At 39.5% G+C, this 55945-nt stretch overlaps 5 protein-coding genes across 15 annotated transcripts; 1 reads left to right on the top strand and 4 right to left on the bottom strand.

Annotated features, from left to right (window-relative positions):
- Positions 1-4485: 4485 nt before the first annotated feature.
- On the bottom strand, positions 4486-15612 carry LOC120440157 (cell wall protein DAN4-like). 4 transcript variants are annotated; one of them, XM_039611962.1, is made up of 18 exons: positions 15524-15612; positions 15216-15242; positions 14154-14465; positions 12227-12286; positions 12079-12138; positions 11838-11888; positions 10469-10510; positions 10316-10372; positions 9269-9331; positions 9040-9090; positions 8886-8948; positions 8674-8775; positions 8377-8395; positions 6712-6731; positions 6584-6624; positions 6379-6445; positions 5544-5584; positions 4486-5443 (listed from the first exon to the last, which is right to left on the bottom strand). In XM_039611962.1, the coding sequence occupies exons 1-18, from the start codon at positions 15609-15611 to the stop codon at positions 5351-5353; spliced, it is 1257 nt and encodes a 418-aa protein (XP_039467896.1). In that variant the 5' UTR covers position 15612; the 3' UTR covers positions 4486-5350. The 4 variants fall into 4 exon arrangements, with proteins under 4 accessions (XP_039467896.1, XP_039467899.1, XP_039467898.1 ...); XM_039611965.1 differs by having other exon boundaries at positions 8886-8945; XM_039611964.1 differs by having other exon boundaries at positions 9269-9328.
- Positions 15613-19012: 3400 nt separating this feature from the next.
- Positions 19013-29013, bottom strand: LOC120440191. 3 transcript variants are annotated; one of them, XM_039612037.1, is made up of 16 exons: positions 28943-29013; positions 28638-28664; positions 28157-28453; positions 27258-27572; positions 26533-26592; positions 25725-25784; positions 25194-25280; positions 25073-25114; positions 24759-24821; positions 24504-24605; positions 21628-21646; positions 21107-21126; positions 20926-20966; positions 20755-20821; positions 20331-20371; positions 19013-20249 (listed from the first exon to the last, which is right to left on the bottom strand). In XM_039612037.1, the coding sequence occupies exons 1-16, from the start codon at positions 28974-28976 to the stop codon at positions 20169-20171; spliced, it is 1356 nt and encodes a 451-aa protein (XP_039467971.1). In that variant the 5' UTR covers positions 28977-29013; the 3' UTR covers positions 19013-20168. The 3 variants fall into 3 exon arrangements, with proteins under 3 accessions (XP_039467971.1, XP_039467972.1, XP_039467973.1); XM_039612038.1 differs by lacking the exon at positions 25725-25784; XM_039612039.1 differs by lacking the exon at positions 25725-25784 and having other exon boundaries at positions 25073-25111.
- A 3085-nt stretch (positions 29014-32098) lies between these two features.
- Positions 32099-33361, top strand: LOC116336011 (histone H1.8). Its single transcript, XM_031759809.2, has 5 exons — positions 32099-32309; positions 32384-32619; positions 32695-32794; positions 32871-32920; positions 33065-33361. The coding sequence occupies exons 1-5, from the start codon at positions 32216-32218 to the stop codon at positions 33305-33307; spliced, it is 723 nt and encodes a 240-aa protein (XP_031615669.1). The 5' UTR covers positions 32099-32215; the 3' UTR covers positions 33308-33361.
- Positions 33362-33683: 322 nt separating this feature from the next.
- LOC116336001 (transmembrane and coiled-coil domains protein 1-like) lies at positions 33684-37959 on the bottom strand. The gene is made up of 4 exons (XM_031759794.2): positions 37759-37959; positions 34719-34892; positions 34511-34646; positions 33684-34246 (listed from the first exon to the last, which is right to left on the bottom strand). The coding sequence occupies exons 1-4, from the start codon at positions 37830-37832 to the stop codon at positions 33938-33940; spliced, it is 693 nt and encodes a 230-aa protein (XP_031615654.1). The 5' UTR covers positions 37833-37959; the 3' UTR covers positions 33684-33937.
- Positions 37960-39511: 1552 nt separating this feature from the next.
- Positions 39512-55610, bottom strand: tmcc1b (transmembrane and coiled-coil domain family 1b). 6 transcript variants are annotated; one of them, XM_039612730.1, is made up of 9 exons: positions 55550-55610; positions 51440-51613; positions 49198-49241; positions 46326-47103; positions 43167-43586; positions 41428-41912; positions 40968-41103; positions 40824-40886; positions 39512-40714 (listed from the first exon to the last, which is right to left on the bottom strand). In XM_039612730.1, the coding sequence occupies exons 4-9, from the start codon at positions 46923-46925 to the stop codon at positions 40691-40693; spliced, it is 1728 nt and encodes a 575-aa protein (XP_039468664.1). In that variant the 5' UTR covers positions 46926-47103; positions 49198-49241; positions 51440-51613; positions 55550-55610; the 3' UTR covers positions 39512-40690. The 6 variants fall into 6 exon arrangements, with proteins under 6 accessions (XP_039468664.1, XP_031615664.1, XP_031615665.1 ...); XM_031759804.2 differs by having other exon boundaries at positions 39512-40886; XM_031759805.2 differs by lacking the exon at positions 55550-55610 and adding an exon at positions 54950-55082 and having other exon boundaries at positions 39512-40886.
- Between the last annotated feature and the right edge of the window lie 335 nt (positions 55611-55945).

Raw genomic sequence — 55945 nt, 5'->3', positions numbered from 1 at the left:
GCAGACGAGCAGCTGCATTTTGGACCAACTGAAGACGATGAACCAGAGAACTGGTCCAAACTGAACTACAAAGAACTGCAGTAGTCCAGTCTGCAAGTAATGAACAGATGAATAACACGTTCAAAGACATTAGCTGGAAGCTATGGCTTTACCTTGGCTAGCTGTCTTAAATGAAAAAAGCTGGATTGGACTACTGCGCTCACCTGCCCTCACAGTTTAAAGGAACCATCAAGGTACACAACAAGGTTTAACATTTGACTTACAATAGGAGGATAATGGGGCCACAGCACTGTCAGTGTGTTTATTAACAAAGTTACCAAAAATGACAACCTCTGTTTTGTTTTCATTTAATTTTAAAAAATGTAAAGACATCCACTGTTTAACGTCATCAAGGCAGCATAATAATAGCTGAAGTGAGACTGTCCCTGCTTTTAAAGGCATGTAATTGGCCTGTAATTAGCCAGAACAGTTGGGTACAGATTGTGCTTTTTTAAGAAGAGGCTGAATTTTAGCTTGTTTAAAACATGATGGGACACAGCCTGTAGCAATGGAAGTGTTGGTATAATCTCTGTATAAAAGGCCCAACAGTATTAAAAGTATTTTTAAGCAGACTTGGAGGAACACAATCCTATGGGCAGTATGATGATCTTAGCTGATGAACTACCACGGACAATTCATTCAAGGAGACAGACTCAAACTGCTCTCAGCTGAGCGCATAGGAGGAACACTGGGGTCTGAGGCACTGGACGATGAGACATGAGACCTAATAGCTGAAACTTTGTCAGTGAAAAATGCCAAAAAGTCATCACACATACTTGGTGAAGGTACAGCACGCACTGTCCTTAGTGGTGCGATAGAGTCCAAGATATCAGTGCAGGTTGAATGAAGGATGTCAGAAAGGTCCTCAACGCTTTCACCGCTCAAGTTCGTTATTCCAGAATCCATAAATACAATGGAAAATTTAGGCGCTATTAAAGCATTAAGCTACGGAAGCGTAGAGCTGCCACCCAGGCAAAAGAAAAAAAGAAGTATATCACGTTATAATGTGAAAAGTTTATTGTTCTGACAAGATACTTTTCATGTTTGTACAATATACTTTTGACGTTTGAACAACATAATATCACGTTATTACAATATGCATAATTATCACGTTCGTAAAGTCTGTTTATCTTTGACTTACCTGTTAAGTTGTATCGATCACTGCGAGGAGACAAAGACCTGGGTTCTCTTTTCAAAGTGTAATCACAGCTGGCATCTTTTTGTTGAACAAAATGTAGATGTCTCAAAAAATCATCAATTGAGACATAAAACTGACAGGATCTCTGAGTGTTTTCTGTGCTGCTTTTCTTCCAGACAGTTACTGTCAGGACTGAACGACTTGCTTCTCCAAAGTACAGATTACATCTTGTATCATCTTTCACAGATCCAGGCAGAGAACAAACAAACCAAACACATTCTCCATTAACATGCTGAACACTCATTTGTGGTTTCTGACCTGCATGAAGATTAATGGAGTCTCATTAATATACAAGAATATTGTATGTTTTACCAGTGCAACAATAACAATGATGGTGTTCACAAAAGCTGAACTGCAACACTCAGTCATTATGTTTTGTAATTAACTGTAACTGGTTATGTTTAGATTCCTGTCTGCTGTCTTTGGTGGTTTAAGAAAATATGTAAGAACAACACTCCTAAAAAAGTTTTGTCAAAGAAAACCTGCAGCTTTATGAAGATAACACACCCGAGTCTGTCTCTGAGATCACGGCTGTGTTCACTGTCAGTGTTGGTGTAAGAAGAGCTGAAAAATCAGAGGTAAAGAAATGTTACATCTCATAATTAATTTTTGGTTTAAATAAAAAACAAATATACAGTCACAGAAAATCAATGTGAAAAGTGGAACATCGATGACTCACCTTGTGCTTGAATCTCATGAACAAAAGCTGTTGGAAAGAAAATTTGTTAACAACGTACTGGAGGCATGTATGACTGATTAATACAAACAAACTGTCTTTTTAAGATCACAGGAAATCGTCCTGCCGAGGAAGTTTTAGTTTTGGACTCCACACATTAGTTTATCAGTTAAAAATATAAACAAGGAAGCACCACAAAGACACAAAAGTGGTTAGAAGAACGGACAACGTAAAGTCACCAGCCATGAAAAATGTAAAGCCAACAGTGTGAAACTCTTCGATCATAAAGCTACAGGAGGTTTAACTTACACATGAGGATGACAAACAGAAGGTGTCCAGCCATGATGAAGAGGATTACTGTGACTGTGCAGAACACATCTGAAAGTCTGACTGTGTAAAGGTTGATGTTCCAGTTTAAAGGACTTCACAGGAAAACCACAGCAACAATGAACGCTTTTACACAAGCGGAGCAAATGAACATGAACAGCCCTTTGAAACTACTTATGAGTTTTATTTAGACCAAAGAACAAGAAAGGAAGTGAAATAAAGACAAGCATGAGTACATGTGTATCATTTCTGTTGCCGTGGGCTTAGTTTCCCAGATGTCTGTGTGGCAACATGTGGCAGTAAAAACTCAAGAGTTTTAATAACAGGGACGCCATCATGGGAAATTAACAGAGAGAATATTTATTTCAAACCAGTACAAATAACACACAGTTATACTTGATTAAGACCTTAAGAAGTTATTTTACTAATAATAATTTTAAAAATATTCACACACGTTTGAATCCCAGTTCAGTATTGTGGTTTTCCTGTAAGCAGAGGTCCAAGGAATTACTTTGCCTCGAATGTACATCTCAGTTTTACACACACTGTTACTACAGTGCAGTTCAAACCAGGGCTGCACAGACAACCACAAACCACTGAAGAGAAAGCCTCCACCGTTACAGCCCAGCCACGGCCACTTTAGGCCCTCAGCTCTGGTCAAAGCAAAAGCAACAAAAACAAAAAAAACCAACCCCTACTGTTCTTAACCCAGATACAAAAGCAGCCTCCTGCCAGTGTCTAACAAATATTTAATAGAATAAAATACAAAAGTGAAAAAGGGTCATTACTTGGAAATAATATACAGGGAGTGCAGAATTATTAGGCAAGTTGTATTTTTGAGGAATAATTTTATTATTGAACAACAACCATGTTCTCAATGAACCCAAAAACTCATTAATATCAAAGCTGAATGTTTTTGGAAGTAGTTTTAGTTTGTTTTTAGTTTTAGCTGTTTTAGGGGGATATCTGTGTGTGCAGGTGACTATTACTGTGCATAATTATTAGACAACTTAACAAAAACAAATATATACCCATTTCAATTATTTATTTTACCAGTGAAACCAATATAACATCTCCACATTCACAAATATACATTTCTGACATTCAAAACAAAACAAAAACAAATCAGCGACCAATATAGCCACCTTTCTTTGCAAGGACACTCAAAAGCCTGCCATCCATGGATTCTGTCAGTGTTTTGATCTGTTCACCATCAACATTGCGTGCAGCAGCAACCACAGCCTCCCAGACACTGTTCAGAGAGGTGTACTGTTTTCCCTCCTTGTAAATCTCACATTTGATGATGGACCACAGGTTCTCAATGGGGTTCAGATCAGGTGAACAAGGAGGCCATGTCATTAGTTTTTCTCCTTTTATACCCTTTCTTGCCAGCCACGCTGTGGAGTACTTGGACGCGTGTGATGGAACATTGTCCTGCATGAAAATCATGTTTTTCTTGAAGGATGCAGACTTCTTCCTGTACCACTGCTTGAAGAAGGTGTCTTCCAGAAACTGGCAGTAGGACTGGGAGTTGAGCTTGACTCCATCCTCAACCCGAAAAGGCCCCACAAGCTCATCTTTGACGATACCAGCCCAAACCAGTACTCCACCTCCACCTTGCTGGCGTCTGAGTCGGACTGGAGCTCTCTGCCCTTTACCAATCCAGCCACGGGCCCATCCATCTGGCCCATCAAGACTCACTCTCATTTCATCAGTCCATAAAACCTTAGAAAAATCAGTCTTGAGATATTTCTTGGCCCAGTCTTGACGTTTCAGCTTGTGTGTCTTGTTCAGTGGTGGTCGTCTTTCAGCCTTTCTTACCTTGGCCATGTCTCTGAGTATTGCACACCTTGTGCTTTTGGGCACTCCAGTGATGTTGCAGCTCTGAAATATGGCCAAACTGGTGGCAAGTGGCATCTTGGCAGCTGCACGCTTGACTTTTCTCAGTTCATGGGCAGTTATTTTGCGCCTTGGTTTTTCCACACGCTTCTTGCGACCCTGTTGACTATTTTGAATGAAACGCTTGATTGTTCGATGATCACACTTCAGAAGCTTTGCAATTTTAAGACTGCTGCATCCCTCTGCAAGATATCTCACTATTTTGACTTTTCTGAGCCTGTCAAGTCCTTCTTTTGACCCATTTTGCCAAAGGAAAGGAAGTTGCCTAATAATTATGCACACCTGATATAGGGTGTTGATGTCATTAGACCACACCCTTCTCATTACAGAGATGCACATCACCTAATATGCTTAATTGGTAGTAGGCTTTCGAGCCTATACAGCTTGGAGTAAGACAACATGCATGAAGAGGATGATGTGGACAAAATACTCATTTGCCTAATAATTCTGCACTCCCTGTATACAAGAAAAAATAGTTTCAGGAAAAATGCTGTGCAAAATTTTTGAGCTAAACACAGATGGCAATTTGACATTAACTAGCAGAAATATAGTGACTACAGTGTCTTATATACATGAAAGGCAGATATAATGGGGCCCTAACACATAAAGACAGGAAAACCTTTATGCAGTGTGACCAATTTCAATCCCCCAGTTAACCTAACACCATGCATGTCTTTGAAGTATGGAAGGAAGCCTGGAGAGAACCGACCCAGCACAGTGAGAACATCCAAACTCCACACAGAAAAGCCCAGCTGGCTGGTGGTTTGGATTCCAGGACCCTCATGCTCTGAGGTAACAGTGATAATCTTGAGGTAACTGTTGTTGTGCTTTTGTGCTATATAAACAAAACTGGGTTGAATTGAAATAAACACTGCAGCCCCATTACCAGTCTATTTTGATTAAGTGAACTGGTTATGGAATGACATAATGTGCATTACTTCTCTTTTAGTCCCTCTGGGATCTTTGGTTGTGTGCATGATACCGTATCATGTGTTTGTATATAAGTATGTCTCTGTGTTTAATGTCTTACAATACCGAAAAATATCCAATTTCAAAATGTTGTGCTAACATTGATTAGAACAAAAACACGGTTACAATCTTAACTTGCAGCTTCTGCAGAGTACAGTTTGTTCAAGGAACAGAAAACATTTCCAGTACTGACAGAGTAACAGTGGGTATTTACATTACTGAAAATAAAATAATAAGCATCATCAATGTGCCTGCAGCATGCTGTAGGTCATGTCCTGTGAGACTGGTGCAGCTGGTTTCTCAGAGATGGTGGCGTATGGATGATAAATATCAGACTAAAAAAGAAAGAACATAGCTGTAAGAGTCATTTACGTCTATAACATCTTCAAAGCCAAATAACAAACATCTTAATTACTGAAACTTTGTCTCACTTACATCTTGCTCTTTCCTTTCTTGTTTGTTCAGTTTCTCAGCACCTGCAATTAAGAGAATCATAAAACTAAAACTGCTGTTTTTAGACAGATACAAAGTGCAAGAAGAACTGAAGTAATACAGTTTGTTCTATTCCTGCACAAATATGACCTGGTGTACTTCCCCATGTACTGAAGGGCATACACCACATGTTACTGTCATTTCACTATTTTTTTTCTTTAAAAGGACCCGAAAGATCTTTTGTTGGTGTTTTTCATGCAGCAAATAAAAGCAACAATGTTTCTGAAAGATTTGCTTTTTTCAGTGGTGCAACTCTTTATATGATACAGTATTCACTTTGTCATACTTTAAAAGAAACACAACAACTAAATAACTAAACCTGCAGATAAACTGAGGAATCTATTGTACATTCTCTTTAAAGCTGTCAGGACTGCGGAGATTAGGGACACTGAGGGTCCTGCAGCACCCCCTGGTGGATGGTGGATGTCCACAAGTATAATTAAAAACTGTGTAGTTGTGTGTTATGTTACAAGGTCTTTGCAGATAAAGTGCTGCAATATTTACTTTTCAAACACACATTTCATCAAACATCCATAACCATGTACAATTTACAACATTTATATAAATATCTGTTTTCATATTGCTGTTGAGGTACCCCAGTTTTCACATATGTCATCCCTTCAACACCCCCTGTCCCCACATAAAAGATGTTCCCACAGCTGTGGTATAATAATATAATTACAATATTGAAATTTGTCTTCCACCCTGTACTACAGTGTTTAAGGAGGTGTAAAACAAAAGGAAAACAAAAATAAATAAAAAAATAAAAACAGCTCACCGGTAGCACAGCTGGCACCGGGTATTGAAGTGATCACACTGTAGGCTCCATCATCACCTTCAGGTAACTTTATGCAGCAGGAAAGAGGACATTAAATGAGAAAATCCATTAATAATACATTAACGTTAACCTACCTTTAAACCTTTTGTATTTACATTTTTGAATGTTTTAGTGTAGAATTTGACAAACATTTTAGTTTATTTACCATTCTTCCAGGGTCAATATTTGTCATGCACACAAAGTCATCTGCAGCAGGAGGTAAATAATAAAGCTCAGTTAACAAGTGTATAAATACTGTTCTAGGTATTGTATAAATCAACAACACAACAATACCTTGGATGTTGGTTCTTGTCCTAAACATAGAAAAGGAAAATTAATTTAAAAAATAAACAAAAGTCATATAAATCCTGAATATTCTCCATAGACCCATCATATTACTCTGTTTGATTACTACTTTAAAGGCTGGTTTTTGATACAGGAAAGTGAATGGACTTTCTGCCCTGAAGTGCCCCACTGCCCCTGAGCAAGGCATTTAATCCACAACTCTTCCAATAATTCTGTTTAGTTGCTGAATAAGAAAACAATCTATTTTTTTTTTTTCACCTTTCCCATTTGGTTCTTTTGCCATCAGAATTATTGTCTAAAGGCAAAGAAAGATGCCCAACGAATTTACTTTACCAAATGGACCATCCCAGCCTTGCCGTATTGGTCCATTTGATTCACCTTTGCTTTTATTGTTTATTTTATTTTATTTTCGCTTGCTACACACGGGACAGACATGACTGGGGGAAAGAAAGAGGGAAAGAAAGACAGTGGGGAAGAGGAACGGTGACAAAGGGCAAAAAACAAAAACCAACAAAACCATCAGACAAAAAATACATATATCAATCACCTGGATCACCTGTTGAGAAAGAAAAAAGAGAAAACAAGCAAAAAATAAAGCAATATAATAAACAACATCATCGTGATGATCTATGTGAATATAACAGTAAATACTAAATATTAAACATTATTGTGCAGCACGTAGGATCGACAGCGCACAGTGTGCTTTGAGGTAAGAGCCCAAAAGGGTGTAGTTAGTGTGTGTGAGCACCCGTGTGTACACCTGTGAGCATGAACGCGCTTGTATTTAAAAGGTTCCTTCATGTAATGATGTGCTAGAGGGTGTGGGGGGCCATAGCCCCGTCCTCCAGGGCATGAAGCAGGTATGGAGGATATCCAGGCTCCAGACATCCAGAGACCCCCAGAGCACAAGAGACCAAGGAAGACCAACGAAGACCAATGGAGGGGCAGCCGCGCCACTCTCCCGGAAAGAGCTGAGGAGAGCCCCAAATGAGGGGTCACTCAGCAGCCATGGAGCAGAAGCCAGGGGGGGTTGCAGTGACGTGCCCATGAGCTCCGCCGGCAGCCAGCTGTGCCAGAGTGACCAAGCCCCAGGCCGAGAGGCCGAGGGCACCCCAGTGGTGTGGTGGGGGGAGATAGGCCTCCATACCTTGGAGGGCCTGAGATGTTCCTAGAGAGGTGGCGTCTGATACCCAACCTGACATATAGACACAAACAAACAGGCACACACAGATACAAACATCCATTCCCACCCTCATGCTCTCATATGCGATTACTCAGCACTCACCCAACGTGGAGACAGACATAAAGAGACACTGTACACACAATCACACTCCCCAAGCGTACTCTAAGCCCCAGGTCTAGGTACCCTTGCCCCTGGAGGGGGAAACTGCACCCAGACCCAGGTGGTGTTACCCTTTTCCCTGGGGTGGAGAGAAGCAGACCACCCCGACTCCGCAGCAGCAGGGAGACCCCACATTCCAGACCCCAATCAGACGGCCAACTCCTCCTCCCAGCCCCCCCGCCCCAACAGGCAACAGAGAACGGGGGTGTAAGAAAACAATCTAAAGTCAGTAAGTTTAACTTCTGCCTGTACAAGTGATAACAAAAGAATACTTACTTACTACTCAGGTTTGCTGAAAACAGGTTTCTTACCTCTTTAGAGAATATCCTTCTGGAATAAACAGCAACAAAGAAGTGACAGTCAGTCTGCTGGGGTCATGTTGGGCATCAGATCAGCTTTACAGCCGTTAATTACAAACTAACAAGCTCTGATTCAGTGAGACGTCTGTGACACAGAAGAGCCTCTAACAACAAATCTGACTACAAAACTGCTTGTAAGAAGAAGACACTGTAGTCAGTATTAATCCACTCAGTGTGAAATGTTAGTATTACACTCTAACTCTCATAGATATCTGCACACTTTCACATATTAACTGATTGAGATCTCACCCGTTCTTCTTTTAGATCTGAAAAGTGCCAGTACCAATAAGATGGCACCCACAGTTACACCAGAACCAACGACGACCAGCACAACAGTCAGTGTCCCCGTTCCTGTTTAGGAAACCACAAACACATCTCATCTCTAACTGAAAAGGAGATTAATGTCTGCTCTGATTTATTATTAACTATTGTCACAAATGATGCATCAGTAATTTAATTACCTGATGGTGAGATGACAGAAGTGGTAGAAGTGGAAGCACTGAAACTGCTGAGACTCGATTCTGCTGCAAAAGCACAAAAAATGTTTAAGATCTAAGATTTAAGAAGCTATGTGTGATGATCAGTGTTAATATTCACATGAATTGTATGTCATACCTGTGGTCAAGGTAAATGATGATTTTGTGTTTATCTTTCTTGAGACTTCTTCTACAATGTTTAGAATAAAAGTGTATTTATTGATTTTAAAAAAAACAAAAAAAACAAAACAATATATTACACCAAAACTCCATGTCTTTGCTTTGAGGAGGATTGCTTTAATAAAGAAAAATCAATAATTTCTGATTAAATAACGCTACAATGCATAAAACCTCAGTAATTTAGTTACCTGATGGTGAGTCCACAGTACTGGTAGAAGTGGAAGCCCTGGCTGTCGTGAGACTTGATTCTGCTGCATAAATGCACAAAAATGTTAAAGACTTTTTTATAGTGATTGTGTGATTGAGTTATCAAGTCATTTTGAACTAATAATCAAATGTATTATCGCATTAATCACTAACTATTTCTTTCCCAGCAGTATTGTTAGTTACTCAGTCGATCCACCGCTTTGTTCCAAATTCTAATATTTTGTGTATTGTTGTAAATTTAGTGCAGACAGAAGATGAGTGTAAATGTCTGGAGATGCTGAATAGTTCTTGTCTTTGTGTCCCTCTGGTGGTTATTTTTGGTGTCACACTCAAAACAGTACTTTTAGTTTTCTTGGTCAGCAGTCACATGAGCAATGATTAAGTTAAGAGAATTTAATGATTACAACTTTTGTTATACAGATAAGAGAAATCATGTAGGCTTTGCTCTGATAAAAATGTGTTGGTTTATTTATTTTCTCTGTGTTATTTCAGTTTTAGAAATCCCCGTACCTCAGAGGAACAAAATAACATCGAGACCAGACAGTAGACAGTCGTAATTATCATAGAATTCAAGTTAATGTAACTTCTGTGCCTGACTGTGTGAGCAGGTTCACTTTGTGTCTAACTGGAAAACTGATGCTAACTCTGAGGACAGAATTACTTCAGTAAACATTTTGTAATTTCAGCCACAAAAAGAAAAAACTGTTGTCACTCTACATAGTTCCTCTGCTTTCGCACGAACAGGCTCTTTCTTTACCTGCAGGAAGTTACAAATTTATGATAAAAAAAATTGCTAAATTAATGGCTCAGCTGTTGCTTCATTGAAGCTCATTTTAGCAAATGTTTATGCTTATGTTTGAATTTTTGATGCATACATAACAATCTTACCTGTGATCCTGTCTCATGACCTCTGCTTTCAAAACATCTTCACATGTTTTGACTGCAAAGGTCGCGCTGACTGTAAGACTGACACTAACAGCTTATTTAAATGTGCTATTAACGATTGTCACACAAAACACATCAGTTACCTGACTTAGACGGTGAGTTCACAGTGGTAGAGGGGGAAGAATCTTGCTGCGGTTTTGCTGCATAAATCCACAAAACACATTTAAGATCATTTTAAGAAGTGGTGTGAAAAAAAGAAGTGATCTGGACTGATATTTAAATGTACTCTGTCCTGCCTGTGGTAGATGTTGACTTTGTGGTGGTTATTCTTGATGCTGCTTTTCACAACAGAATAAAAGAAGACAAATAAATCAACATGACAAGTTTTTTCCTTTCACACAGTCATTTTAAAAGAAGACATTTTGAGACTAAAAACAAATTTACTGTCACAGTACTGCAGCATTTCCATCCTAAATGCAAAATAAGTTAATCAGTCAATCCCCCACTTTGTTTCAAACTGGAGTATTTGGGGAACTGTCATAAAATATAAAATTAGTTTTTACCTCCACCTTTACTCTGAGTCTTTACTGAAAATGTTTTATATGTCTGTTAAATATTTATTGTTCTCGTCTTTGTATTTCTCTGGTGCTTGGAAATGGACAGAGTTAATTATTAATCCAAGAAGGTAATGTATTGGAATCATGGCATTATTGTTATTCTACTAATAAAAGGTCTCTAAGATGAGACCTTTTATTATCATTCAGTGGTAAAGACAGGACAGAGCCAGTGGATACTGTGGATTTATTATCAGCTCAAAATAATATCTAGTCTACTTCTCTCTAACTGTGACTCTGAGGACAGTGAGCAGTTTCTTTGCACAGGAAACATTTGCTGTATCTTACTGTGGAAAAGACTTTATTACCACATCATCTGTACATCTTATTTAAAATGACCCATCCATCAAAAATCATACTAAAATATCTTATATCCACCTGACCAACATGTATTATTTATAACATGTTTTCCTTTCTGATTAAACTTCACACTCATTAAAGACTGAAAGCTGCTGTGTATTTTTTTTCACATGTAAAACAGTTACTGTTGCTTATCTCTTATTATTATCAGTAAAAAAGTAAAATATTTCTGTTATGGCTGTAAGAGCCAACATCTCTCAATGAAGGCTGCTATTTTTCATTTATCAAGTTATTAATGGTTTTACTTTGGAAAATTAAAGCAGTGCTTTTCTGTCAATCTTATTAAGCATTTTTATTTCAGAAATCACAAAATACTCTATAGAAGTGAGGATGAAAAACAGTAGTTTTGTATTTATTTTCAAACAGATTTAATGATGAATCCTCTCCAGATCTATCAGAATTAAAATGGCGACATGGTGCTTTATATACTCATTGCAAGGATGTGTCCTTGTTGTGGAGTTCAACTAATGATGACTTTCTTTTTCTAATCATGGATATGCTTAACTCAGAGTGAACACACTGGGAGCTGAATGAACTTAATATGTTAACATGCTGAGAATTTCATCAATGCACAAAGTACACACAGCTGCTGTATCATTGTATATAAAGAATGTGGTTAAAACATACAGTATTACAATATTAATAAGGAAAATATTATGCACTTTAAAATGGTTGAATTGTTTTTACTTACCTGATGTTTTCTTTTTCTTTTGTGAGGTAGGGTTTTGAAGATTTGGAACTTCTGAAGTGAAACAGAAACATTTAAAACTTATTTTGTGTTTTTGCATTTTTCATGCACTCATAACAGAATCACATTATCATCTCTACTCATGCCATGTTCTTAGGTCACACTAATTGTAGGGCTCAGATTAACCAGCTTTTCTATTTCTGATTAATTACTGTCACACATACCACATCAGTGATTTAGTTACCTGATAGTGGGGTTACAGGAGTGGTATTATTGGAAGCACTGGGATTGCTGAGACTCAGTGCTGTATAAATACATAAAAAGTTGGTTTTTTCTAAATCTAAAGAAAACATTCACAATGTTCTGTATGATACTTAGATGTATAGTCTTACCTGTGGTCATGGTACATGGTGAGTTCACTTTGGTTGTTGGTGATTCTTTCTCCAAAATATCTAGAATTAAAAAAACAAATGGGTTTGTGTATATAAATTAATGTCTATGTTTTGATGGGTGATTTTGTTGGTTGGTTTTCTTGTGTTTGCCTGCGGAGCATTGGGAGTCATCTGCCGGGTATTTAAAGAGCAGCGTGGCAGCTCTCAGGTGACGGATTGTTGTTTCGGCCTTAAGTGGTAAATCATGAACCGGCTTCTATGTATGTTACGTTCCCCTGAGGGGTCTAGGCGGTGAGGGGGAAGTAACAAAAAGTGTCCGGGTCAGAAAAGGAGACAAGAAGGCATCAGGGTTAAATTAAAGAGTTTTATTAAAGTAGCTCAACTAAAAGAGACGGACAAGCCGCTATCACCATTTAAAGAAAACAAACAAAACTCAAGTGTTGGTCAACAAAATAAAAGTAAGTCAAAAAGAGAGCCGCTCACTAGCTGCAAACACGGTCACGCAGCTCACTAGCTGAAAACCACAAAAACAAAGCTCACTAGCTGCAAACACCACCAACACTCAGCTCACTAGTTGTAACCACTCACACAGCACTCAAGCCCAGAGCTCACCATTGCCTGGGCTTAAATCCCTTTAATTACTGACGAGAGTCAGCTGTGTAAAAGAAAAGAGGTGGCACCTCAGGCAGATAGGAGATTGTAGGACACACCCACACAGGCACCTTCAGGAGGAGAACCTGCTAGGGCCGTAACAATGTACTACTTTGATTTGCACAACATTCACGGATTGTCGTCTCTTCTGCTTCCTGACAGTTTGCGACCCTCACTGCCCAGCCATTCTCAGTCTGGAGCTATCCTGCCTAACTCTCCATGCTACCTCACTTCATCTCTTCTAGAACTCAGCCTCCCTGCTCACCTGTGCTGCCTGGGGTCCACGTTGTCCCCACTTCAATCTCCAGCCTGAAGTACCTCTCCCAAGCTTCTAGTAAATGTGTGGCAAGTAAGCTCTCTAACTTATTCCTTGTGCAGTCTCTCGTAACTCTATGCTCCATTTCTACAGGTCGCTAACTGTGTTTTCTCCTTTTCCCCTCCAGACAGTTTGGGTTCTCTGCTCAGACAGAACTGTCATGTTTGTTAAACTGAACTACAAACATTAATTGAAATCCTGAAATTCAGGATCTTTTTCAGAGCCAGAGGAAACACTAAGTGACTGCAGAGATGTGGTTTTCATAAAACACCTAGAAAACAGGAAATTAACAAAAATACACAGCAGTCTTTAATAATAAACACATTCATTTAGAAACTGCTTTTTTTCACTACTTGTGTTTTCTTTTTCTAATATTTAAATGAGTTTGAAAAATAGGAAAACAGGAAGGTAGCAAACACTTTTTTACACCACTGTATGTCTTTGTAAACTATCACTTCTTGGGAAATGACAACAATTGTTGAATATTAAAAGCAGATGAGATCTGTGTAGGAGGTCAGAGGGTTGTGACCAAGTAGAATATTAATAATTTCATGTCAACCTCAGCTGCAGCCTTGCTCACCACTAGCACATGCTGGGCTCAATGCTCAACACTGTTAATATTTACAAGTCTTACAAAATGGCTTACTCATAATTTAACCATAGCTGAACTGTGACTTTATTCACATCTTCTGGCACAGCTGCAGTCTTATAACCACCAGTTCTATTAATTTTGAATTTTAATGGACAAACAGGCTGAAATTCAATAAACTTAACAGAAATTCAGTCAAATTAATCAGATTAACTACAAGAAAAGAGGGAATAATTATACAGTGACTAAGGCACACTTTGTAAAATTATGTCAACTTCAACATTCAGTAGCAGTTTAATTAATTAATGTTTTATTAATTTCAAAAGTAGTATCATATACACTAAAACAGGCTATATTTCTCTTTGACTTACCCTGCATGTTGTATCGATCACTATGAGGTGACAAAGAGTTGGGTTCACTTTCCAAACTGTAATCACAGCTGGCATCCTTTTGTTGAACAAGAAGTAGATGTCTCAAAAAATCAGCAACGGAGACATAAAACTGGCAGAACCTCTGGTCTTTTTTGTTGCGTTCCTTCTTCACAGTTTGATTTAGGACTGCACGACTTGCTTCTCCAAAGTACAGATTACATCTTGTATCGTTTTTCACAGATCCAGGCAGAGAGCATATGATGAGAACATATTCCCCATCAAAATGCTGAACACTCATCTCTGGTTTCTGACCTGCATGAAGATCAATGTACCGTCATTAAGCATCAGTCACAAACACTTCATGTTTCAACAGTGCAACAATAAAACTGTGTTGAAATTGACAAAAGTCCTACTGTAACACTCAGTCATCATGTTTAATAATTTACATTAACATACTAATCAGCACGATAATCCTGTGTGTAATTTTAGGACAGTGTGATTTACACTGAAATAAAAAAAACTCTTAAAAATGTTTTGTTGAACTGAAAAAAGCAAAAGCCATGAGAGGCTCTATCACACTATATGATGACTGATCCAATCACAGGATGAGCAGTCTGTCACTTCATATGCTGACAAAGTTTGTGTTACTGTGTGAAGAGGGAGAATTCACATCTGCATACTGCACAGTGTAAAAACATCTCACTTTGCCCTCAGAGGGTGACCTCTGATGTGACACTAACAGCAGTTCAGTTCCTGTCTGTGTCTGTAAACGTGAGAAACCTGTGATAGTTTCTTGCTCCCCAGTATAAAATAACCTGAACATATTGAAGCAGATGATGGTGGCTGACAGTGTAATGTGACTGAGTCTGTCTCTGAGATCACTGTTGCATTGGTCCAAAACACACTAAACAATAAGAGCTAAAGAGGCATTTTATCAAAAATCTAATTGTTAAATATGACAGTGAGAAATTATGATTTCAGTACGGAGCAATTCTTTAGAAGAAAACCATGTTAAATGTTTAAAGAACAGCTTGAAATTAAAATAGTAAATTGTGGACTGACCTTGTCCTTGAATCTCAGGTGAGGAAACTGTCAGAAAAAAATGACAAGCTAAATATAAATATTAATAATTTTTTAAAATTTCAACAAAATGTAGACAGTTTTTTATTGTATCAGAGTCAAGATAGAAGTCAAGATCAATTTAATTTAACACAAGGAAATTCGTTTTGGACTCCATACTGAATTTTCTCAATACAAATAAAATACAAATACACAAAACAAACACACACTGCACAAACACTCAACAGAAAACCAGCCATCAAAAATTATTGCTACATAAAATGCAAAAACTTTCAGGATGTTTAACTTACTCACGAAGATGACAAATAACAGGAGTCCAGACATGATGAAGCTGAAAACTACAACTGTCCAGACGTCTGACTGATACACTAGTATCATTTTGCAGAACTTACACAGAGTACAACCACAGGAAGTAACAGTGCTGAAACTCCCACATAAAGACCACACGCTACACAATGAACAGACTTTTGAAAATGCCTATAGATGTTAGCCTGAGTTAAAACCACAGGATATAAAGAAAAGGAGAGCATGTTTTACACCATTTCTGTTGCTGTGGCTTTCTGTAGGTAAAAACATGCACGCACACAAGCTTAGTGTAATTATGTTGTTGTTTTAATTCTGCATTCATTTCCACAACAGCTGTCAAGGTTCATAGTCTCTGTGCTGTTACTTTTTTGTCTTTTAGATTTTTTGTTTTATTGTTTTTATGCACTAAATAGCCATTACATTAGGTACAACTATTCAACCACTTGTTAATGCAAATATCTAATCTAATCAAAATAAAGAAACTCAGTTCATTTAGGCATGTAGACATGATCAAGACGACCTGCATAAGTTCAGCTCGAGCATCAGAATGATGAAGAAAGGTGATTTGAGTGACTGAAAATAATTCAGTTTAATTTTATTTATATTGTGCCACACTTATGTCTTCATGTTCAGTCTCTTCCCTGCTTTATTTCTGAGCACCTGCAAGTAAGAGAACCACATCCTAAAATATGATTTTCAGTCAGGCAGATACAGGTGCAACATGAATTAAACCAATCTGAATTTTATTCTGTTCCTGTATAAATATGACCTGATATACTTCCTCATCTACTGAAGGCCATTCCTTGCATGTCTCCCCTCACTCTCTCCCAAAATTTCTGTCAGTTCAGAATTTGTTCTCCACTCATATATTTCTATATCAGTGGAGAACAAATTCCAACAGTCTTAGAGAAGCCCATAAAGAGCCTGGGACGGTGGTATAATGCAGACCTCAATCATACGTGGCAACTAGAACAACTAAGACAGAACTTGGCTAATGACCTCAAGCAGATTAACAGCACTACACTCCCAGGGAAACTGAAACTCTGGTGCTTCCAGTTTGGGTTATTACCTAGACTACTGTGGCCATTGACAATGTACGAGGTCTCACTCAATCATTCCAATCGACTAGAGAGGCCAGTGAGCTCCTACGTTAAGAAGTGGCTTGGACTTCCCAAATGCCTCAGCAGCATCAGAGTCTATAGCGACAGGATACTGTCACTGCCTATCCCTAGTCTGGTAGAGGAGTTTAAATGTGCAAAAGTGAGGCTTGAGATGTCACTCATGGACTCCTGGGACCCAATAGTGAGAGGCACTGCTCCCACCCTAGCAACGGGGAGGAAGTGGACCCCAGCCACATCTTTGCTACAGGCCAAATCTGCTCTTCAGCATCGTGACGTGGTGGGTCACATCCAACAGGGCAGACGAGTATTTGTTCTTGGAGCAGTAACACCTCGATGGCAACAGGCATCTGTAACCACACGTTGAAAAATGGTGGTGGAGGAGGTGCGTCGACAAGAGGAAACAGCCAGACATGCCAGAGCCGTAGCGCTGGCCAAGCAGGGTCACTGGATGAATTGGGAGAGTGTTGAAAAGAGGAAACTCTCATGGAGTGAAATCTGGGGCATGGAGTCTAATAGACTAAGTTTCATCATCTGAGCAACATATGATGTGCTACCTTCCCCAATAAATCTGCAGCTGTGGTTTGGAAAGGACCCATCCTGCCCCCTGTGTACAGTCCCAGCCACACTCAAGCACATCTTGGTTGGTTGTAGGACTAGCCTTACTCAGGGCAGATACACATGGAGACACAACCAGGTCCTCAGGTGTCTAGCCGAGAAAGTTGAGTGCAAAAGAAAATCCACCAACACTCAACCTTTCATGAACCAAGAGGAGGCAGTTTTCATCAACATTTTTCTGGGAGGGAGACAAGCCGAGGACAAGCCCCTCAACCCCGCGCCCGCTGAAGGTTGCCAGGGATTGGCAGATGCAAGTGGACTTGGATCAGGGGCTAATTTTTCCCACAGAGATCGTAACAACTACTCTGCGACCAGACCTCGTCCTTTGGTCTAACTCCCAAAAACTTGCGTACATCATTGAGCTGACGGTACCATGGGCGGAAGCAATTGAGGAGGCATTTGAGCGTAAGAAGCTGCGGTATGCTAACTTGGCAGCTGAGGCAGAGGACTGAGGCTGGAAGATCAAGGTGCACCCGGTGGAAGTGGGGTGCAGGGGCTTTGTTGCCAGTACAACAGCAGAGACATCTGTTACCCTCCAGTTCGATAGCAGGTTGTAGGTTGCTTTGCTTTCACTCTTCTGTCCGGTTCATCCAAAACCGGAGGAGTGTGGGTGCCAGTCAGTCGTATCAAATCTTTCATACTCCAAGAAATGTCTACATACTCTCGTCACATGAGGCTGGGCGTGTAGACTTCAAATCAGCTCCATTGTTTGTTTTAATAGACCTTCACCACTAGATGGCGGTGTTTAACAAAAATGTGTTATTGTAGCTCGACTGCAGAAAGCATTTAGAATGAGATAATAGTGTTGTAGTGGTTAGATTTTTTCATTTTCATCATCGCCATCATTATAAGCGATGTCTCCAGTACTGGAGTTTACCTGGTAGTTTCCTGTTTTTATTGTTTCTAATCATGTTTTCTAAGAGTTGGTGCTGGTTATGATCATTTCCACCGTTAGATTCATTAGATTTATGTGTCATTCTGCTACATCTGGGTTTCATCAGCATTTCATCTTCTTCTCCTGTTTGCTCATGAAAGACTCCAACCACTGACTACACCATCTCATGGCTCAAAGTGGTGTTACACAAAAGTGCAGGGTGGACCTTTATGCAGAAAGTTAAACAGTCCAGTGTCTGACTTTTCACAGTTTGCATTTTTGATGAACACACAAGAAGCTTACCTGTGATCCTGTCTCCTGATTTTGAACTGTAGGTCTGAGATAAAACAGTAACAAATAGTTTAAAATAAAAAATATTGAATATCTATTATAATTTGGCGCATGTCACAAATTTCTAAAAAGAAATACTTTTCCTTTATTTCTTTTTTCTATCACCAATAAAGATTTTTTTTTTAATTCCACAAAAAACAACATAAAAAAAGCACGGTTCAGGATGCAATGCCTTAGGACATAACTGAGTCTCTTTCACTATATGTAGAGAGAAAGGAAATTGATTTCTCCAATTTCTGTAATCAAAACACATTGTTTATATAATCAAAATAAACATGTCAAGTGACCCCCTACCTGATTTTTACTGCACCACAAACTTCAACATTTAAAATGAACAAAGAAAACAAAATGAACAACACTATATGCTTAGAAGTAAATGCTCCCCAGAGAGTGAAAACTCTAAAACACTCTAGAGTGCCCAGAAAGAGTAAAATCCAAAATTATATTTAATAAATTCAATAAGTGACCAAATGCAGGCACATTAAAACTATTAAATTTTTAATATTGTTGATTAGAAGTGAAAGTCCAGATCAAGGTACATTGCATTTGTCACACTGACGAAATAAGTTTCGGACTCCACAGTTTTTCAGTAAATTAATAAACAGAATAGAGCAATAACACAGATAAAAATTTCTTCAGGAGGTTTGGCTGACACATGAAGATGACAACAGCAGCTGTCCATAATGAAGCTGAATACTACAACTGTAGTATTCAGTACTGCATACACTTTTCAAAACCCATTCACACTAAAAACCACAGGAAACAACAGCACTGACACATTAAGGCCACAAAGATGCACAAAGAACAGCTTTTCGTAAATTTCTATACATGTTGCACTGAGATAAAAGAACCACAGGGAGGATGAAATAAAGATAAGATGAATGTGTTTGTACATTGCAGCATATTGCTTTGGCTTTGTCTGGGTAAAAGGCCTCACTATCTGCACACACACACACACACACACACACACACACACACAAACACACACACACACACACACACACACACACACACACACACACACACACACACACACACACACACACATAACTTTGTAAAATTATATTTTGCTTTAATTCAGCATTAATTTCCACAATACCCTGACCATATATCAGCCAAACATTTAATCTCCACATGATTCTGTTAAATGTTCATAGTCTCTGTTCTTGTTTACACTTTTCATGTTAAAGTCAATTAAATCTGGCTTTGTTGTTTTTCAATGTATTTTCTGTATACAGTAAACAGACACTTTATTAGGTGCAGCTATTAGGTACACTTATTAATTACCGCTGTTTAACTGATTATTCAAGCAAACACCTAATCAACTAATCAAATTGCAGAAACTTAGTGAATTTAGGCCTTTTTATATAATCAAGATGACCCACTAAAGTTCAAAATGGGAATCAGAATGGAGAAGAAAGGGGATTTGAGTGATTTTGAACAGGATGCATGGTTGTTGGTGGCAGACATGCCTTTCTGAGTAGTGTTCAAACTGTTGATCTGTACACTCCACAGAAGAGAAAATGCCCAGTGGGCTTCAGTTCTCTCAGGTAAAATGCCTTGTTGATGCCAAAGGTCAGAGGAGAATGGCCAGACTGCTTCAAGTTTACAGGAAGGCATCAGCATCTCAGGTTTTTGCTAGAGCACAGTATGAAAGGTTTAAATGTTTCAGTGTGCCTGCAGCATATCCTGTGGGACTGGTGTAGCTCGTTCCTCAGAGATGGTGGCGTATACATGATAAACATCAGACTGGAGAAAACAGACAGTCCTTTAAGTCTGCAGCATCAGTTAAGCTCAGAAAAGATTTTCTGCACCTCAGGTGTCACTTACCTCGTCATGTTTAAACTCTTCTCTGTTCAGTTTCTCTGCACCTGCAAGTAAGAGAATCACATCCTAAAATTACTTTCAGTCAGGCAGATACAGATGCATTTACTGCATGTGATTCCCCTCTCACTAAAGTCAAAAGTAAATCTTAGAAAAAAAAACTTATAAACATATAAAGTTTTTCACTTAATTTTAAACACATATTTCATTAACTATGCATAACCAATGTAATTTACAGCCTTTATGTAAAGCCCCCTTCATATACAGTAGGTGTTTAGGTTTCTACCCCCTGCTCTCATAAACTATTTTATCACCACTGGTACACATTCCCACAGCTAGGCTATGATTACACCATGAATTTTTTTCTCCATATTGTACTAAACAGAATTTAGATAGGTTTAAAGTTTGAAAAAAAAATCCTGTTGCTCACCAGTAGTACATCTGACAGCAGCCACTGAAGTGATCACACTGTAGGCTCCATCATTACTTACAAGTGGCTTTATCCAACAGAGAAAATAATTGATAACACATTACAAATGAATGCACCTTTTGTAATTAAATTACTGAATATTGAAGTTATGCGAATGTACATTTGCATTACCATTCCTCCATGGTCAGTATTTGTCATGCATACAAAGTCATCTGCAGCAGAGGTAAATAAAAAAATCTCAGTGAATAAAAATACATGCACTACTGTCTACTCTATTGATCCATGTTACAGTGCAATTTAAGGCATGCAATGTATGAATGCAGTAATACTGGCAGCTAAATAAATTAAATACCTGTGGTTTTGGCTTTAAACCTACAAGTAAAATAAATAAAGGGAGACAAAGGTTAAATTAAATTACAATGAAAATAAAAAGCTGGCTTAATGTGGATTTCTTTTGGTCGGTCGGTTTAAAAATTATAGGACAGTAAAAATTGTTAGAACCCATGTGAGACACAAGATGGCTTTTACTTTGAAAAGACTCTGGGATTTGAAGGCATTGTCCACCCTACAGTGTTTCTGGCTGGGTTGTGTAAATGGGGTTAGACAGATGTATAACTCATGAGTAATGACAATTAGATGGTTTCACTGTGAGTCAGAGCAAATGAGTAACTTTTTCCCCTCATTATATTTTAATTTCAAAAGAAGGAATAATTCTGTATTTAGCTATTTTCTTTTATTTCATTGCTTTAACTCATGTTTCTGTACACACACTTGCTTCTGCATTTTGTAAAATAATGTCCAGGAATGAAAGGGGAGATGTGATCAACATTTATTAAGGGAAAGCTCAAGTTTGCTGAAAAATAGATTTCTTACCTCTTTGGAGAATATCTGTCTGAGAAAAATAGAAATAAAGAATCAGATCAGTTTTACAGTCAGTGGCTCATTTACAGCAGTTCAACAAACATACACAAACCTACAAACTTTCATTCAATGAGACCTCCTGAAAGTATAAAAGCAGTACAAGTAGAGTTTGTAGAGTGGTGTGACAGCTCCAAACTTGAACTGAACCTGAGCAAAACCAAAGAGATGGTGGTGACCTTCTCCAGTAGGCAGAGGGATCTGGGTGCTTCAGTCACCATCACCATCCATGAGAAGCCAGTGGAGGTAGTTGAGGAGTACAAATACCTGGGAGCCATCTTTGACAACCACCTGAAATTCTCTGCCAACACAGAGGAGATTCTCAGGAGGTGCCACCAACGGCTATACCTCCTTTAAAAACACAGACTGGAATATGTTCACCCACACAGACCTGGACCAGTACGCCTCATCTGTACTGGATTACATCTCCAAAACCACAGACGGTGTCACCACCCAGAAACGGATCACCATGTACCCCAACCAGAAGCCTTGGATGAACCGGGATGTTCGTCTCCTCCTGAAGGCCCGCAACACCGCCTTTAGGTCAGGAGATGCACACGCCTACAGTACAGCCAGGGCTAATCTAAAGAAGGGCATCAAAAAAGCCAAACACCATTACAAAAAGAAGGTAGAAGAACACTTCTCCAACTCCAACCCCCGACGCATGTGGCAAGGACTCCAGACCATTACAGACTACAGGACCACCAAACCCTCCCCCACATCCTCTGATGTCTCCTTCCTCAACGAGCTCAACAACTTTTATGCTCAAAGGAATTTGCAAAGAAAAGCGTCTTACAAAGTATATGTAAGAGGTGGGGCCAAGGTGTGAAACCTGGCCCCACCTTGTCATGTGAATTCCTGACAAGGTGTGAAACCAAGGTGGGGCCAGGTTTCACCCGAAACCCTGGCTGATTAGGTCCCACACCCGCTTTCACACCTTGGCGCATGTGATTAGAGGATCACCAGGGGGTCCTTTGTCCCTCCTTGGGGGGATACTCCCACTGGGTTTAAATCTGGGACTCTCGGCCATTTGACCTTAGAACTGAAGAAGCTTCTCGGATGAGAGGTGAAACGTCTTCAAGCAACTCAAAGAAGTCCAGACGCTTTTCTTTGCAAACTCCTTTGACTTCATATTCTGTATAGTTTTTCATATTTATATCCTGTTCATAGCCTGTACATAGCTTGTACTCACTACAGCCTGTACATACTTATAGTTATAGAATATTCATAACATACTTCATACCGTGTACATTATAACATACCATAATAGACCCATTTCTGTAATATACTTACATATCTATATTATTGCTAATATATATTGTAATATATCTATATCATGGCTAAAGCACTTCTGGATGGATGCAAACTGCATTTCGTTGCCCTGTACCTGTGACATGTGCAATGACAATAAAGTTGAATTCTATTCTATTCTATTCTTAGGAAACTCAACTCCTTTGGAGTCAGCACACCCATCATGATGACTTTTTACTATGCCTTCCTGGAAAGCATCATGACCTTCTCCATCACCTGCTGGTTCCACTCCCTCAGCCTTCAGAACAGGAACAGACTGCAGTGCACTGCATCAGTGTGCTCTAAAATCATTGGCCTGCCTGTCAGAACTCTGGCAGAGGTTTTCAGCCAACAGGCCCTAAGGGTACGTCCACACTAATGCGTTTTCATTTGAAAACGCATCGTTTTCTCTCTGTTTTGGCCCCCCGTCCACACTGAGATGGCGCTTTCCTCAAGGAAAAACGCAGCGTTTTAAAAACCCTCTCGAAAACGCATACATTTCAAAACGCAGCTGTCCCGTCGCAGTGTGGACACACGAAAACGCAGACTTTCTAAAACAATGACATATTTTAGTCATGTGATGCAGTCATGTTACCAAATAAACAAAGATAGCGGAGGGCATTATACAGCAGTTGTTTTGATTGCTCTCAATTTTGACAGCCCTGAAAAAGATGAATATCAGTTTGTACATGCTCCAGATAGCTTTTCTTCAAATTCTTTAATTCTCACTCGCTTTTGCGCAAACGCAGGACTGGAGCATAAGCGTTTTCATCCGTTTCAATGTGGACGCAAAACTCTGTGAAAACAACTGAAAACGCTAGTGTGGACGCGGAGCGTTTTCAGATGAAAACGTCGTTTTCAAATCTATCCGGGCTAGTGTGGATGTAGCCTTAGACAGGCAGCCAAAATCATCAGTGACCCCTCTCACATTCTTCACCCCGCATTTCAGTGGCTCCCCTCTGGGCGACGCTTCCGCTGCATTTCCTGCAGGACTGAGAGGAGGAGAGCCACCTTTGTCCCCAAAGCCACTCTGCTTTTTAACTCCAGCCGATAAGAACATTTTCCACACCAGAAACATAAACTACTCTACACTCTTTTTATACTGCCGACACTTTATTCACTTTTAGTCACTTACAGTTATTTATTCACCTTTCAGTCACTTTAATTTTAAAACTGTGTATATACTGTGTATTTATTATCTCACTCTTACTGCCTGTTTATGCCCTGTCCTTATCTTTAACGTCATGCTGCTCTGTTGTATCTTAATTGCCCCTTGGAGATAAATAAAGTCTTTCTGATTCTGATTCTGATACAAGAAATCTAAAAATACAATTATTTGCTAAATCCTTAACACTACTTAACATATTATTGCATAAAATAATTTTTTATTACTGACTGATGGCAAGAAGAGTAACCAGAGCAATCTAATATGAAATCAGTTTTAATGCAATCAATTTAAATCTGTAAATGTTATACTCTAACATTAATATCCATCTGCACATTGACAAATACTTTCACATAGCGATTAATATAAATCTCACCATTTCTTCTTTTAGATCTAAGAATCATCAGCACCAGTAAAATGACGCCCACAGTTACACCGAAACCAACGACGACTAACACAACAGTCAGTGTCCACGTTCCTGTTTGAGATCACAAACACATCTCATTTTTAACTCAAAAGTTGGACAGTTCTATGTCTCTGTACTAAAGTTCACACTAAATATATGGCTTAGATTAACATTTTAATTTCTGATTAAATAATGCCACAAATAACACATCAGTAATTTAATTACCTGATGGTGAGGTCCCAGAAGTGGTAAAAGTGGAAGCACTGGGTGTGCTGGGACTTGATTCTCCTGCAGAAATACAAAAAAGTGTTAAAGACCTTTTAAAGAAGTGATGTGTGCTGATGTTCTGTAATTCAAAGGGAAGACAGTTGTATGGACAAAAATTGTGATAAATTTAATCCACAGTTTTAATTAGCACTGTGAGCTCTGAGACAGTCTTAAAGCGCTATATAAGAATCAATCATTTACCACTTAATGACTGTTGAAAAATACACAATGTGAAATACTTTACTCCTGTGTGGGTTGGTTTTATGACGTACCAGTGTTTGTTTTATTTACAGGTTTTTCAAATGTGTGATCTACTGAAATAAAACAGAAATATTACAAAAACTTTTACAACAACATAACTTTGCATTTTCAGTGTACTCATAACGGTCTCACCTGTGTTACTCCTTCCTGATGTCATGTCCTCAGCTTTTGTGGTTGCAGAGGTCATATTAGTTGCATGGTTTAGATTAGTAGTAGTTACTAATTTAAAACACATAAATACAAAATAAATAACGCAATGTCAAATATATCACAATTTTTAAAGTAAATATTTGTTACAGCATTTCTTTTCTGTATCACTAATAAAGATTTAACTACAGTAAAGAAAACAACATAATATATATATTTTGATGCAATATATTGCAACAAAATTCCACAACTTAGCTTTAATGTGAAAAGATTTGCTGAAAACTGAAAAAACTGCATACAATGCATATAGGCCATTGTTTGTGTTTAACTAATGAGACGTATCAGTAATTTAGTTACATGATGGTGAGGTCGCAGAAGAGATAGAAGTGAAAGCAGTTGATGTGGTGGGAATTAATTCTGCTGCATAAATGCATAAAAAGTGTCTAAAATTATTTAAATGAGTCATGTGTGATGATATTCTGGATTTATTTTACAAGTATTGTATCTAACACCTACCCATGGTTAGAGTAGATGATGGTTTTGTGTCTGTCATTGTTGATTCTCTTTCCATAATGTCTAGAGTAAAAGGATTTTTTTATTATTATTATTATTATCATTATCTTTTTGTTTTTATGCAATCACTTCAAACTGAGTAATTTCTAAACGAAAGTTTTAAAAACGTATTAATTTAAATCACTCTCTCAAGCTTCTGACATGCACCTATGAACTCTTCCTGGAAGTCACATCATGACCACTTGTACTTGATTTATGGTGCAAAACTCTGTGAATGTCAAGAAGACAAACTCTTCCTCTAAATAAACACGGTTGTTGTGTTCATGAGTCATAGTGAGAGACTAAGCTTTATCATTCATGCTAAGCATCAAAATTGTAGCTTTAGCAGAATGTATGTAAGCATGTTAACCTGAAAATTGAATTAAAGCTTATTTTTGGTCAAGTACACACCACTGCTTGTGCGTCTGAGCCTACAGAAATAAAACAGACATAAAACTTTCACAGCAATGTATCTTTGCATTATTGATGCAATGACAGTCTGTCAGCTGATGCTATTTTCAACTCTTTTGAGAGCTGGACTGGTGTCAGACTAACTGTAGCCCTTGTAATTTGGTGATTAAATAATACAGCACAAAACACATCAGTAATTTAGCTCCTGGTGGTGAGTTCACAGAAACCGTGGAAGTGGAAGTACTGGACCTGTTGATTCTTGATGCTGCTGCATAAATATACACAAAGAGTTCAAAACCTTTGAAAGAAGCGACGTGTGATGATGATCTGGGTTGATATTTATGTGTATTGTGCATATTACCTGCGGTCGCGGAAAATGATGATTTCATGACAGTCACTGGTGGTTCTTTTTCCACAATATCTACAGGGAAAAGAAAAACAACAAAAATGTGTTGGGTTTTTTTGTTTTTTGTTATTTTTGGAATCACTGCAGCAGACATCATTTAAAACTAAAAAATTGAATCAAACTGATTTAGCTGTGCAGTTATACTAATGACAGTGTGAGTTAATCAGTCAGTTCACCACTTTGGAAACATTTAGTAGATTCTCATTAAATTTAAATTGCAGGTGATGAGCCCCAGATAACCACATACCTGCAAAAATAAAAGCTCCTGTAGCCTTGCTTACTAAGTCCTGACATATACTTTGTAAGATAGTGATCATAATAATAATTTGCTATTTTTGGTAAAACCTGAATCTTATCATTAACACTGTGAGCTTTAATCAAGAATTTAATTAGCTGGACTGTGAACACAGAAGCCACTAGCATGGCTGCACTGTTATACACATTTAAAAAATCAGGCTTATGAAGCTGTTTTATTTATTGTGAAGTGTAATTTTTCCAATATGGACCCACAGTCAGAAATGCAATCAGCTCAAGTGAAATGAAATCAGAATAACAGGAGTAACAACTTGAAACTCTTCAAAAAGTGAAATTTCTGATCAGATCAATGTGAATATTCACCAGCACTTAAACACTTTCATTAACTTGTCACATAAAAATAATTCAGTTTTTCTTGGACTTACCTTTCAAGCTGTATTGATCACTGCGAGGTGACAAAGAGTTGGGTTCATTTTCCAAACTGTAATCACAGCTGGCATCTTTTTGCTGAACAAAATGTAAATGCCTCAAAAAATCAGCAACTGCAACATAAAACTGGCAGAACCTCTGTTTGGTTTTTATGCTGCTTTCCTTTGAGACAGCTTCATTTAAGACTGAACGACTTGCTTCTCCAAAGTACAGATTACATCTTGTATTGTCTTTCACAGATACAGGCAGAGAGCAAGTGATGAGAACAGATTCCCCATCAAAATGCTGAACACTCATCTCTGGTTTTTGACCTGCATGAAGATCAATGGAGTATCATTAAATATCTGTCACATATTTTGCATGTTTTACCAGTACAACAACAACGACAGCGGTGGTGATAATCACAACTGTCCTACTGTAACACTCAGTCATCATATTTTACAACATTTTTTAATCCCCTGAAATTTCTTTTAACACCACATGGAGGTTGTAATGTATTTTACATGTATTCGACGAATCAGTAAAATCTGACATTCATCACAGATGATGCGTGAGAAACACATGTTGAACTGGTTAAATATGAACTGGACCATCGCGTCATGTCTGTTAATATGAACAGACAGAAAGGTGTAACTGAAATCCAACATAATTTTATCATAACAAGTTTTTATATGAAATACAAACAGTGATTCTGTATCAGGTTTTTGTATCTGCAAATTTAGTTCAGCGCAGTAGGCCAGATGTTTATAACCAAACACCTGCAAAGTAATAACTGACAACAACTGTAACAATTAACTTTAACACACTCTCCTAAACATGAAACACTGTCCACCAGATTCCTGCTAAAGGTAATTGTATGTTAAATGATCTAATAACAGGAAGAAGAGTCTCTTACTTTGTATGCTGATGGAGGATGAGTTACTGTGCGCTGAAGGAGAATTCACAGATCCGTCCTCCACTGTGTAAAAACATCTGACTTTGACCTCAGCAGGTGAACTCTGATGTGACATAAACAGCAGTTCAGTTCCTGTCAGTGACTGCAGACATGAGACGCCTTTGTTACCTTGTTGCTCCCCAGTATAAAAATAACAGTGATGAACTGAGGCAAATGCTGGTGCCTGACAGTGTAACGTGACTGAGTCTGTCTCTGAGATCTCTGCTGTGTTCACTGTCAGTGTTGGTGGAAGAAGAGCTGAAAGATTAGAGGGAAAGACATGTATCAAATATCTAAAAGGTTGTTATGTCAACACTCTGAATGAGAGATTTGTTGTAAACAAACAATGTGTGAAAACTTTGTTCGGTTATTTGCAGACTGTATCAGTTCATATGATGCTAAAAGAACAGTTTGAAATGAAAAGTGTAAATTGCAGACTGACCTTGGACTTGATACTCATGAGAGGAAACTGTCAGAAATAACATGTTTAAAAAGGGAAATACATGCATGTGTTAATAACTGGATAATAACAGATATGTAACATTTAAACATTTAAACTGTTAAAGTTTGAACCAGTTCTTCTCGGAGTCTGTATAAATGCAGATTTAATTTAATCCAACAAGAACAATAGTTTCTCGATAAACTAACCTGCATAGAATCACCAGCCATGAAAAATGTAGGTTACAGATTATTTGCAAAGATGACCCTGAGTTCATTTATGGTGAAATCTACAGAGAATTAACTTACTCATGAGGATGACAAACAGCAGGTGTCCAGTCATGATGAAGCTGAATACTACAACAGCCAAATTGAACAGAGTGATTGTCATTTTGCAGAACTTGTTCAAACTAAAAAGACAGGAAGCAACAGCACTGAACATCACTCAAAGGTCACAATGATGCAGCTTTCGAAAATACCCATACGTGTTTTACTGTGAAACAAAGAACCACAGCAGAGGGGTGAAAAGAGGCTAATGAGAAGAGCACATTTGAGCATCATTTACTTTGAATTTGTGTGGTTTAAAGGCCTCACTATCTGCACACATGCATCACTTGCATTTATTTTCAAAGCATTGCAACACATGAAGTATTCATAAGTTAGTTCATAAGACATTCATAAAGCGCATATTTTATCTTTTGTATCTGCTGTTACCTGATAGTCTGCCTCTTTAGTCACTGAGCAGTCTAAATATGTTCTTGCTTCATATATAGATTCATTCAAAGCTTCAGTGATGAGAGGTAACTGAAATACAGATTTTTTTTAACACCTTTTAACACCTCTACAACATATCATATACATCTGCTTTTGACACAGACAAAAGTGCGCACTAAACAACAGTTGAAACGATGTTCAACATTCTCAAAAGTTGGACGTAGCTTTTTCAGAGGGAGAACGATACATTCAGAAAGTGCTGCATTCACTGAAAACACTACATCCAGATGAACAGAATCAACTTTTGGCGATTTTCTTACCTGAATGATTGAGAATGCATTAAGATGTTCAACATTGCACTATCAGCCTAAATTTAATTACATCTGCACTCTCTGATAATACTGAAATAATGTTGTAATCATGACTATAGATGATGATCGACATGATTTTTTTTAACCAACTTGCAATCCAGAGGCAATAACAGAGCGCTCTACATATCCAACATTTAAGACATCTCAATCAATGGCTCATTGCAAATCATCATATTTGTGTTTCTTTTGTTGTATGTCTGTAGACACATGAACGCATGGAGACTATAGTTCATAAGAAGGTGGCGGGGAAAGGATGCAAAATGGAGCCCTCTACATTGTATCTTTTAGGGTTACTGGAGCTGTTGTTTCTCTATGAAATAGACAAAAAAGAAATAAAGTCACATAATGTAATGGTGCATGCTGCATCCAAATTCAATAAATGGATGGAGAACTAATATTCTCCAACAAGGGACCACAACAAGGGACCACATGAGAAATTGGGACTGTTGTGAAGGGCTGCACCAATAAGCTGGACTCAGTTCTGTTTAATATTAATTTTATCCCATTATAAGCTTACCACAACAGTCACAGTTTCCTGTGTGGCCCCAGAGGAAAATTCATAGAACATACTCTGACTGGAAAACCCATCATGTCACCACTCCACTCCACCACCACCACTCTTTTCAGAGGAGCCGCTGCTGAGTTTCTGAAGTCCTGAATATAAACATATCAAAGCCATTTTTTGTTTGTAGGCGTTTCTGGACCCAAGGTGGAACTCAAGCATGAACTCATCCTCACCTATGCAAACATTTTTACAGTCATCACAGGTCTGCCTCTGTAGTCACTGAGCAGTCTAAATTTGTTCTTGCTTCATATGTAAATTAGATACAAAGTTTCAGTCATGAGTTGTGAATACAAATTTAGTTCCTGTCCTTTTTCTCTACCAGATAATTTTATCTGTGAGAACACAGAAGCCACTAAGGTGGTTATTACTGAAATAGAGGTCATTTTCGCACCTCTACAATGTGTGACACGCATCTGCTTTTGACACAGAGACAAGTGTGCACACTCAGATAGCAAACAATAGTTGTTCAACGTTGTGCTATCAGTCTAAATTTTGTGAAATCTGCATTGAGCATTGATATTGTTTCTTAATCAGTTTTGGACCCTTGGATAATATTGAGATAATACTAACAACATGACTGCAGAACTTCAGTAAGAAAGCCAAATAGCAATAAAAAAAAAATAGGGAACTCACTGAACTCATTTATGCATTTGCTTTTGTTGTATATCTTTATGTCTTTGTTCATTTTAATGTTTTATGTGACCTGGCCTGGGACTACAGATATAAATGATCAGTTTCGTTATAACCTGGCATCTTTTAATTTTGGCATACTGATGTACATCAACATGCAATGTTCCAGTTAGATAAAGAAAAACATTTCATTTAATCAATGCTGAATTCTGACATTGTTTTTTAATCACTTTTGCGGCATTTCAACTTATATTAAATGGCAAATTACTAACAATACTCAATACTTCAGAGTATTGTACTTTTGTATTTACAGCCAGGATAAATTGTGTAATGGTGTTGAAATATATTTATCCTTATTAAACTTCTTATTAAACTCTACCTATCACTGAAATAAACACGGGTTCATTTAACTCGCGTTAAATACTTTTTATAATATTTTACTTAGCTTGAAATCATGTCTGGGGAATTTACTCCTACCTCTGTGATGTCCTGCCTCCATCCAGCCTAGACATAGGCTGGATGGACTGCTTATAGCTAAAGGAAAATTCTGTGTAGTGCATTTGCACCAACTACAAAAGAAAATACAAAAACACAATGTGAATAAAGCACGTGAAAATTTAGAAATCTGTCAAAAACTTGTTTAAAACTAAAAATGATTAAATTCACATCTCAAAAGCTAATTTTGAGCATAACATTTAACCACCCAAAACAGTTTATTTTACTATTACAAATATCATGTTAATTAAAGAGGTGCAAATGGTTGCATAAAGTGCCAAATACAATCAGCAAAGATATGAATGTGATAAAGTGCGTTTCAGTCCCGGGGTAGGTTCGTCTCTTGGTCAAAAATCTGTGACTTTTAAATATCATTCCCAAGTAAAATTTACCAAGATTAAACCGTATTTTTGTCAGCGAGAAAATCTCGATCAACCAATTAAAACATATGTCACTGTGGTCACACCGTCAAGTTTCATCAGTATTTCAGTCTCAACCACGACGATTCAAATGAAAAGTCAGCGTTGTTTCAATGTCGTCTTGCTATCTGTGCATTTGAAGCACTGCTTGGGTGTTTTGACTCCGGATGAGGTGACAGGATTGAGTGATAACACATTAAGTTGGATGAATCCGCGGTGGCTTTCAAATCCTAATTTACCACACCTGGTGCGATGCCGTTCACCTGGTCTCATTATACCGGAAACAACTGCATAAAAACGGAGACAGTTGCCAAGAAAGGAGAGCACGCATATTTTAAGACTTTAGCTTGTCTATCTTTATTGTGGCCTGTTTTTATATTTTAGTGCAATGCCTCCCAAAAGGCCACCAGCGCACTCCACTGATCCGTCCGAATCGTCCACAAGCGAAGCGTCGGTGGATGAGAAGCCGGGAAAGAAATCAGGTCTGTGCGCAAACGGCGAAAATCTTTAAGATAGAACGAACTTGAAAAATTATATGTAAATGTTCTCTGCGTAGATGCTGCGCCTCATCCATCCACGGCGATCATGGTGAAAGAAGCACTTCAAGCGTTGGACTCGCGCAAAGGGGTTTCATCCCAGGCGATACTGAAGTATATCACAGAAAAATACCCGTCGGTGGATTTGGCGAGGCTGAAGACTTTAGTTCGGAAAAACCTGAAGAAGGGAGTGGAAAATGGGACGCTGGTTAAGCCTGGAAACTCCAGCGCGAATACGGCCACGAGGAGATTTAGGGTAAGCGGTTACATCAGCAGCTGCGTTCAAACGAAGAGTTCAAATGTCACTGACAGGTTTCGTCTTTATTTTAAGCTTGCACCAAAGACTAAACCAAAAGCCGAAAACGCAGAGCCCAGTGTGAAGAAGTCTCCAAAAGCAGCCAAGGATGGAGCCAAGAAGCCCAGCAAAGCGGGTATGAAAGACCGTTAAACCGCGAGTGAGCAGTAATTTAAGCTGTTACTCTGTGTCTAACTCGTCATTTCTTACAGGTGCCACAAAGAAGAAAGACGCTGCAAATGGACAAACGAAGTCTAAAGAGGTGAGCGGGCGCAGTGTCCTGAACATGTCAGTTTTCACTGCATCTCTTGTCTGGTAAAATAGTTTATGAACACTGGAGAGAATGTAAAATTCTGGCTTTCATTCAATGTACCTGTGGCTCCTAAATTCCCCTTTTGCCTTTTAGGACTCAAAGCCTCTCAGAAAGTCAAAGGATGAAGAGGCTTCTACATCAAAGGTTGCTCCAGCAAAGAAGCCAAAGGCTAAAAAAGCTAAACCGACTGGGGATGGTGAGGAAACTGCTGCCTCGACCAAAACTAAAGCAAAGAAAACGAAGGAGGCAAAGCCTGGAAAGGCTAAGGTTGCCAAAGCGGACAGTACAGTGGCTTCTAAATCAAACGGAAAACGAGGGACAAAGTCTGCAGATTGAACTTGTAATTCTAAACTGTTTTTATATCGTTTGTCAAATAAATCTAAATTCTTAGCTCTTGAGTCAATTTGAGTATATTCTAATGACCTTTAATACTTGACTATGCAATGACTAAACCCGAGCATTGCAAATATACTGAATCTGGCCCCTAATTTACTTCAGACGGTCTGCATTTGTACTACTGAAGGTCTAACATGTCCTAAAAATAAATAAACCTGACAGATTTTTGTACTTGTGAGTTTATGACTGCGAGTCTATAATGCTGTGTAACCTGGTTTCAAAATAAAAAGGGTGTCCATCTGCAAACATTCTGAACTTAAAATTCAGGTGGTGGCTGTCTGAGAATGAACCATATCAGCAGACAGCTTTTTAACAAAGCTGACCTAGTGGTCTCTTCACCAAATTGAGTCCCTGTTTCTATTAATCGGTGCATGTCCCTGTGAGAATATGTTGACCATCCTCAGCTGTAGGTTTGTCCTGTAAACAAAGGATTCATTCCTGTGTAACTCTGACTTCACTGTACGGGCCGTTGCTTTCTGTAGTAAGACTCATACACTAGATTTAAGTTTCCTTTCACTACATTAATAAAGATGAGTGGTGCCTGCATTCATTTTATTTTTTTCCAGGATGTTAATTGCCGAAGTGTAAATGGTGATACTCTAAAATAACATCCCAGTGCCTCCACAGAAAAGACAAAAGGATCAGAAAAAGCAGGGTGCAAAGCATTCGACGGGCTGTCTTGAAAAATGGGGCCACCCAGCTGCTCACTGTGGACATCAGCACCAAAAGCACAGTTACAAAGGCTAGCGATACATCGATTAGTTTTTCAAGTAGTGTCTGTGCAGTGGTATTGGCCCGTGTTTCTGGATGCACTGCGTCCTCTTCTTTCTGCTGCTGCTCCAGCTTGAACTGGCGTCTCTCACAATCCTCCAGCACCTCCTGCAGGCCAGAGACAAAATTGAAGTTTTCTAATACCCAAGGAGAAGAAGAGCAGCTACAAAGCCCTTATTGTGGTTAAAAAGGGCCTGGCATCTTTTTAGCGCTGGCAGAATCTGTTTCTTTTTTTTCTGAGGTGGAATAGTAAAGAGTAAATCTGGATTTTTTTTTTTTTATTATTATTTTGTACAGAAAGGAAGAATCATCACATCGGTTAAATACTGGAACAACGTCTCTTGTCATGGGAAAACATTATTTGAAACTTACATAAAAATCTTGTGTTGCATCAAAAGACCGATCAGCACTCTTCTCTGCTGTGGCGGCTAACTCTTTTTTCAAGTTCCAAACGTCATTCTGATACTGTTCTGTCAAGTCAATGAATCGCTCTTCTAAAGATTCCCTTCTGCAAAACATAACACTACATCAAAACAGCAGATGGTTTCAGCCTACACTTCTGTATAGAGTAATATAGTACCTGTTCTGTAGGTCTTGAAGGTCCTCAAAGAGCAAAGAGTAGTTTCGTTGGTAACTCGCATTTAAGTTTTTAAAGTGTTCCTCAAGTTGGCTTTGGCTTTCCTGAAGCTTACCGACGTACTTGAGTACATCATCAAAGGCCTCGCTGTGGTCACAAGTGCACTCCCTTGAGCTACTGTATAAGATATTGAAAGAGACATTTTAGTCAGATTGTGCACCACAGTTGCTGAATAATTAGACTGAAAGAAGATGCAGAGGCCTCCTGTTTGTTACTAGCGGTATATGGATAACAGCGTGCTTTCCAGATGACTGCTGTAACCTGAAAATTGGTCTGCCTCAAACTGGGCCTCTGTGGGGTGACTACATACATGAGCATGCTTTTTCCACTAACAGTAAAAAGCAATGAGCAGTGTGTCCTTACTGATAAAATCTGTCTTTTACTGCTGTTTAAAATAATAAAACAATTTGGTTTTTTTGGTTTTTTAAAAAGCGAGATGTAAATTAATTAACATGTTTAAATTAAAGACTTTAAATTCAATGTTTTTTAGCATTAGGACAAAAATGAATTACGGGAGTTTTCACACACAATTTATAAGCACTCATTTTAGTGTGGTGTCTGCTTAAAATCTACTGTAAATAGTATGCTTTATTTTAAAAATCCATTTTGTCACTGTTAAGTTGTGCTGATAAAATGGGAACTAACTTATTACAAAAATGACTGAGGGAATAAAAATCCACCCAGAACTCCAAACCATCATCACAGTCAATCAGCATCACACCAGGGCATGTGTAAATGTTGTGTTAAATCTCATTTCTAGAATGCATGAAACATCCAACAGTTGTAAATGTTAATATGCATTCACCAGCCATTTTATTAGGTACACCTTACTAGTAATGGGTTGGAGCACTTTGGGCTTAATTCTTCATGGTATAGATTCAGCACAGTGTTGGAAACATTGTGTGAGGCTATCATGTCAACATGGACCAAAAACTCTGAGCAGTTTCAGCTGTATGTCTATGATGGGAATGTCAAGTTCCTAAATAACATTTCTTCTCCATTCTGATGCAGTGTTTGAACGTCAGGAACGTGACTTGAACATGTCAACATGCTTACATTGTTAAATTTGCTGCCATGTGACTGGCTGAGTAAATATTTGCTGTGACCAATGTTCCCTCTAATTTTTCACGTGTCTGAGCGAACACACAAACTCCATGAGCGATCCCTTGGACCACTGTGAGCAACATCAGACGTGTGCACTGTGGTCACGCCAGCATCTAATCCATCCAAGTTACATGGTTTATTAAAATAATCAAATGACAGCATTTATATTTATGTTTGACTACTTTTAATTAACTGCTTTAGCCCACTTACAATGAAAATGTAAAAAAAATCTAGTCATTGACCTGTGTAGTATGTTAACACTATTGGAAGTAAAAATAATTTGAACTCCAATTTTGAAAACACAACTTTCTTTCTTTTTAAAAAAAGCTCTGACTTGTATTATGAGTCTGTGGTCTGGGAGAGAGTCCTGTAACTCTGTCTGCAAAATACAGTATATAATAACCAATGCTGGGCAATTAATTATATAGTTACTTCTTCGAAAAAGTAACTCAGTTTGGCAAACAACAAAGATTTTTGCAGCTATTTTTTTTTTAATGCAGCCAAGGCATTTTTAAATAAACATTTCAAACTATTTACAGAACAATCAGCTGTTCTGCATCAAATCTGATGCCACACAAATCATTTGTGCCACTAGAAAAAAATAATTTCTGTCCCTTATGAGATAAAGGAGAACAACAGCCTGATACCTGCAGGCCTGACAACAGGAGATGTATCACTCCTGTAACACCTGTAACATTCAGTACTCGCCTCATTGTTCTGACACACACAGCAAAACTACACTAACTACACAAGATTTGGGCTAAACGTCTCAAATCTCTCACATATCAAAGCACCGCCGTCACTCCTAAAACTTCCCCCCGTTTCTTAACAACTAGATGCCACGTTGCCATATCATTTTTTGATTGGTCGACATGGTACTTTTTTGGACGAATAGGAAAGGGGGAGGGGGGTGGAGTTTGTTTTTGCTCACAGGCGGAGAGTGCTTTCGAGCGTTTTCCTTATAAAACGCCGTTTTTACCGTTTCTTCCCGCAGTAAATATAAACAACGACAGTATTCAGGAAGAAAACCAAACATTGCATATATTTTTTATCACAACTCTGGTTTTAAGTGGCCTATCAACACAGTTTAAAAACTGGTATAAAGTCCACACTTTTTCCGTCAATTGTTCCGTCTGTCCTGCTCACATCTCCAATGGTTGTACACTTGTCATTAACGTGGCTTCACTCCACATCAGCCACGCCGCTTTGCCAGCTAAAAGACCGTTGTCGGCACATAAGGACGCTGTCATAGCCTGTCAACGATGTTGATTAGCTGCGTATATACCAATGGCATTAAATGGCATTATTGGCTGGACTATGGGATAAGGTGGCATCGTTCTAATACAATATGGGAGCAGCCACTCACTCACTGACTAACACTGCAAAACAGAATTGTTAAAGTATTAATTTTAATTTCAATTCAGGTTAATTTTTTTTGTGCGCAACACAGATTTTCTGTGCGCAGAGACCGTGCCAGCAGTGCGCACGTGCGCAGCTTAGAGGGAACATTGGCTGTGACCCTGGTGTAAATCAGTAATCTCGAAGACATTTTTATTACATTTCAAGAAACACCTGGGCTTGTACAGAACATAGAGGATAGAAACAAAGTAACGATCCTATCACGCTAGTATCGATCCGATACCAATACCAGCGTTGGTATCGGTACTATCAATATATGGCTCGACCTGCCCGCCTCTAATTCACCGGGAGCTGTCGTCCCTTAAGCTGCTGGTGCTGTACCCCGTGTGTAGCCCGCAGACTTACACCTAACACACACTAACGGAGATAAAGATCCTAACCCCACACTTGAATGTAGTAAGAACATCATTTTTGATGACTGTGCAGTTCTTCCTGGTTATATTGGTCGCTTCACGCTCACCTGGCTTCAAGTGACATCTTGGAGTCGTAGTCGGGTGTCAGTGACCTCTCAAGCGTTGATATGTTGAGACACATTTGTCACCTTTTTTAAAACAAAATCCAACTGCTTTGCATGTGTTAAAGTTTAGCGGAATCGAAGCGATAAATGTTGTAAACAGTAAAACGACGTTGGTGCCCAACGTTCATGTTGCTTAACAACATGTAAATCTGTCAGAAACAGAAACGTTCACGCTGATTCAGGTTTGTGAATGTCGTAAAACGATCTGCTATCCGGTGTTTCAGGTTCAGTAAGTTTTCTGCAGTTAAATAAAATCTGTGGTAGTTCAATAAAAGTCAGAAGTTGTTTTGCTGGGTGCAGCTAAAGGTCTGATGATGGAGGCAGTTCCCAGCTCAAGTTCACCTTCATCCTTAGTGAACAGAGAAAAGTTTTTGAAACGACAGCAGATTTAATGGATTGTGTGGAGCATCTGTTGGTTTTGATGTTTTTTGTTTTTCTGCACACTCTCGACCCTTTTATGAGACGATGAGAAAGGTTAACATATAACTGTTGATTTGATCTTTATTGCAAACATCTTATCAGCCAATCACATGGCACCACCTCAGTGCATTTAGGCATGTAGACAGGCTCCATATGAGCTGCTGAAGTTCAAACTGACTTTGAACGTAGCATTATTGCAGGTGAGAGAATTATTTCAGATACTGCTGATCTGCTGGGATTTTTCCAAACTACAGCAGCAGCAGACCACACAGGCTACAACTCCACACAAAATGTGACAATGGAAGATTTAAAAATGTTGCCGGGTCTGAGGAGTCTCGACTTCTGCTGCAACACTCAGATGATCAGGTCAGAATTGGTCTTAAACATAATGCATGGCTCTATTCTGCCTCATATCTGCGGGTCTGGGTGGGGATGGTGTAATGGTGTAGGCAGGGGTGTCAAATGGCCGGGGACACATCAGAGACTCTAATCTGGCCTACTGGCCCACTTTGTAAAATGTGAAGAAAGGCATAGATTTTGGACTTTTAACTGCATTTTCACGTTTTACATTTACTAGTGACAGACTTCCTCCATGGCCACTCATACTACATCAAATTAACTAAGTAACAGATAAGCATTTAAATAACAGAACATTTCCTGTATTTTTCACTATCTAAAATAGAAATTTCTGTTTTTCTATAGAGGGTCTACAGAAGAAAACATTTTTTATTACTGGGCAATAAGCTAACAGCTTTTTGTAATTCATGCTGACAGATTTCTAACATTTATTACAGAATTTTTTATTTTTTTTTAAATCATGGAGAAAAACTGAGATGTTCTGTCGAAGCTGCACTTCTGTTTTCTTCTTTTAAGATATGTGAATCATTCCATGTGCAGTTAAACTTCTTCACACTGGCACAAGGAGAATTTCACCGGTCCAGCCTACAGAGGGTCAGACACAGCTTTATGTGGCCCACGATGTAAACGGAGTTTGACATCGGAGTTTGACTGACGGCTCCCTTAGTACAGGCTGATCACTGTTTAAACACCACAGCCTACCTGAGTAATGTTGCTGACCATGCCCATCTTCTCATGTCAAAAAGGTCAAATCACCTGAAACCAGTTTGTTGATCATGCCAGCGAGCAAAAGGTTTTTTTGTGTTTTTTTACCTTAGTATTATTTTGACTATAACCCTCTTTAATGTTAAAGGTGTATGACCCCCATAAAACAGATTTTTATAGACAACCGAGGATGAAGAGAAGTTAGACTTTCAAGTTCAGTTTTTAAACAGCAAATTTATTTATCTTTAATTAAAAAATAAAAAACAAAATAAAACCCAACTAAAAGTATTACTATTTCATTGTCACTAATAGAAACAGTACGGAAGCACTGAGTCTTTGAGCACTTTATCCGCTCTTCAAGTATGTTAAATGAGTTCATAGATGATTCCTCTGCAGTGGAAAAACCACCAGGATAGTAGGGTCCAGTTTGCATGATTGCAACTCCAAGCACAAAATTTCATAATAGTAATATCCTGGCTGTGCCGTTACCAGTGTTACTGACTTCACACATCCAGTAAGAAACAAGAACCCACACATGTCTGACCCAGAGCAATGTAGCTGATGTGCAAGCACCCCGTTCTTTAGAGTGTAGTGAGCAGAGAGAAGAAGTGTTGGTCATAAAAGCTGAAATCTGAAAAGATAGAGCAAAGAGGAAATAAAAAGCAGACGGGGAAAAACTGAATCACAAGAGCAGAAGAAAAAAAAAGTACAAAAAAAGAGAGCGTGGGCGACTATGACTGCAGAACACTGTAGGCTCATTACAGTTAAAAAGAACATAAAAATCCATCAATCAGGTGTATTAAAAATAGCAGTAACTTCAAAACAATACCACTTGAATCAGTTGAAAAGTAATAAAACTCTGAATAATATTTTTTTCTGTGGGGAAACAATGAAAAGTTTTCCCACATGTAAACAAATTCACTCAGAAGAGAGAAATCAAGTGTGCAGTTCTCTCAGCCCCCTCCTTCAACTATGCCCCGTTCACCCTTTTACAGTATGCTCCTGCCACAATTGCACCAGATATAGAAAGTCCATATCAAACATCCAGCCTTTTCTCTCCGTATCCACTTGTATTCTCCTCAAAACGTATTTCATAGAGCAGTAAAGTGACAGACAGCTTTGTAATCCTCCTGAGTGTTTTGAGAAGCTGCTGGAAAAAGAAGGACTGCTGAGATTCATCTCCCCACATGGGCCAGTGTCATTCCTTTATTATCGCTTTCACACCTCCGGTCCCTTCATGTTTAAATTACCTAAATGCACCTTCTCCAGGCCGGTCATCTGGGGTGCAGAAGAAAGCGATGCATATACTCTGAAATGGCATCCCAGTGCCTCCAGAGGATGGCGAGGATAATTACGAGCAGCAACGTAGAAAGCGTGCGGCTGCGGGTTTTCATCAGGGGCACGACGCAGTTAGCCACTGTGGACACAAACACCAAAAGGACTGCCATCACAGCTAGCAGCACATTGATTAGTTTTCCAAGAAGAGTCCGCGCTGTGGCATTCTCCAAACCCTCCAGCTGCACCACCTGCTGTTGCTGCTGCTGCAGCTCCATTTTGGAAATGCGTGTCTGACAAGCCTCCAGCGCCTCCTGCAAGTGAGAGACAAAAGAGTCGGTGACAGAGCTCTAATAAGGAAGCACACGTGTCCTGTTCATCCAAGCGAGGCTTACCTGTATGTCTCTCGCTCGTTCATAAGACTGATAGGCGATCTTCTCCTCCATGCTCGCCAGTTCTTGTTTCAAGTTCAAAATTTCATTCTGGTGCAGTTCTGTCAAGTCATTCAGTTGTTCTTCTAAACGTTCACACCTGCAAAGCAGCACATGACGAAGTTGTATTTTTGTATTTTCCTACTCAGTTGTATATAGTATTTGTATTTCCATTTTATTCTATTGTATATATTATTCTATTCTATTTTATTCTATTGTATATGGTATTTTATTTTATTTTATTGTATTTTATTGCTTTCCAGTGTTTTCTAATTTCTGCTACATAACTTTGCACTTTGCTGTAACAAAACAAATTTCCCACCTGTGGGACTAATAAAGGTCATCTTATCTTATCTTATTTCACAAAATGGTACAAGTCCTTCTACATAAACAGACTATACTGCAGAGCACATGACAAATCTACCTGTATCGTTCCTCTTGCAGCCCCTCCATGATCATAGTGTAGTCCCGCTGATAGTGGGCTTTTAAATTTTCAAAGGACTCCTCGAGTCGACCTTGGTTTTCCCGAAGCTCTTGGATCTCGTGGAGTATAGCATCAAAGCCTGAGGCTTGTGGATGATCAAGGGTGTTGCCCTTAGAGCTGGGGGGGCCTCCTGGGGCACCAGGGGTGCTGTTTGCTCCTGCAGAACCAGAAGTAGCACTAGAGCAGTCATCATCACTGGGATACTTTGGGCTGGATGGCAAGGGCCCTGTTCCAAGTGCCCTTGCTCCCCCAGGACCAACGCCATCATCTCCTTGGGTTTCATCGAGAGAGTCCTTCAGAGCTGCGATGTTATCAGCGCTGCCAAACTTGTTACGGATGATGTTAGCTATTTCTTTCGGCTTGGACACCACAGCTCCAGCTGCAGAATGAGTTGCTTGAGAGAAGCTGGAGAGGCCTCCTGTTACCTGTAGTGAAACAGGATCAGGTCAATACTCAGGAATGTTTTTGTGATATACTGTAAAAAAAGCTCTGGCTACATTAAACACCAAGTGTATTGAGACAGTTTGCAGAGCGCACACACTTTTAATTGGCACATCTGCAGATCTGTGCATGACTGGGTCAATCACAAATGAACCAACATTTGGAACTTTTACTGGTGTGTTTTCAAGTTGAGGTGAGAGGTGATAAACCCTATCCTAACTGACATTGGTTAGAAGATGGAGTACACCTGAACAGTTCAGCAATCCAGATAATCACAGATAAATCTGTGGATGCATTAACCCAACAGATTTGTCTTTTGGCTGTAACCAAGGAACCTCAGCACACTAGGAGCAAACTCACACCACCACAGGGAGAATGCAGACTCCGCACAAAACTTTAATTTTAATTTTTTTTTTTAAAAACTAAAGACTAGTCTATTGTTTTTACTTCTGCAGCTCTAATCTACACGGCTGATTTGTACAACTGCACTGACACTTCCAATGACATCATCAAAAATGGCTAAACCAGGTGAAGTGCTGCAGCAGACACTCAGCAAATGGTCCACATGTTGGGTGAAGCCACAGATTAAGACCGTATGATGTTTGTTATCAAGTAAACTGAAGTAAAAAGGCGACAAATATGTTACTGCAACACTATCAGATGGAGAACTTGAGGATTGATGCCACCAGAAAAATAAATAGTCTGTTATTCATGTTTATGCATTTCAGTCTTAACATTGAGCATTGTCCTCCGTGTGCAAATGCCAGGTGACCTGGGAGCTGCTCTAAGAAAATTCACAAAGGTTTAATATAAATAATTAGAATGGAAGGTAAACGGTAACCACTACCACTGTACTCCTCTATATCGAGTCACATATTTTACCAGTTATTCAACAGAGTTCTGCTTTTCAATAAAGTCAACGGTGAGAACAACGACTGGAAGTACTATGCAGTAAGTATGCAGTATTTACATGCAGTGATGTATTTCAGGTAAATGCCACGGCACCTTGCAAGAGAGCAGAATGCGGAGGTTTGTCTTATTTGGTTGAGATAATCCGAATTTTAGTGTTCTGTTGCCAGGGCACTTTTTTAAGGCACGAGTGCACTACAGGAGAACGACTTGGACAGGACGATTACAAAGCTTTGGAGAGCTACGAAAAAAAGAATTACCTAAAACTTTTAAATTCATCCAGAGAGACTGGATTTTGGCAGTAAATGATGCTTAAAAAAAGCACAGACCTTGGCTCCAACGTCCTTCAGGCCCTGATGCATGTCTCGGAAAACGTCTTTGGGCTGGCGAGGGATGCCGTTGTGCTCCACCTCTCGAAGCTTCCGGTGGTAGTGCTCAAGCTTCCTCTGCAGCTGCTGGATAGTTTGAGCCGACTTTTGGTTCTTCTTCTCGAACACCTGTTTAATGCGTGCACTCTGCTGTTTGTCAGCGTTATTGGCGAGTTTCAGGTATTCGGCCACATTGTCGTCACGTGCAGTTTGTTCTATCTTGATTTGTTCTGTGAGCTTGAGAATCTTCTGTTGCAGTTGGGCAATGGCCTGCTTGGTACGCTGGGGGTCTGGGGTACTGTCAACCACGTCATATCCATCTGCGCCGTATGGAAGGGCATTGGGTGATATAGCAGGGCCCAATGCATCGTAACGATCAAGCTGTTCAAGAAAAGTGAAAAGAGGAAAGTTTTTAACCACTTAAAACATAATCAAAAAAATTTAATAACTGTACCATAGTTAAAACTAACTCCCTTGTTTCATATAGTGTGCTAAACTGACGTGTTTTATCAGTGTAGTAAGTCCTGCACTGAAAGTGTAAAAATATCAACAACTGCACAATTCATATACATTCATTTTTTATACATTTCTCTGATGTTCCAGGATCACACCATTTGTGTCCAATTCAAAATGACAAAACTGCTCCTGCTGGGCCAATTTTGTAGTTTTAATCATCCTAAAAACGTTGAGTAACCAGTGAATCCCTCATTTTAAACTTAAGGTTTAATTTGTAAAGATTTTTTAGGCCAAAAACTGGCAACACTAATCAGCACTAACTGAAGGTATACAAATGACTATTTTCACCTACTCATGCACACACGTTTGCACCCTTCAGAGTGATCTGTAAATACATATTCACAACAGCAGAGGGCGTCTGTCAACAAAAATTCACCTTAACTGTCACTGCCCAGCTCCAAATCCAGAACGTACAAGTAGAATAAAATAGGTAAACAGAAGGAAAGAAAAATCATTCAAAAGACAGCAAGTCAACTCATTTTTGCGGTGCTGCTATGGCAGCAATTTAAATATTCCCCCTGTGAGGTGCTTTAGTTACAAAGTCCAGGACAAGTAACCCGATTCTACAAACTAACACCCTCACCCTGAGGCCATGGGAGAGAGAAACATTAAATCTGAAACAGAAAATCAACAAACACGAGAGCCAACACCCATGACTGAAAACACGACTGCAGCCAACTAAATGACGTACACCCAAAAAGGTGATGCAAGGTTATGTTATCTAATAACATGCAAAACAGGAAGAATACTTCAAATTCCGACTGCAGGGTTGAATATACTTGAAACGACAAGGGTGAGTCGTAGAGCAGCTACATAGTAATGTGACATCTTTTACGAAGCTCATGTTTTATGTGTGATCATTACTAGGGCTGCCACAAACGATTATTTTGATAGTCGACTAGTCACCGATTATTTTTGCGATTAGTCGACTAATCAGATCATGCATCGATTGGACGTAAAACTTGCAGCTTGAAAATATGTTAAACGTTTATTTTGTGACCCAGAAAGAATAATAAGAGTAATATTAAAACTAACTAGCTGCCGCCATTGTTGACAACTGCGCTGGGCCGCACTATGAATTCTGGGACACAGCTTCTTCTTCTTCGGGGTTTAACGGCAGCTGGCATCCTTTACATGCACTGCTGCCATCTTCTGTTTCAGTCCGTTATTACACTTTTAAATCCTACTACTTATTCCTGCGTCTTTTGTGATCTTACAAAGCTTCAAACGACGCGTCGACTATTAAATCAGTCGTCGACGATTTTGATAGTCGACGTAATCGTGACTAGTCGACTAATCGTGGCAGCTCTAATCATTACCCTATTCCTATAATCACAATAATCTACTGTAACAGCATAAATAGGACCAAGTTTTTATATTCGTAAGTCATGAATTTCTCCTCCTACATGATTTCTGAATCAGAGATCCTGACTGGTGTAGCTTTGTGTCTGGCTAAAAAAACATATTAAACACCCCTGCTGACTATAAAGGTAGGACTGCAAGGCTGATGGATGTGATGTTTGGCCACATGCAAAAACTAGCTTTAAATTTACTATTTGTTTATATAAACTCCTGCATCTCAAACTCAAAACTCATTCATCAACCTGAATTTGTGCTTCATTTTTAGTGTCTACTTCTTCTAAATGTAAACAACTAAGAGATTGAGAGATTTTTTTTTTTTTTACTGTCAGCCACAAGTAGACTTTAACTGAGAGCTGCTGATTACAAGTTACTGGTCCAAAGGTTGTTTTGGGGTTTTTTGCCGAATAATCTATTTAAGAGAGTTTCCCGCCATTGTGAGGTCATGCAGTCTTTCATAACTGTACTTAAATGTCAAACAAACAAGTTTTGAGTTTGTTTAGCCCTGCAAGCCCGCTCTGACCTGAAGTACACTCGGACAGCAAAAGCTAAATTTAGAAAGGCTTAAAGCACATAGTGACCAAACACTCAAAGTCAATCTCTGACCTTCCACCGCTGACAGCTCATCTCCCCATTCAGCAGCTCATCCCTGCGCATCTAAAGCATTAATGGCCTCTTAACAAGTTTGTCCAACTCATTTAGTTTTGACATTCCTGCACACAAATTAGTGCATGAGTCAGTTTGTGTTTATTTTTAAAATGTAACTGTTTTATTTTTAAATAAGCCAAACAAATTAATCCTGATTGCAAAGTCTTAGTATTGCACCTTGATTCTGAAGGTTTAGACCTCATCTCTATATGCAGTATAATGATGTCAGGTTTTGCAGTGAGTGCTGTACTGTGCATCCTGTGCTTTCACAGTACACTGCACATATTTGTATGTGGTTAGAGGTGAGTGTCATTCTGACTTCTGGAACGACAGTTTCCATCCTTGAATCAGGAAATGTCTCATTTTCAAATTAGAAACTAAGTATAAGTAATGACTCTGGTTCTATTTTTGTCTTTCTACATTACAGTTTGGAAAACAAGCATCTTGACAAGTAATTAGATTAACTGGTGGCAGATCTTGAACCAGCTATAACTACTACTGATGTTAAACACTTATTTTCTGGCAATTATTTCAGTTCAGACTTTTTAGGGCAAACACGCCAGATTTTACTACAAGAATCAAAATTGAGACTCTCACCTTGTCGGGCTCTTCAGTGGAGTGGTAACCGGAGGTCAGCAGCATGTCAGCCAAGGCTGGGCTGCTGGGTGTGTCTGTGGTCGAGGAGGAGCGTGGGCGTCCAGCCTGCAGCAGGGCTTCATGGGTGCTGCGCCGGTGGATCTGTGGGCTACCTTTCTGGGGAGGGTCCCCAGTGCCGCCCGCCTTGCTGCGGCGGCTCTGCAGGCTGGTGCCTCGCTTTATCATTGGTGGACCTCGGATCTGCTGCAGGACACGGCTCAGAGCTGCAGGAGGGGCGGAAGTGGCAGGGGTGTCAGAATCCAAAGGGAGAGCCGAGGAGGCGGGAGTGTCCCCTACTTCTGACCCTACGTCAGCGGGTTCGGAGGGAGGGGCGCTTGCGCAGGACGAGGCGGAGTCATGCGGGGAAACGGAGGAGCGTCGGCGCTGTGGCTGGAAGAATTGCTTCAGGCCATGGCCCAACGCTCCCATGTTCTCCAGGGCATTATGGGTGATTTTGGACAAGCCGTGCTCTGACTCCGACGCCCTCCTGCCGAGCTCCAGCTCCGCTCGCCCTCCTGCGTCCGGCTCCTCTGGACTCTGCTCACTACTACCCTGATCCATCTGAGGCCTCCAGTTTCACAGTGAGGGTTCTGCTCGGGGTGTGCAGGAGACTAGCTACGCCCCGTCGACACCCCGCCCTCTGAGAGGCAGGTTGAAAGCAGGGAAGCAGAGGGGATGGCGCTCAGTTGGGCCTTTTGAGTGGGCATGCATCTGTGGCTTGGCTCAATGTCATGCTTGTCTACCACAAAAGGAAAATAAAATGTATTATGACATGCAGCAGTGAGTGAGGAACATAATAAGCAGCAGAAGAATAGGAAACAATACTAAGCAACAAAAACCTGGGTTGGCACAGACATGACCTTTTTTTTCTGCAGTCAACATGGTTCTTACTTAACTTTTGTTCACAATCTGGATAAAGACAGTAGGTATCCATTTCAGTTCATGCTGGGCAGATGTACTGGATGTGCTGGTATACCAGTCGTAATTTTTAGTGTGATATTAATTTTTTAAAATGCCACTGTTTTGGTAAAAAGACAAAACACCCACTGTGGCTCATCGAGGGGTTTAAATGTGTTATTGTTATAATATTCAGACGGGACCTGTAGTGACTGAGCAGCCTTCCTCCTCACAGTTATTATCAATGAGGCACTTGTTCTCGTTGTCCAAAAACACAGACATGCATGTTAATCTATCGTGTTATTCTTTTGATCTTATTTAGTGAGATGGCAAATACAGCAAATGGTTCATAAACAGCAAACAACTGAATAATTAAAACTTATATTTATTGTTCTTCTACTTGTTCATCATTTTGAGATCTGCTACTAAACTTAATATATATAATTTGTAAGGATTTGTGTTATAAAAATAATTCCCAAATGCTATTTACATTTAGATGCTGATAATCCTGGTGCACTAGGCAGTGTCGTCCAGATTGGTTAACACATCCTGGATGCTATGATTATTCTATTAAGATATGATGTAAAAAGCCATATAAGGAAAATATTATTAACCTACAACTAAAGCTATGTTTCCCAGCTTCCTTGTCAAAAGGGTTCATCACAGCAGGCAGCGCTGCATGTTTGATTTGGCACAGCTTTACACCGTTTGCCCTTCCTGACTCAACCAAAAAAGGAATTTGTGTCTCCAGCTGAAATCGAACAGGTGACCTTTTGTGAATGTGAATGTGTAAACCACTACACTGTGATTAATAATCTGCAACTAATCTGTGAATCATTTACTATTTCTCACATTAACAGCTGAATGGAATGTAATTACAGCTAACCAGGTAGAACAACAGTGTGGGATAGCTGCAAGGGCAATCCGCCACTGGTCAGAGGACGAGAAAATACTAAACTGGAGACACATCAAAGTAACTTGTGACCAAGAAAGAGCATGAATCTTCTGTTTGGATATTTGGGATTTAAAAAATAAAACTGACAAGTTTGCTGTAATTTGTGCTCATGCTAAATCTCCATGGAGCCGAGCTCATGCAGCTCCTCTGCGCCCAGTAAGGCAAAGCAAACTTGTTATTCAAGGGCTTTTCCTGATGACGGCAAACTTGGATGAGTAAGTTTGAATGGAGGTTGTGGCAAAGCTGCACCTCACTACACTGCCATGGAAACATTAATGCAACACAAAGGGACATTATACGTAACCTAAAAGTACAACAGGCACCCTGTTAAGGATCAACTCTGTGTTAAAGTACTTTATTTTTGCAAAGAGATCCTAAAAGTAGATTACTTACGATGATATGGGGGAAAAGGAAAAAAAAACCCACCAGAATCACCACCAGAATGTTATACCGCATGTTTCGTGTCATGACTGTGCCAACCCAGTAAAGCAAAAACATAAAATCTACAAAATAAACAAGTTTAGGAACAGTTTCTGAAATGCTCATATCTGATATACTGCACATGTGCAGATAGTGTCCACTCTTCTTTTTTGCCCTTATGTAAAAAATCATTGAATTGTTACATTTCAGAAAGTGTTCCTTACAGAAATAAATAATCAACGTAACTGAGAATGTTCAGATGAGCTAACAAAGAGACCACAACAAACTAAACATAAAATAAACGTAAATGACGATCTAAATGGAGAGTGACTACAATCTATTTCTCAACTGAGTAAGGTGCTCCACGATCCACAGCGGCCTCCCCACTTTGCTTCTCATTTTATGAGAAGGCTACATCCTGTAATATAGAGGGCCACTCCAAGTGCTCGGCTTTTAAATGTCAGTTTGTGCTGAACACAGCTCTTTGGGTTTATCAACACGAAACGACACAGTGAGAATGAGAGCAATAGAGAAGGTTAGATAGTTTGTAAGAGAGCTTACCATCAGCCCAGCCTCTCCTCTTCTGACTCACGAATCAGGACTGGCTAAATGAAGCAGAAACGCAGACAAAAGAAAAAAACATAAATTACAATATTCAAGCAACAGGAAAAAGAGAAAAACAGAGCTGAACACAAGCCACTCAGTCACTAATGAGTGGAATGATGGATATGTAAACCAGCACTGCAACAAACAACTCATCAGCATCCAACATGCCGCCCACCGGAAAGTGTCAACAGCCTATTGGACCTTTGGTTAAAACCTTTAGACCCTGACAGTAAGTTTATGTTTAATACGCCTTGTTACTGTTGAATAACAAGTACTAGATATACAGTACAACAGCAAGACAAGACAACAGCTCCAGACTCACAGATAAATGAATATGAAAACACGAACGCAGCTCAGAACTGCTCCAAGGAGCTGTCACTGCACAGCTCATCTGCAACACATACGAGACGGGGGGATGTAAGCCTGAGAGATTCCTACTTAAACACTTTTCAAATCATTTGTCCTACAAGCTCCAAACCAAACAGCAGAGTTAGCACTACACAGTCTTCTTTGTTTGAATTCATGGGCTTGTTTTGACAATAATTAAACTCAATTATGTTTAAGTACAATTGTCAAGCATGGTGATTTCTTATATCACTAACAGGCAGTTTAACTGGTCTCGAGCCGTGCTTCTGCATGCTTCAAGTATGTGAGATCACGGCCTGTCCCTAATCAGAGTGCTTATGAACAGCAGTGGATTACCAATTAGAGGGTTTGATGTTTTCTAAATCAAATATTCACTTGTTACGTTACGCCTTTAATACATCTTTCAAAGCAAGATAACCAAGGGAACATTACAGTCGACGCTGCATGTCAGTAAGGCTGTGATGCGGTTTATTTTGCAGCAGTAACTTTATGATGAGCCGTCAGACAGTCTGTTTTGCGAGACACAATGTACCGTCTGTTTCATCGAGCCATAAAGAAAACATCCAAGGCTTAAAGTGATTGAGCACGAGCTACTTTGCAGACAAACAGAAAAATGATCCTTTGAGTCAGCACAGCTATGTATGTATCATTTAACAAGTCAGCAGAGCAAACCGGCCCAGAAAACCCTTTGAAATGCTCCATTAGTGACACTGTGACTCATTCCATGCTGGTCCAGCTTTTAGACCTGCAGCGCCTGAGAAGAAAGCTCATTGTTTAAGAGTAGGTGGTGGTGAACAGTTCAGTAACGAAAGGAAGCTCCTTAACCACTTCTTGCAGAAACAACACATTAAAACGCTGCTGTTTAGTTTTAAAACAGTATCTTGGTTCACTCCTGTTGTTACTCTTGGTTTTCGTATCTGCTGCTGCAGCTCAGAGGAGCGCATCCTACCTGCTCATAGATTAGAGGTATTGAATTCTAAATAAGAACATATCCAACATATTAAAGCATAAATTTCATCTGGTATGAGAAACAGAAGCTCTTTGACCACACATTATTACCCTGAATCGCTTACAAGACTCGTGTGAAGACAAATATTCGACACAGATGTGGAACAACGTCCTACATCTACAATAAAAGTACAAAGGCATCTGAGTCCTCCAGGCTGAGGGCAAAGTGTTCTCTTTGAAGTGGGTCAGCCAACATTCGCCCATCACTCTGTGTACATACAGAGCTGCATGGGCACATCATCTACACGAGGTACGTTTTCACTGCAGGAACTAGCGGCAGGCACGAGGCAGCTCGAGGATGAATGAAACCACAACAGAGGGAACACCGTTCCATTTCTCTTAGATTAGCGGTTTTCAGGGAAAAAAAGGTAGTTAATTGTCTTTAGAGAGTTTAAACCAATGCTGCTACGATTCATTTTTTAACCACTGAAACCAGCTGTTGTTGTTTCAACCAGTTGTTGTTTCAAGGTGCCCTGAAACAGCCCACAGGTTCCTACACCAGAAATATGCAAACGGCATTCCTGTTAGGAGCATGTCAGCAAGTCCTTTTGGAGCTGTGTCTTACTACTGATTACTCTTATTCACACTCATTACCAAAAACTAGGTTGAATGCATTAGTTTATTCCTTAATTTAACTGGGGCTAGAGATAGATAAGTGAAAAGATCCAATTAGGATGCAGAAACAAAAATGACTCTATTTAAAAATATTAAAATTCTCCTAAATCTAAATCTAAACTTACAAAAAAGTTTTAAAAACAACTGGCTTCAGGCTGGCAAAAAGGGCATTCATTGCAGCAGGAGTGTACTTGGTGATAAGACATACCTTCAAATGTGGTCATGAGCAATAGATCTATTCTATTGCCACAGAAAAAGACTCAGTAATCCAGGCAAATATCCAGCACTGCTTCCTCTGGGTAGCTTTTTCCAAATTAAAACTGGCAGAAGAGCTGTCAAACTTTAGTCAACTGTTTCCGTGGACATTTAGAAAGATCACATGCTGCAAAGGAAAAGAAGAAAAAAAAACAAGCATTAAAAAGAGATGCAAAAGTGTGTACTAATGTGCAGTAATAATCAAGCAGTTACATAATCTGTATTATTAAGACCGCAAGCAGCGATCCTCCTGCACTAAAAGTAGAGTAAATATTTGGCACCAATAATTAACTATAACAACCTTATAAAGCCAAGCTGTAATAGGGTGTTCTTGCAGTGCTGCTGAAATTGATGTATGAGGATTTAAATTAAAAACCACAAGGATTGCCCCTAACAGCACACACAACAAACCAAGGCCATTTAATATCCGATATTCAATCCACAACAAATGGTTACAGCCATCCTCCCCATGCCAGGAAGCTCATACAACTCTTTGGATGGCAAAATGAAAACATGTAGTTTAATTTTGTAGAGCGCAGGGCCCCCGCCCCCCTGAGGACTTTTAGCTTAATTAACTGTGTAATGTTAATTAATAGTGCTGCATAGCCCAGAGGGATTATGTGCTGGACAGGTTTATGGAGGCAAATCTAAAATAAAATAATGCGACACTGACACAGATGTAAACATCGCTGTCTGCAAGAATAATCTGCCACAATCAAAGCACAAGGGGTGAAAAGGATCTGTGCTTACTAATAAAAATAAGTCTCCTTTAAATATACTACTGCACCAAAATGATCCTGTCAAGACAAAACGGCTCAGCTAAATGTATTTATAGCACTGACACTTACTTCAATTCGCTTCAATGAAGTTAAGAGAGGTGAAATCAAACTGTACTGTGCTAATATTTTTTTCATTTTCTCAACCAGAAAGGTGGTTGAGTACGTTTAAGCTCTACCATGAATTAATAATGGTCCCCGGCATGTTTCTGTTGTTCTTGCTCGTGTTACTGTTATTGATTGATTCATATCACCTGAACACCTCCTCTCTGCACTTATTCTTTGTGAAATAAAGGACGGTAGGAAAAGAAAACACCCTGACAAAACCACGTAAGCCGCCCGTCATTTACCCATCACCACACAGCCCCGGCTAGGTAATTACATTACTCGAGGGGTTACAGGTGCATTCGGTGTCATTACATGTGAGGTAACTGTAGTAACGCATGTACTTAAAAATTTAAAAGGAGATGCTGTGATAAAGTAAATTATGTATGTACATACTTGTCTGTATGAGTGCCGTTATTGAGTTACTGCAAATAGTCCGAGCCCAGCGGTTTAACATTAGCCAGAGATAAGAAGAGGATGGAATTAGCAGCTCGCTAGCTTATATTCGTGGGTCCGGGCTTTAAAAAAACAAACTACTGTCGGACATTTTCACAAAACAATCGTGTAATCTACGGCTTTACTTCAGAGTGGTACCAACCGTTGTGCCAGCTAAAGTCAGAAAACATCGCTGTCCCCGAATTGAAGGCTTGGCTTCTCCACTGGTGGCTAACCGGGCAAGCTAACGTAAGGGAGCCGGAGGGCGTTTATTTTACTCCACGGTGCACACCGGTGTTGGTGTTAAGCGGACGGAGGTCATGCTTACAATTCATGATAACGGCACATATCCCAGTGTCAAACACCTGCCCACATTACACCTCACGTGAAGCTCTTTAAAATGCAGTCAGTGTTTTACAACCTACCTACATACAGAAGCCGAAGCTCTTTACAGCCACAATATAACAATTAACTTCTCAACAGTTTGTGTTGTTTTTGCCTATTAAGGAGACCTGATTGATTTAACAGTGTGTGTGTATCCTGCAAAGAAAAGGAACAGAGAGTAGGCTAGCATCACCTCTCACTGCTGCCACGCCTTGTAATGTGGCTTCATATTAAAGTTCACACAACATCCCTGATTTGAATGTATAAACCAGAAGATGACCGCTGTGTAAGGTGACACGTGTTTATGACAGGCTCTCCAGTGATAGCAGCAGTTCTGCAGGAGTTCCCCATTTTCAACAAAACAAAGCGTTAATACACATTTAGTGGCTGTTTTATTACACCACATGGCTATTAATGTCATTATTACAGGTTATTTTAGAGCCTCGTCATACACTTACACCCTCAAACACAAACACAAACTGAAACACAACTTCTTCCCAGAAGCTGTAGCACTGCTGAACTCTGTCACTAACTTATGTATATCTATATCTTGTAAACTTTCCCTTTCACTTGCTGCTATCCTTCTGTCTCAAATCACCCGTGACATTCATCTGCACCCTGCCTGCACACGTCTCCTTTATCTCTCTTGTGCACTTTCAGGTGCTTTGGATGGTTGACCTCAGGTATTTACATTAACACCTCCACTATCTACTCCTTGCATGTCACCGTTCCACCTGCCTTCCTCTCATTCAAACACTGTATTCTGTCCCGCGTCTACTGACTTTCATTCCTCTTCAGTGCATACCTCCAGCTCTCCAGGCTCTCTTCCACCTGCTCCCTGCTCTCACTACAGATCACAATGTCATCTGCAAATATTATAGTCCATGGAGACTCCTGTCTGACCTCGTCTGTCAACCTGTCCAACAGCACCGCAAACAAGAAGGGACTCTGAGCCGATCCCTGGTGTAATTCTAACCACACCTTGAACTTACCGCACACCTTACCACTGACTCGCTGTCCTCGAACATGTCCTGCACCACACTCACATACTTCTGCGCCACTCATGACTTCCTCATGCAGTACCACAGTTCCTCTCTTGACAGCCTCTAGTACGCTTTATCTAGCTCTGCAAAGACACAGTCCAACTCCTTCTGACCTTCTCTACACTTCTCCAAACATATATATAATAAATCAACAGTATGTAAAGCACTGATGTGCAATGTTTTTTTTGATCAACTGCACATGTTCATACCCCTCATAAAATATTTCCATGTATTTCTATCCAACTTATGAGCATCAAAATCTGTAAATCACTCTGTAAAGTGCATTATTCGAATGTTAATAAATAAATAAGTCACGTTTAGTGCTAACATGCAAGATTCTTGCCCAGTCTCAATCCTTACATCCTTCTAAACTAAATATCTTTATATATATTGAGTGTAAATATATATATACACACACGTATATTTATGTTTTATGCACCATCTGAGGGGATATAGCTATAATTTCATTATGCTTGCATAATGACAATGAAGCCTTATGCAGTCATACCCAAACAACAAATAGAATACCAAGATACTGAGTCATGAACACTGGAAACTCTACTGCCATATGAAATGTAACCATCAAAATCCATAATAGCAGAAATAAACAGACAGCATCAGCACCAGCACCGGAGAGGGGGAGGCGGGGACGGTCCCGACAGGTGTGAAAATCTCGAACACGTTTAGATTGGAGGTATTGGGTGGCCATCTGTCACCTACCTACTCCCACCAGGCTTTCTTAATCACACCTTCCTTCTTGTATTTCATGGTGGCGTATTTAGTCCTCGCAGAGCAGCTTTGCGTTAGCTAATACTCTTTGCTGCCAGGGCTTGATGGACAAAAATCCTTTAGTTTCAGCTAAATGTTATATTCTTCGAATATCCCGACTGTTAAAAAAAAAACATATACATATATCGTCACTGAATCCGGCTGGGTGTTGTCCCCAAAGTTGAACCCTGACGAGTTACAACATGAGCAATCGGTTCGCTTTTCGTGAGCACACACATGTAAATACACTCCACATCGCCCACCCTGAACACCCTGGCTGGTAAATCAGGCGCTTATTCGCCGCCTGACCACTCGCGGCTGTCAGTTAGCAGCAGACTGGCTAGGCTCTCAAAGCTAAACAACATCGCTTCAGCCATGGTTAGCTACAGGCAGCAAACAGGCTCATCGCCAGGCGGCAGCGGCAACCGGATAATCAACCGACCGGCCCTGGAGTGCCTGCACGGCGGGCGACAGCACGAGGAAACACGTTTCATTCATACGACACTTCTCACATTTAAAAAAAAAAAAAGTGTTTTGCGGGTATCAACTTACATGAGCGCTCAGAGGATTGTGTTGATGACCGTTCATTTCTCCCGATGGTGGACACTCCCACGGTGACGTCAGATAGCGTGCTCGACGTCAGAGCAATGCTGAGCTCTCTGCCCATCCATCGCATGTGTGATCCACGCAGGTGAGCAGGTTGACTGCTGGGTCACACGTCCCTGACCTTGCACTGTTCAAGTGAATGTTTTCAGGTGTGGCTGCATATATTTTCTCTAAAATGTAACTCAGTATTTTGTTTGGGAATGTTATGGTCTTAACACAATATAAACTTAACACAAAACAGTAAGGAAATCTGGTCCATTATTTATCTGTTCTAACAATGCTTTTTTTTTTTTGGAAATAAATCTTACATCATTTTTTTTTTTTAAACTGTTTATTTCCCTT

This window comes from Oreochromis aureus, linkage group 5 (assembly GCF_013358895.1).
Source record: "Oreochromis aureus strain Israel breed Guangdong linkage group 5, ZZ_aureus, whole genome shotgun sequence".
Classification (NCBI taxonomy): Eukaryota; Metazoa; Chordata; class Actinopteri; order Cichliformes; family Cichlidae; genus Oreochromis; species Oreochromis aureus.
This window is presented reverse-complemented; position numbering and strand designations above follow the sequence as displayed.

What these genes read in the sequence shown, in the direction of transcription:
- LOC120440191 (XM_039612037.1), bottom strand. Translation starts at nt 28,976, where the DNA reads ATGACTGGACACCTGCTGTTTGTCATCCTCATGA. An exon ending in TGTAAATAAAACAAACACTG is followed by an intron (nt 24,822 to 25,072) that starts GTACGTCATAAA and finishes GTATTTCTGCAG; the next exon opens with GAGAATCAAGTCCCAGCACA. An exon ending in GTTTAAAGCCAAAACCACAG is followed by an intron (nt 20,967 to 21,106) that starts GTATTTAATTTA and finishes CCTCTGCTGCAG; the next exon opens with ATGACTTTGTATGCATGACA.
- LOC120440157 (XM_039611962.1), bottom strand. Translation starts at nt 15,611, where the DNA reads ATGATACTAGTGTATCAGTCAGACGTCTGGACAGTTGTAGTTTTCAGC. An exon ending in GTTATTTGTCATCTTCGTGA is followed by an intron (nt 15,243 to 15,523) that starts GTAAGTTAAACA and finishes TTTTTCTGACAG; the next exon opens with TTTCCTCACCTGAGATTCAA. An exon ending in CGGTGCCAGCTGTGCTACCG is followed by an intron (nt 5,585 to 6,378) that starts GTGAGCTGTTTT and finishes TCTTAATTGCAG; the next exon opens with GTGCTGAGAAACTGAACAAA.
- LOC116336011 (XM_031759809.2), top strand. Translation starts at nt 32,216, where the DNA reads ATGCCTCCCAAAAGGCCACCAGCGCACTCCACTGATCCGTCCGAATCG. An exon ending in GAAGCCGGGAAAGAAATCAG is followed by an intron (nt 32,310 to 32,383) that starts GTCTGTGCGCAA and finishes TTCTCTGCGTAG; the next exon opens with ATGCTGCGCCTCATCCATCC. An exon ending in CGGCCACGAGGAGATTTAGG is followed by an intron (nt 32,620 to 32,694) that starts GTAAGCGGTTAC and finishes CTTTATTTTAAG; the next exon opens with CTTGCACCAAAGACTAAACC.
- tmcc1b (XM_031759804.2), bottom strand. Translation starts at nt 46,925, where the DNA reads ATGGATCAGGGTAGTAGTGAGCAGAGTCCAGAGGAGCCGGACGCAGGA. An exon ending in CCACTGAAGAGCCCGACAAG is followed by an intron (nt 43,587 to 46,325) that starts GTGAGAGTCTCA and finishes TTTCTTGAACAG; the next exon opens with CTTGATCGTTACGATGCATT. An exon ending in CTGCAAGAGGAACGATACAG is followed by an intron (nt 41,104 to 41,427) that starts GTAGATTTGTCA and finishes GCTGCTTTGCAG; the next exon opens with GTGTGAACGTTTAGAAGAAC.
- LOC116336001 (XM_031759794.2), bottom strand. Translation starts at nt 37,832, where the DNA reads ATGTGTCTCAACATATCAACGCTTGAGAGGTCACTGACACCCGACTAC. An exon ending in AAGATGTCACTTGAAGCCAG is followed by an intron (nt 34,893 to 37,758) that starts GTGAGCGTGAAG and finishes TATCTTATACAG; the next exon opens with TAGCTCAAGGGAGTGCACTT. An exon ending in CTTCAAGACCTACAGAACAG is followed by an intron (nt 34,647 to 34,718) that starts GTACTATATTAC and finishes TATGTTTTGCAG; the next exon opens with AAGGGAATCTTTAGAAGAGC.